Source organism: Arachis ipaensis, chromosome B5 (assembly GCF_059453495.1).
Source record: "Arachis ipaensis isolate K30076 ecotype BB chromosome B5, ASM5945349v1, whole genome shotgun sequence".
Lineage (NCBI taxonomy): Eukaryota > Viridiplantae > Streptophyta > Magnoliopsida > Fabales > Fabaceae > Arachis > Arachis ipaensis.
Genome location: NC_142440.1, coordinates 154,893,248 through 154,959,640, shown reverse-complemented (window position 1 = coordinate 154,959,640; position 66,393 = coordinate 154,893,248). Strand labels below are relative to the sequence as shown.

The 66,393-nt window shown below is 34.0% G+C and overlaps 3 protein-coding genes, 1 long non-coding RNA gene and 2 pseudogenes across 4 annotated transcripts in view; 3 read left to right on the top strand and 3 right to left on the bottom strand.

Moving 5' to 3' along the window:
- Positions 1-1,687, bottom strand: part of LOC107644657 (uncharacterized) — a 2,536-nt gene extending 849 nt beyond the window's left edge. Inside the window, exons 1-2 of the long non-coding RNA XR_001621368.3 lie at positions 1,287-1,687; positions 752-1,105 (exon numbers count right to left, since the gene is read on the bottom strand). This is a non-coding gene — a long non-coding RNA (uncharacterized LOC107644657). The remainder of the gene's footprint in view (positions 1-751; positions 1,106-1,286) is intronic.
- Positions 1,688-5,849: 4,162 nt separating this feature from the next.
- On the top strand, positions 5,850-8,662 carry LOC148566299 (uncharacterized). The gene is given in 3 exon segments (XM_088487499.1): positions 5,850-5,929; positions 7,427-8,119; positions 8,509-8,662. Coding segments are annotated over 3 exon segments (927 nt in total).
- A 6,301-nt stretch (positions 8,663-14,963) lies between these two features.
- Positions 14,964-17,306, top strand: LOC107641439 (uncharacterized). The gene is made up of 3 exons (XM_088486576.1): positions 14,964-15,075; positions 16,925-17,065; positions 17,155-17,306. The coding sequence occupies exons 1-3, from the start codon at positions 14,970-14,972 to the stop codon at positions 17,304-17,306; spliced, it is 399 nt and encodes a 132-aa protein (XP_088342702.1). The 5' UTR covers positions 14,964-14,969.
- Positions 15,080-16,315, top strand: LOC148566298 (uncharacterized; annotated as a pseudogene).
- A 13,673-nt stretch (positions 17,307-30,979) lies between the features above and the next one.
- Positions 30,980-32,128, bottom strand: LOC107641438 (F-box/kelch-repeat protein At3g06240-like). The gene has a single exon (XM_016344932.2). The coding sequence runs from the start codon at positions 32,126-32,128 to the stop codon at positions 30,980-30,982; it is 1,149 nt and encodes a 382-aa protein (XP_016200418.2).
- A 2,252-nt stretch (positions 32,129-34,380) lies between these two features.
- LOC110272161 (F-box protein CPR1-like) lies at positions 34,381-35,514 on the bottom strand (annotated as a pseudogene).
- Between the last annotated feature and the right edge of the window lie 30,879 nt (positions 35,515-66,393).

Here is a 66,393-nt window from a genome sequence, read left to right as displayed (position 1 = left end):
CCCTTTAGTATATTAACTATCATATACTATAATATATATTCAAAAGAATTATAAGATAACTTGCAAAACAGTATTGTAGTAGCATGATTTCTGTCAAGATTAAGGTAACTCTTCATCTCTCACATAGATGATAATGCATCGAACATAAACCTAAACCATCAAACTATTGGCCACTGATATTTCAAAAATACTCACAAGATCAGCCGATCAGGGATTCCATGAAGGCCTGAAGTTTAAGTTTCTTACTTTCTTTTTAAAATGATCAAGCAACTGGAGCAAAGCTATAGGAAGGTATATGAGGAAATTAAAGCTCAACATTATGGCATATGGAGCTATCAAATCAGTAATAGCAGGTGCAAGTATGCATTCTATTCATTTATGATACAATGAAGGACATTCTTTACATTTAAGAAGGGGGTAATTCCATCACAGATTGCTCTTCTCAATACAGATGTCAAAACAAATGTGAACTATGTACAAAAATTTAAAAACATCAAAACCTTTCTTTGATTAAAATTTAAAAACACATTATCAATATAATGATGGTGCATGGCATTTCCACGATGATGATATTCTTATGACAAATCGATGAAGGAACTCATTTACACATGTTTTAGTCAAAGATGAAAACTAGACAGTACAATAATGACAATCTTAGAGCTACACAAAGCAAACAAGAAGCAGTCTAAGAATATAAATTTTAGCTTCCAAATCATTGAACCACAATCCATTGGAAAAGAACAATACTTACAAGTAATTGATAGTACTCAGCCTCCTGCAATAGTTCATTATATTCAGAGTCCTCCAGAGTGGGCACCACACCATCTCTCAACCAATTAAGAATGTGATGGAAGTGTTTACCATCCCTGTCAACAAAGACATATCGCTGCAACCAGTCATTGCAATTTTCACCAAATCAATAAACAAAGCCAAACGTGCATAATTGAGGAAACCATATACAAGTATAAACAAAGAAAGACAGAATTTGACATTGACTTATCAGAATCTAGGAAGAGAGTATGGCGACCACTGAACATAGCAGCCAGCATTGAATCAGGCTCCCGCTGAGTCAACGTATCAGCAGTGGTGCAGAATTTCTTGCCCCCTGCGAAAAATTTTCACAAACAAGGACCAAAATACATAATTATGACAGATATTCATCTTTCCTCAACCAAGAATTGAATGTTCCAAACTCCAAAATAATAATTTGGCTATTAAATAAAATCCCTAATTCTAGAGAATTGGGGAAAAAAGATTGGAATGAATGAGAGAGATAAGAAACATACCGATTTGAGGCGAACGACAGAAGGCGAATGGGATTCGGAGTCCTTCATTATAGGCAGAGAAAGAAAGAGAAGGAAGAGTGTCGCAGTCGCAGGACTCACACCAAAACTACGAGCTCAAGCTTCCATGGCACAACACTGACACTATTTTTTTGTTTTCCGATTTGGAATAAAGGAATCAGGAATTTACAATGCAGATCTGAGGTGGAGGAATAGAGATGCGGTTTGAATGAGTGTAGGACGATGGACGGCGGCTGTCAACGGTGGCAAGGCCTATGGCGGTGATGGTCGATGATGGAGGGAAGTGAGTTCCATTAAGGTAGTGACGGAGGGAAGTGAGTCTTCTGAAGAACCAAATCCCAACACAATTTTTTTTTCTTTTTCGTTTTCAATCAATTTAGTTTAGGAGAATAGGAATACGTTTACTGGCAATGATAACAATTGCCCTTATTAATTTAAAAAAATAAATATAAAAGTAAAAGAAGTAATAATTTAGTGACAATAATAATAATTGCGAGTATAAAATATATTAATAATGACAAATGTGTAATGGCCACAAAAGTATAAGTTAAATAAAGGAAATAGTAGTCATTGTATTATTACCACTAAAAATTTGTCACTAAAAATGAATTTTGTTGTAGTGGTATAAATACATGTATGATTTAATTTATTTTTAATGCGTATTTATATTCTAATATATATTTTATACTAGTGACTAATTTTAGTGTACACATAGCATAATCCATTAATTAATTTTATTTTACTTATTTTAAAGTATATCAATCCTATTATACTACTATTATATAAATGCATAATTAATTATTTATTTTAATCATTACACAAAATTTATGTTAAGAAACATTAACACAAAAAAACTGTCATTTAAAAGAAAACTATATCCAGCTCGAAACGGAAGTCGAGCACTAGCGCGAAGCCGAAAGAAACCTCTGGAGAGAAACCAGGCGACGCCGAGAGTTAAAGGACAAGCTCCTAAAACTCGAAGCCGACCTTAAAATCAAAACCATTCAGTCTGGTCATGATGACAGCTCCCACAAGGATCAAGATCCCTTCACCAAAGAGATCATGAAAGCTAAAGTTCCAAAGGATTTTAAAGCTCCCGACATGACCCCCTACAACGGTATCTCCGACCCAAGCCATCATCTCAGCAATTTCAGAAGCAGAATGTATCTCACTGATGCCTCGGACGCCATTTGATGCAAAGCCTTCCCGACTACCTTAACAAAAACAGCAATAAAGTGGTTTGACAGCCTGTCCCCCAGATCCATCACAAATACAAGGGAGGGAAGCGTCATGATAGTATCTCTCAAGAGAGGAGAGTGAAATTTTCTCTATTAGAAACTATCTCTCTTACAAAAAGTAATAACAACTAGTTTAACATATTCGGTGTGCATGCTCATTTGCTAATTAAACAAAAATGCAATGTTCTGAAAATCAGACCGGATCGTCCGGTTCAACTGGGTTAACCGGAATCCGGTCACCTAGCCGGTCCGGTCCACCAACAGAACTGTCCTGCAAAAAACCGGTTGAAAAACTAGCTGAACTGGTGGTTAACCGGCAAACTGGACAAACCGAGCCGGTTTTTGCAGGTACTGGTTTTCTCTCCTGATAATGAAACGGCGCCGTTTTGCTTTTAAAAAAAAAAATAAGAACGCGTGATGAAGGAAACAAGCCAGCCACTTTAGCATACCCTAATCCAGTAATCCCTAATCTGCTAATCCAGGAAGCCTGCCCCCAAGCCTAGCCTCCACCACCGCCTTGTGCCTCTATTGCTGCCGCGCCGTCCGTCGCACCGACCCCTGTTCGCTCTCAGACTCACCAGTCGCAGGCACGCTGTTTCTTCCTCGAGCGTCCATCGTCTTCCTCTTCCCCTGGAGCTGCTGCATGCCTGCATACGAAGGAGGAAGGACAACCGACCTGAATCGAAACCGACGCCGGAGCTAGGGCCACTCACCGTCGCGGGTAAGTTCTGGGTTTCTAGCATTGTTTTCAACTTTTAATTTTTTTTCTGGCCTTCTGTTCTTCTGTTCAGTTCAGTTCAGTTCAACTTTTCATTTTTTTTCTTCAGTTCAGTTCTTCTGTTCTTCTTTTTTTTAATTTTGTTTTTTATATGATTAATCAAATGTTGATTTAATTTGTTGTATGTTGAATAAATTTTTTGTATGTTAAATTTGTTGTATGTTGAATTTGTATGTTCAATTATGCTATGTTCAATTTGTTGATTTTTTCAATTATGCTCTGTTGAATGCCTGAATGCCATATGAACTATGAAATATGAATTGATATTTGGTCTGGATTCTGGGTTGGTGGCATTCTGAATTTAGATTGAACAGTCACAAAATGATCAATCACAACAACATGATGCTGGACAAGAATCTCAGACAGCTTCCTCTCGAGGAAAATTTGACCCGGCTTGGGAATATTTCACTGTGAAATGTAAGACCCGGTTAATTAACGGCTAATTAACTCATAAATGAGAATTTATTCTAGAAAGCCAAAAAATGTGATTCTTATGGCTTAATATGATAGAGGAGATTGAGACAAGAATTTCAGTACCAATTTTATAGAAATCGGATCAAGATTAGATCGAACGGGCTAAACCGGGCCAACCGGACCCAAAGTGGGCCCTTGGCCCAACATAACTAAACCCTAAAAACACTCATTTCAGCACTCTCTCTCTCCTCACAACACTCTAATTCACGCTGAAATGGTGGAGAGGAAGGGAAGAACACTCTCTCAAGTTCTTTCTCTCATTTGATCTTCAAACCACCATAACTTTTGATCTAGAGCTCCGATTGTCGCACCGTTTACGGCCACGCGTTCACTGCGGAGAGCTCTACAAAACTCATACAATCAATCTTGAGGTAAGTCACGTTTTACTGTTCGAAATTCCAGCCCTTGTTTTTGAGTTTCATGGGTAAAATGTTGAGATTTTGGGTTCTTTGATGTTATAGGACCCAAATCTCTTGAAGGAGAAGGTTAATCTTGCCTCTTTGGACCTTGGGTGTGGTAAGATTCTCAACCCTAGTGTAATTTTGTTATTCTATGATGTTTGGATATTGAGATGTTGTGTATGGGTATGATGATTGTGGCTTAGGTTGTGTATATATGAATATTGGAGCTTGATTGGTGATTTTGGAAAGCTTGGAAGAGGGTTTTGTATGCAAAAAATCTGTTCTTGGAGGTGTTGAGACCTAGAGGGCTTGTGGACAAGTGGTTTGGAAGTGCTCCAGTTGAGCTTGAGAAATCGGCTAAGGTATGGTCTCGGTTTCCCGTATCTAATATGTAATGTGGTAGGAAATACTTAGGCTAGAGGCCCTAAGATAGGCATTGAATTGTTGATGTTGTTGAATGGTTGAGATATATGATGTGAACATATATGTGATTATAAATATTGATGCCTTGATTGTGCGATATATGAGAAATGCATGTTGTGATATATGCTTGATGGATGATTGAGGTTGAATTGATGGGTGGTACCATGTTGATGGTGAGTATGATGTTGATTAGGTATAATGATGGTTGATTGGAAATGGTATTATTGGAAATTGGGATGAGGAAGGATGTATGACATGATATTGTGTTTGTCCTTTAGCCATTTGATTGAGGAGTGTTAAAATGGTTAGATGGTGACTTTGGGAATTTTGGTAAAGTGTCAATGTGTGAGTTGAGGATGGCTTGATGTTGATTTTGGTACATTTTGATTGATTTCAAAAAGTGTTGAAATTGGCATGTTTTGGTTGATTTTGAAAAGAGTTGAAAATGGCTTGTTTTGAAAATGGCACCTTGTGGTTTTGTATGAAAACATGGTTTTTGGGCATAATTTGACGAGACATAACTTGGACTACGGATCCCCGTTTTGTACCAAACTTGTTTAGAAATGAAGTTGGATCCGGGATGTCCATGCCGTTGAAAGAAAGGGTGGAAAACGATTTAAAATGAGAAAGTTATGTCTGTCGGAAGATTGGGGGTTGAATCTGTGAATTTTGCAGCTTTTAACTTAGAAAATTTTTAACAGAATGACCCCCCGCGCGTAGGCGCACTTGGCGCGTACGCGCCGTTCTTCAAGAAAGCACCATCCATGCGTGCGCGTGGTGTGCGCGAGCGCGTCAATGCGCTGCACCAAATGCCCAGCTATTTTCCATAGAGTTGTGCCAGTTTTGTGCCTGGGGCGCAAGAGCACCCATGCGTACGCGTGGCTGATGCTTCCGCGTCGTTTGGCTATTTTTCAATCCGCACGTCCCCGCGTATGACGCTTGCGCGTCGATGAATTTTGTGGCCATCCACGCGTGCGCGTGGAGTGCGCGTACGCGTGGCCCTGTTTTCATCCCAAAGTTGATTTTTGAGTTTTAAAAGCCAAATTTCACACTTCTAAGCCTCCGATCTCACCACTTATATCTTAAATCATTATGTTATGCCTAGCAATGAGAAAAAGGAGCTAGTAAATATGGCAACTTGCGAGTGAAGCAAGGAAAAATGGATGATCATTGAGGATCAAAGATGATTATGTGAGATGTGGTGGATGGCAGTGGAAGTGCGGGTTATGCCATGGGCCAAAAGGCCGTGATTGTTAATGAATTGGCTGGTTATGGATTTAACCGTGAGCCAGATGGCTGGATTATTGCCATGTGATGGCGGGGCCATGATTATGGCTAAGTATAAATGCATATATGTTGTTGAATGAATTGTGAATGTTGCACTTCTACTATCGGAGATGAGAGTTTTCCTGGGAGAAAGCAGTGGCTAGCCACCACGTGCTCCAGGTTGAGACTCGAAGCTCTGTTAACCCTATGTCGTCAGGGTGGCCGGGCACTGTGAAAGCCCCGGATGAGCTCACCCCCATAAATATTCACCAGTGAGGGTGATGGATATGGATCATGTTTATGATCAAGTTTATATTGAGTATAACTCGAGTTGGGGAGAAACGATAGAGGGACAGTCCAACGGTTAGCTACCAGGACTTGTCGGGTTGGCTCTATAACCGACAGATGATATCATCAGCCATTAGGGACAGGCATTCATCATATGCATACTATGTGAATTGATTGAGATTGCCTATTTGACTGCATATTACTTGCTACCTGTCTAAATGCCTTATTTGTTCCTATTTGTATATCTCTTGTCTGTTATAACTGTGTTTGCTATTTTATACTCCTGCTGGTGGTTGGGAGGTCTGAAGGAATTGGAAAGGGAAATATTAGTTAGACTGAAGGATCTTTAGTCAGATGCCCTTTATGGTTTAGCTTGTTTATAAGCTTTGATTTTATCTTGAGGAAGTTCTAGGATTGCCTTCGGCTTTCCTCTTTTATTATGTATTATATATGTGGAGGCTGTTACCATGCTGGGAACCTCTGGTTCTCACCCATGCAGATTTTGTGGTTTTCATATGCAGGACGTGAGGTTTCTCGCTAAAGCGTACTGGAGACTTCTGGATTAGCGAAGATCCTTTGTTCTCGGGGCTCTGTTTTGGTCTATATGTTTTGCTTAGATACTTTTATCTCCATTGAATAATACAAACTGTGATGACTCCTCTTATAGGAGATTTTGGGGAATAGGTTTTCTGTATTGTGTCCCTTTGGGTTTCCTTGGGGTATCTTATTCTATTTATATGTGTATATTGCTATGCTCGGACCGGTTATCTTCGCAGCTGGATTTTGAGTTTTGATATTCCCGTTTTTGACACTCTTTTGTATATATAATCTCGCGTTGGTTTATCCTTGTTCATTGCGTTATCGATCGGAGTGTTGCGCTTTCGAGTTACGAATTTTGTTTTACCCTTTTTTTTTAAAAAAGGATCCTAGTTATAATCATTTTTCACAATACTATTCGTACTAAGTTTTATTTTAGAGGTCGTAATACCTTGCCATCTTTGAATTATGACTTAAGCATAAGACTCTGTATGGTAGGGTGTTACATTATGGTATCAGAGCAGTTCGTTTCTGTAGAGTCTGAGGGACGGACTGACTATGATTCTATGCATTCTCTGTATGTGTGTTATGTGCTATTAGTATATCTGTTTGATATAATTGGCATAAACGTTCATGAGCATGCATTTGGGACTTTGAAGCACTAGACTTCCGATATTGAGACTGATCAACTTAATATTGATTGTTTGGTGTGTATAGGGACCAGATGGCACCTCGTGGACGCGGTAGAGGCCGTGGGAGAGGTCGTACTAACCCTCCGGGACCGAGAGCCAACCCAAATGACCCGGTAAACCTTATAACGGCATTGGAGAACATGGCTGCGGCTATGCAGGCCACTGCAGAGGCTTTTGGACAACAGATGAACAACCATGGCAACGACAAAAATGGAGCTCAGAGACCAATGGAGATCAGAACTTTTGCTGTGTTGGTGAACAAGTGTGGGATTGCTGAAGAGTGTTTGAAGAAGGCAGCTGCTGAGAGAGGGAATCACAAGGGATCATTCCCACAGAACCGAGGGAAGAGCTTTGCACCTAGAGGTCCGCCTTTCAAGCGGGGAGGCTCTTTCAGGAGGCCCAACAACAACAACTCCCAAGGTAAAAGGTTTGGGAAGTAACCACAGAGTGCTTAAGCTTGTGCTAGGTGTGGAAGTCACCATCCGGGGGTCCCGTGCTTGGCCGGATGGGGTTTGTGCTATTTCTGTGGTAAGGCAGGACATAAGCTCCCAAGGTGTTCGGAGAAGCAGAAACAAGGTGCCGAGGAGGCGCAGCAGACTGGTCGGGTGTTCACCACCTCAGCTATAGGTGCCGAGGGATCCGAGACACTCATTCGAGGTAACCGTGAAATGGCTGGTCAAACTTTAAATGCTTTATTTGATTCGGGAGCATCGCATTCGTTTATTGCATTTGAGAAAACCCATGAGTTAGGATTGAAGATTGTAACCTTAGGTTATGACCAAAAAGTATATAATGCTACCCATAAGGCCATGGTAACTAGGCTAGTATGCCCGAAAGTTTCGTTTAGGTTCAAGCAGCGTGATTTGTCCATAATTTAATCTGTTTACTGATGATCGGTCTTAATCTTATCCTGGGATTGGACTGGTTATCTGAGAACCATGTCCTGCTCGATTGCTCTACAAGGTCGGTGTACTTTATGTCGGAAGATACAGAAGGGCCGGTCGTGGTGAATAATTATTACTTGAATTCGATGATGGTGAACTGTTCCAGAACCGAACGTCAGGGTATCCTGTTGTTAACCGCGGGTGTTTTGGGTGATGATTAAAGGTTGGAACAGATTCCGGTGGTGTGTGAGTTTTCGGAGGTGTTTGCCGATGACATTGATGAATTTCCACCTAACCGAGAGGTCGAGTTTGCTATCGAGTTGGTGCCTGGGGTTGGACCAATCTCGAGTGCTCCGTATAGGATGTCACCACTATAAATGGCTGAGTTAAAGTCTCAGCTAGAGGATCTGTTGGGTAAGAATTTTATCCGACCAAGTGTTTCACCGTGGGTTGCGCCAGTGTTACTGGTAAAGAAGAAAGATGGGAGTATGTGGCTCTGTGTGGACTACAGGCAGCTGAACAAGGTCACAATAAAGAATAAGTACCCATTGCCGAGAATTGATGATCTCATGAATCAGTTACAAGGAGTTGGGGGTTTCTCCAAGATCGATTTGCGATCCGGTTATCACCAGATAAGAGTGAGGGGTGAGGATATCCCTAAGACCGCTTTCAGGACTCGTTATGGTCATTACGAGTACACTGTGATGTCCTTTGGGTTGACAAACGCTCCTGCAGTATTCATGGATTATATGAACAGAGTGTTCCGACCATTTCTGGATAAATTCGTTGTTGTCTTCATTGACGACATACTGAATTACTCCAACACTGAAGAAGAGCATGCGGAACACTTGAGGACTGGGTTGCAAATTCTAAAGGAGAAGAAACTCTATGCGAAACCGTCTAAGTGTGAGTTTTGGAAGAGTGAGGTGAAGTTTTGGGGTCACGTGGTGAGTAAGAAGGGAATAGCCGTAGACCCAGCTAAGGTGGAGACTGTGAGGGATTGGAAGCAACCAACCACCGTAACGGAGATAAGGAGTTCTCTGGGCTTAGCCGGCTATTACCGAAGGTTCATCAAAGGCTTTTCGCAATTAGCTTTGCCGTTGACAAAGTTAACCCGCAAAGACACTCCGTTTGTTTGGACTCCCGAGTGCGAGGAGAGCTTTCAGGCATTGAAGGAAAAGTTGACCACTGCACCTGTGTTAGCGTACCTGAGCCGAACGAGCCTTTTGGGGTGTACTGTGGTGCATCATTAAAGGGTCTAGGGTGCGTGCTGATGCAGCATCATAATGTGGTGGCATGTGCCTCACGACAGTTGAGACCTCATAAAGTTAATTACCCTATGCACGATTCAGAACTCGCTGCAGTTGTGTTTGCCTTGAAGGTGTGGGGGCATTATCTCTATGGGGTTAAGTTCCAAGTCTTCTCCGATCACAAGAGCTTGAAATACCTCTTTGATCAGAAAGAGCTTAATATGAGGCAAAGGAGGTGGATGAAATTATTGAAGGACTACGACTTTGAGTTGAATTACCATCCGGGAAAGGCGAATATAGTGGCGGATGCGTTAAGTCGGAAGTCGTTGTATGCGGCTTGGATGATGCTTCAAGAAGAGAAATTGTTCAAGGGATTTGAGAGTCTAACAAAAAAAAATTGGTGCTCAAGAAGTAACTGGAACTCTGTGCTTGATCCGATTAGAAATCTCAAGTGATTTTAAGTCCGAACTCCTAAAGGCTCATGAAAATGATGAAGCGTTATGGAAGGTGTTACCGGCTATTGAGGAAGGGAAACAGTGGAGAGTGTCGGAAGAAAAAGATGGGTTATGGAGATTCAAGGGTAGGATCATTGTGCCGGAAGTTGGCACTTTGAGGCAAGATATCTTAAAGGAGGCACACAAAAGCGGATTCTCCATTCACCCGGGAAGTACTAAGATGTACCATGATCTAGAGGCGATGTTTTGGTGGCCGGGTATGAAGAATGATGTGGCGAAATATGTTTCAAAGTGCTTAACTTGTCAAAAGGTGAAGATTGAACATCAAAGACCTTCCGGGATGTTGCAACCTTTAGAGGTTCCGCAATGGAAGTGGGAAAGTATTGCAATAGACTTTGTGTCGGGATTGCCAAGGACTAGGACTGGTTTCGATGCTATCTGGGTGATTGTGGACCGACTGACGAAGTCAGCTCACTTTTTACCCATTCGGATGACTTACACCCTTGAGGAGCTAGCATGGTTATACATAAAGGAAATTGTGAGACTTCATGGTGTACCTGCTACTATAATCTCTGATAGAGATCCTCGTTTCACTTCGAGGTTCTGGAGTGCATTTTAGAAAGCTTTTGGAACCCGATTAAGCTTGAGTATAGCTTACCATCCTCAAACAAATGGTCAGTCCGAGAGGACAATCCAAACACTAGAGGATATGTTGAGAGCTTGTGTTTTGGACCAACCGGCAAGTTGGGATCGGTATATGCCGTTAGTGGAGTTTGCATACAATAATAGTTACCATGCGAGCATCGGAATGGCTTCGTATGAAGCAATGTATGGGAGGAAATGTCAATCTCTGCTATGCTGGTATGAAGCTGGAGAGAAAGGCTTGTTGGGGCCGGAGATGATAGCTGAGACTACTGAACAAGTCAAGAAAATCCGAGATAGGATACTTACGGCGCAGAGTCGCCAGGAGAGCTACGCCGATCAGAGGCGGAAGCCCTTGGAATTTGAGGAAGGAGATCATGTTTTCCTAAAGGTTACTTCGACCACAAGAGTAGGTAGGGCGATTAAAGCGAAGAATTTGAATCCTCGATACATTGGTCCATTTCAGATCCTGGAGAGGATTGGACCGGTGGCGTATCGGATGGCTCTACCACCTCATCTTTCAAACCTGTACGATGTGTTTCACGTGTCACAGCTTCGGAAGTACACTCCTGATGCTAGCCATGTGTTAGAACCTGAATCGGTTCAGTTAAGAGAAGATTTGACGCTTCCAGTGGCTTCAGTTAGAATTGATGATACTAGTATCAAACGGTTGCGTGAAAAGGAGGTTTCATTAGTCAAAGTGGCTTGGAGTCAAGGCGGTGTCGAGGAACACACTTGGGAACTTGAGTCGGAGATGCGAACGGATTATCCGCACTTATTCTCAGGTAATTGAATTTGAATTTTGTGGGCAAAATTCCCAATTAGGTGGGTAGAATGTAAGACTCGGTTAATTAACGGCAAATTAACCCATAAATGAGAATTTATTCTAGAAAGCCAAAAAATGTGATTCTTATGGCATAATATGATATAGGAGATTGAGACAAGAATTTCGGTACCAATTTTATAGAAATCGGATCAAGATTGGATCGAACGGGCTAAACCGGGCCAACCGGACCCAAAGTGGGCCCTTGGCCCAACATAACTAAACCCTAAAAACACTCATTTCAGCACTCTCTCTCTCCTCACAACACTCTAATTCACGCTGAAATGGTGGAGAGGAAGGGAAGAACACTCTCTCAAGTTGTTTCTCTCATTTGATCTTCAAACCACCATAACTTTTGATCTAGAGCTCCGATTGCCGCACCGTTTACGACCACGCATTCTCCGTGGAGAGCTCTACAAAACCCATACAATCAATCTTGAGGTAAGACACGTTTTTCTGTTCGAAATTTCAGCCCTTGTTTTCGAGTTTCATGGGTGAAATGTTGAGATTTTGGGTTCTTTGATGTTATAGAACCCAACTCTCTTGAAGGAGAAGGTTAATCTTGCCTCCTTGGACCTTGAGTGTGGTAAGATTCTCAACCCTAGTATAATTTTGTTGTTCTATGATGTTTGGGTATTGAGATGTTGTGTATGGGTATGATGATTGTGGCTTAGGTTGTGTATATGTGAATATTGGAGCTTGATTGGTGATTTTGGAAAGCTTGGAAGAGGGTTTTGTATGCAAAAAATTTGTTCTTAGAGGTGTTGAGACCTAGAGGGCTTGTGGACAAGTGGTTTGGAAGTGCTCCAGTTGAGCTTGAGAAATCAGCTAAGGTATGGTCTCGATTTCCCGTATCTAATATGTAATGTGGTAGGAAATACTTAGGCTAGAGGCCCTAAGATAGGCAATGAATTGTTGATGTTGTTGAATGGTTGAGATATATGATGTGAACATATATGTGATTATAAATATTGATGCCTTGATTGTCTGATATATGAGAAATACATGTTGTAATATATGCTTGATGGATGATTAAGGTTGAATTGATGGGTGGTACCATGTTGATGGTGAGTATGATGTTGATTAGGTATAATGATGGTTGATTGGAAATGGTATTATTGGAAATTGGGATGAGGAAGGATGTATGACATGATATTGTGTTTGTCCTTTAGCCATTTGATTGAGGAGTGTTAAAATGGTTAGATGGTGACTTTGGAAATTTTGGTAAAGTGTCAATGTGTGAGTTGAGGATGGCTTGATGTTGATTTTGGTACATTTTGATTGATTTCAAAAAGGGTTGAAATTGGCATGTTTTGGTTGATTTTGAAAAGAGTTGAAAATGGCTTGTTTTGAAAATGGCACCTTGTGGTTTTGTATGAAAACATGGTTTTTAGGCATAATTTGATGAGACATAACTTGGACTACGGATCCCCGTTTTGTACCAAACTTGTTTAGAAATAAAGTTGGATCCGGGATGTCCATGCCGTTGAAAGAACGGCCGGAAAACGATTTAAAATGAGAAAGTTATGTCCGTCGGAAGATTGGGGGTTGAATCTGTGAATTCTGCAGCTTTTAACTTAGAAAATTTTTAGCAGAATGACCCCCCGCGCGTAGGCGCACTTGGCGCGTACGCGCCGTTCTTCAAGAAAGCATCATCCATGCGTGCGCGTGGTGTGCGCGAGCGCGTCGATGCGCTGCACCAAATGCCCAGCTATTTTCCAAAGAGCTGTGCCAAAGTTGTGCCAGTTTTGTGCCTGGGGCACAAGAGCACCCATGCGTGCGCGTGGCTGATGCTTCCGCGTCGTTTGGCTATTTTTCAATCCGCGCGCGTATGACGCTTTCGCGTCGATGAATTTTGTGGCCATCCACGCGTGCACGTACGCGTGGTCCTGTTTTCATCCCAAAGTTGATTTCTGAGTTTTAAAAGCCAAATTTCACACTTCTAAGCCTCCGATCTCACCACTTATGTCTTAAATCATTATGTTATGCCTAGCAATGAGAAAAAGGAGCTAGTGAATGTGGCAACTTGCGAGTGAAGCAAGGGAAAATGGATGATCATTGAGGATCAAAGATGATTATGTGAGATGCGGTGGATGGCGGTAGAAGTGCGGGTTATGCCATGAGCCAAAAGGCCGTGATTGTTAATGAATTGGCTGGTTATGGATTTAACCGTGAGTCGGATGGCTGGATTATTGCCGTGTGACGGCGGGGCCATGATTATGGCTAAGTATAAATGCATATATGCTGTTGAATGAATTGTGAATGTTGCACTTCCACTATCGAAGATGAGAGTTTCCATGGAAGAAAGCAGTGGCTAGCCACCACGTGCTCCAGGTTGAGACTCGAAGCTCTGTTAACCCTATGTTGTCAGGGTGGCCGGGCACTATGAAAGCCTCGGATGAGCTCACCCCCATAAATATTCACCAGTGAGGGTGATGGATATGGATCATGTTTATGATCAAGTTTATATTGAGTATAACTCGAGTTGGAGAGACACGACAGAGGGACAGTCCAACGGTTAGCTACCAGGACTTGTCGGGTTGGCTCTATAACCGACAGATGATATCATCAACCATTAGGGACAGGCATTCATCATATGCATACTATGTGAATTGATTGAGATTGCCTATTTGACTGCATATTACTTGCTACCTGTCTAAATGCCTTATTTGTTCCTATTTGTATATCTCTTGTCTGTTATAACTGTGTTTGCTATTTTATACTCCTACTGGCAGTTGGGAGGTCTGAAGGAATTGGAAAGGGAAGTATTAGTTAGACTGAAGGATCTTTAGTCAGATGCCCTTTATGGTTTAACTTGTTTATAAGCTTTGATTTTATCTGGAGGAAGTTCTAGGATTGCCTTTGGCTTTCCTCTTTTATTATGTATTATATATGTGGAGGATATTACCATGCTGGGAACCTCTGGTTCTCACCCATGCGGATTTTGTGAAGTATTAGCGAAGATCCTTTGTTCTCGGGGCTCTGTTTTGGTCTATATATTTTGCTTAGATACTTTTATCTCCATTGAATAATACAAACTGTGATGACTCCTCTTATAAGAGATTTTGGAGAATAGATTTTCTGTATTGTGTCCCTTTGGGTTTTCTTGGGGTATCTTATTCTATTTATATGTGTATATTGCTATGCTCGGACCGGTTATCTTCGCAACCGGATTTTGAATTTTGATATTCCTGTTTTTGACACTCTCTTGTATATATAATCTCGCGTTGGTTATTCCTTGTTCATTGCGTTATCGATCGGAGTGTTGCGCTTTCGAGTTACGAATTTTGTTTTACCCTTTTTTTTAAAAAAGGATCTTAGTTATAATCATTTTCACAATACTATTCGTACTAAGTTTTATTTTAGAGGTTGTAATACCTTGCCATCTCTGAATTATGACTTAAGCATAAGACTCTATATGGTAGGGTGTTACATGAAATATGATAAAAATCATAAGGCACAATATACGTGTATCTTTTGTTTGAATACTTATAATGGAGGGGGGATATATAGGATGAAATATCATCTTGGGAAAATTCCTGGACAAATCAAAGTATGTAGCAAAGTAACTAAAGAAGTTGAACTTCAATTCAAAAGGATTCTGATGGAAAACAAAAAAATAAGACGGAGAAAAGAAAATTTGAGGAGGAGGCTTATGGTGGGGAAGCACCTGCACAAGAGGCTAAATCGCCTAACCCTATACAAGTTGTTGTTCCTACAACAACGGGAGACAAAGGAAAGAAAAGAGCTGTAGTAGCTACACAAATTGAAAGTTACTTTAAAGAAAGAACTACTCCAGGATCTCAACCGACTTTGAGAAGTGTTTTGGCTAGTAAAGAAATTGTGCACAAGGCTAAGTTGGGACTTGCCAAATAGATTGTTGATGCACGTATTCCTTTCAATGCAATTCAATCACCTTACTTTCAACCTGCATTGGATGGTGTTGCTGCAATTGGACTTGGTTTTAAGAGACCGTCATATGATGAAATGAGAGTTCATTTGCTGGCTTATCTTAAGAGAGAGTGTCAATTGCTGGTTGAAAAGTATAGGAGCTCATGGAAAAACACCGGTTGTACACTGATGGCAGATGAGTGGACTGATCAAAGGCAACGAACTTTAATTAACTTTCTAGTTTATTGTCCTGCTGGTATGTCATTTGTTAAGACTGTTGATGCTTCTGATGTGATAAAAACTGCCAATGCATTGTTTAATTTGTTTGCTGATGTTATTGAGTGGGTCGGGCCTAGTAACATTGTGCATGTGGTCACTGATAATGCTGCTAATTATGTATCTGCTGGAAAACTTATTCATGAAAAATACCCAAATATATTTTGGTCTCCTTGTGCTGCCCATTGTATCAATCTTACTTTGAAAGATATTGCAAGTATTCCTCATATATTTGACCTTGCTTCCCGTGCTTCAAAAATGACTGTGTTTGTCTACAATCATATGATCTTATTGTCTTGGCTTAGAAAAAGAAAAAGTTGGATAGAAATTGTTCGACCAGGAGTCACATGTTTTGCCACTGTTTTCATTACTTTGAAAAGTATATATGATCACAAGGAAGATTTGCAGACATTGATGGTAGACAAATATTTTACTTCTCATAAGTTATCCAAAAGTGCTAATGGAAAGATTGTTAGCTCAATTGTCTTGGACAGTAAGTTTTGGCAAGACTGTCTTACCACTGTGAAAATTGTTGGTCCTCTTATTAAGTTGTTGAGGCTTGTTGATGCTGATGAAAAACCCTCTTTGGGAATCGTGTATGAAGGCATGCAAAGAGCAAAAAATGCTATCAAGACCATGTTCAATTGTTCAGAAATCGGAAAGCTGCTTATACGCCATACACGAGTATCTTGAAAATGAGGTGGGATAAGCATTTGAAGCGTGATCTCCATGCGGTAGCGTACTTTTTAAATCTGGGCATTTTCTACAGTGAGGGTTTTGTTGAGAAGGCAAATGTTTTGAGATCTTTACTTGATTTGCTTGATGTTGAAACACTTTGTGATGACTCCGTTGCTGCAATGCAAGAGATACAGCTGGATTGAGATTGTAAAGAAAGTTTTGGGAGGGAAAGTGCTAAGAGAGTGGCATCAAGACTCGAACCTGGTAAGTTATTTGACTTATTTCATATCCAAGTTCAGTTTAGTTATTTGACTTATTTGACTTATTCAAAGTTTATTATGTTGGGTGATAATTGGTAAACATTAAAAAGTATTTGATTTTTATATCTACGTAGGTGAATGGTGGAGGCTACACGGTGGGAGTGCTCCGAATTTGCAAAAAATGGCAGTCCGTCTTCTTCATCAAACCTCTTCTTCATCTGGATGTGAGAGGAACTGGAGTCTTTTTGAACAAATCCATTCAAAGAGGAGGAACCGATTAGAGCATCAAAGGCTAAGTGACATTGTTTATGTCACCTATAACCTATGCCTTCAATTAGGTTGCATCGAAAGAAGAGGAATTATGACCCAATTGACATTCAAAGCATTGACACAGTAGATTTTTGGGTAATGGCAGATGAGGATGATCCTGAATTTACTAATGGAGATGTTGAAGGCATTGAAAGTTTAATATACACTGATAATGCTATGCCTTCGTATCCTAATGGTGAGTGACATAGAAAACTTTGTTTCCTTCCATAAAGATACATGTCATTAACATTGATTTCTTATTGAGTTTTCTTTCTATTTTATTAGATGGTGGAGACATGGAAGTTGAAGTGGATATGCTTGATGTTGTAATTGAATCCTCAAATACTTCTTTTGGTGGTATTTCTGAAGATGCTGGCTTTGGATTACCTGTTTATGATGGAGACATCGGAACACTTAATGATGATTATGACTTCTGATGAGTAGTGTCTTTGTTTAGTTGAAGTATTGTTTGTTGAATATTGTCTCTTTTGGTTGCAAAACATTGTGTTTGTCATTTGTCATTTATGTGCGTTTTGAATATTGTCATTTGAAGTTGTTTATGACCTTTTAATGATAAATTATGTATTGTTCATTTTGTGAAATTGTTAAATTTTGAATCTTATTAGTTTAAAAATTATTGAATTTAACTTTTTAAAATTATGTATTCAATTTTTTATAATTTCACTCTATATTTAATTAAACCGATTCAACTACGGTTGAACCATTGAACCATTGAACCAGTCATTTGACCGGTTCGACGACCAATTCGGTTCTCGCAACCTTGCTAAAATGTAAATAATATTGTATAACTTTGCCAATTTTAAATGTTAGAAAATATTAGCAAGCTTAACTCATCCAGCAAAATTAGCCACAAATTTAGTTACCAGTACAAAATACATACTGACATGCGCATGCAAATTTAAACCTTACGAAATCATGCGTGTATTTATATTCATGGCTAATGTTAGTACCTGGTTCGACTTTTCGGTTTTACAAAACAATCTATACATCTAAATTTTTACGGATTTAAATATTATTAGGAGAACTAGGAACAAAAATTAAAATTCTTAATCATTACTCTTTTTGTCAAAGGTTAAAAAAAATGAAAACATTTTTTATTGGTTTTGCGAATTAAACTAAATTTATACTTTCCTAGGAAAGTTTAAGTTGCATAAATAGATCTAGATCATTGTAACCATTAATGAAATTATGTTGTACTCTCTGTAGAATGGAAATTAATAAATTGCATTTCTCAAATTAAACGATACTTTAATATTCTTATAATAAAATTTACATTTTAGTTTTTTTGTACTCAGATTAAAGTTTAGGAAGCATTTCAAGTGCACCGGAGAGTACTGGTGCACCAGTTGTTTTAATCGTTGATCTCTATCAATATATATTATATATATTTTTTATAATTCAGATCAACAGTTAAAATAACTGGTGCATCGATACTCCCGGTGCACTTGAAATGTTTCCTAAAGTTTAACTCGATCTTTTACTTATTTGAAATGACGTCAATTGATACTTTACTATTTAGACAGAGAAATATTATTTTTAATGCCTAACACCATCAAGAACAATAGGAACTATTTATACGACTCTTTAGCTCTTCATCTTATTTTGCTTAAAGTTAATTTATAGATGTGATTATCTTGTTATAAAAAACAATTTTAGGGTATTAATATCTTTTTATAATATGATTTATTCATCGTATTAGATAGAATAGCGTAAAACTAAAAAAAGTTAAACCATAAATTATGACAACCGTGACAAAATTATATCGTACTAAAAGAGAGTACTAGTCGCGAGTTTCCTCTTTTTTTTTAACTACTAGGTTACGAATAGTTGTAGTACTAAGATTTCATTCAATTTTAAAAATCATCTAATAACTTAGTTAAAAACTATTTTAAATCTATCTTTAAACATGGTAAACTCTATTATCGTACATAAATACAAGATATATTCGCGGTAAATTTTACAACCTTTTTTAGTTTTGTCTAACTTGTTTTAAAATTCTGTAATAAAACATATAATCAAATTTTTAGTCATCCTCAACTCTAACACTCTTTATCTACACTACTTCTATTAAATTCAAATTATACAACTATTATTTTAACTTTTCTCTAATAACTTTGCAAAATTTTTCAAACAAATATTTAACTGTATTATTCTATCCTGTTACTCATAAAGTTACTCAATGTGCTAAATTCTATTATTATTTATCGGTACCACTTATAAAAAAAAAAGAATTTTTACAACTTGTTTTGTCTTATGTGCAACATGTATGAAAATTTTGTAATAACATAGTTATTCCTATCTCTGTTGCCATCGGCAAAAACAAGTCCAAGTCAATTGAAGTATTTGTTAAATTATTGGCCATTAGTTCCTAGATTATACTTTAACTATATTTTCGATTAAGCAGTGTTGTTAATTAATTAAAACTCAATTTATATCTGCTTGATGCTATGCGCTTAGACCTGGATTCATTACATTACATTTGTTTCTTAAATACTACAAATTTTTGCCAGACAATTACTTTAGTTCAAATCTTTAATAAAATTATTCTAAAAATTAAGCATTTTGTATTTTCACGTCTTTAGGTATTGAGTTTAACTATGTTTTTCGTTTACGTTGCGTGTAGTTCATACTTACTTTAAGCTTGAACCATATAGTCATTATTATTTTGCTTATTTACCAAATTATTAAATTTTATTTCTGTATATTGTTAACTTATAATATTAAATTATTTTTTAATTTATAAAACTTAATAACGTTATTATAACAAAAGTCATGTAATGACTCTTAATTTTATTCGTTCCAATTAATAAACGACTGGAGCAACTAAAGGCAACTCTCCACTGGCATTGCTCCAACACTCTCGCAGGTAACACTTTCATATACATTATCTTCTCCATAATCCGATATTCAAATCCACAAGTCAATTTCATAAGATTTTCTTTCACTATTTTCCTTCAAAATTATGAACGCCTGTTTTTTAATTTGTACCTGGCATCAATCCTTCTGCATAAGATATAGAAAAGTTAAGTAGTTTACTATGTTGTAATATCAGAGTTGTCATTCAATCATATCTCTTTGATTCTCTATCTGACCACATGCTTCCCATTTCTCGAGAATACCATTCCTTCACACAACACAAGACATGTGCATAAAGTGGGAATACCGCTTAGATTCCCGCTAATTTAATTTGAGCTTTCCTATTCGCAAATCACCTTGTGCTAAAGTTAATTTTAACCATTCAAATTCGGTGAAAACTAAATGCAACCTACCTTATTTTTGGTCGCTTACTACCAGGAAAGGAAAGCTGACGTTCACGCTTTTATATCCAATTAATTACTACAAAATATATCAGATCGCACCACCTCTCTCCTTAACGAATGTCTTTACAAAATCAATGTCACCATGTCAGTCGGATGCCGTAATACCATCATTAATTACTCCTCTGAGGAGACACGATCCTATGTCCTCTTTAATGAGCGAGCCGCAACAACCTTACTGCTGCCCCCATGATCTTAAAGCAATGCCATTTCATACTTCAACAACTCCCTCCTAATCCTTACTACGACATTCCATATTAATCATGCTGTAATTCAAAATCAGGCCATGTCATAAACAACTTAACCCTTCCTCGTTCATGTGCAAGGCCCTCCAACCAATACTTCCTAAATCTCAATGCCCTTTAGTCTAATCATTCAACCGTTCCAACATGGCCATAGGGGAATCGGATTCCCCTGCAAAGCTATAACTGCCAGACTCAATGTTGCACCCGTTTCAGCCCCCTGTCAACTTTGCCACTTTGACCAACTCATTCATCCACTCCAAACGCGTATATAAACCACATCGCATTTGCCACTCCACACCACCCAAACCACCACAAGCTACTCAAACATGCAGGATAGAATTTCACCATATTATTACTGTGTCTACCAGGGATGGGTGCCTGGGATCTACACATGCCGTGAGGACTTCCTTGAACAAACACATGAGCACCAGTACTGCAGCTGGTAGAGGCACGACACTCTAGAAGAGGCTTTGGACGCATGGCTGGTCTACTTCGGAGGAGGGAACAGGGATATGTTGGGAAAAAGCGCATTGCCGACGGCGAGGCGCCGAACCCCCGTACAGCCAGATGGTCGGCGTGGAAAAGAAAAGAACACCTTGAGAGCCCTGCAGGCTAGGTACCATGATGAAGAGGAGATGGTCAACCCACAACCTTCGGGACGTAAGTAGTGCATTGCTATTTTATCATTAACATACTCAAATCTAGGCACATGTTATTTCTCGTTTTTCTCGTTAACGTATAACCTAGCGCCTCCTTCTCTACACATGTCATGCAGTTGTTCCGGACAAGCCGCTTAAGGATCCTCTAATACACGCCGGGATGCTCGACAAAGCTTGCGACAAGCTTGACATACCGAACCCCATTTACAGGTGCCTAATGCAGACATACCATGATGGACGCGGATGCTACCGTCACATCGTCTCTATCGTTTCCCCACCATCTTATGAGCCGTTGGTCGCGATCCGGCTATAAGTTGGGAGGATGTTGCCCGGCTTTGCATCAGAAAACTCTGTTCTATGCTGGATATCTATGTTCACGATTATAACTATGACATTGTCCATGAATGGAGGGCCAAATACATAGACGTTGCAAGGTAAATTACCACTTTGGAAGCTAGGGTCAAGCATCTCACCGACTGCAATGACATTCTTGAAGAGAGGTTTTACTCGCAGGGACAGGGAAGCCGAGGTAGGGGTTCTGGTGCCGGATCGACTAGTCAACGTGGCCGCTAGCTGGTAACTTTGCATCCATCATCCATCACACACGTTCTACCTTTCTTCTTACTACCGTTTTAACCATACTCTCTCTTATTACTTATGCCTTCTTCATCAGTTTTTACTTTCATTTTTCACTAAACCATTGTACGAAAACATATGTGATTCTATAACCAAGTAAGCCCTAAAAGGCTGCAAACTATCCACTACTACCCATCTTCTTGCTTGCTCGTAGAATCCAAAAGAAGGGTCAACGATTCGCTTATTCGTAAACTAATAAACAAAAAATTATTAACATGGAGTCTAACTTATAAAATGAAACTAACCAAACCCGTATCGTATCAACATTACGTAAATTTTATCTTCCCTTTCTTAGCGAATAAAAGATCAAAACGAATTATAGTACATTATAGCCCAAAACCATTACACATTATATTTTTTCAGGTGAAAACTCTCTTTTCACTATAGTTTTTTCTTAAAAGAACTTAAACTTATGTCCTGAAATTTAATACTCTTAATCTTTTTTTTGTTCGGTACTCATTTTTTAGTACTTTACTTTTTATTTAATTTAGTCTTTTTAAAGGATTCAATAATTCATATCATAAAAATTTAAGAACGATAAACGAAGTACACTTTAATTCAAGAACTCAAAATAAAATTTATACAAAATCAAATAAAAAATTATACATAATCAAATAAAAAATAACAGAAAAAAGTTTTCATAAAAGAATTTGTATTAGTAAAAATTATTAAAAATTTAATATAATATACGACTACTAAAAAATCCCTAACAAAAAGACAATATTATACATCACATAAGGATGAAGGACAAAATTCGCAAAAATAAAATAGATTTTTTGTTTCACTTTTTCAACTATTACTATCAAACGCGCCACAATTTTTGGCTTCGATTAAGCGAGAGTATAACGCATCCAACCACGTTTGTGTTAACAAATAAAAAGATTAAGCGAGAGTATAACGCATCCAACCACGTTTGTGTTAACAAATAAAAAAATAAGGCAAACAATAAATTTAGATTTTCTACATAATTGAACGTGTAACTTTTAATTCAAACGCGCTAAATCAATTACATCCATAGTATTCAACTCCTTTTGTCAAAATACAGGAACAAAGACTTAGGCATTTCCATGAAATAGAGTTATTCTTTTCCGATTACATTACATTCTACACCATCGGATGGTTAATAATTAAAGGTTTACATAAAAATAACCATACAAAAAAATAGTACTGACCAACTTTTTAGCATACACATTCACAATCTAAGTCATAACTTAAATTATCAATGAAAATTAACATTTTACCATTCAGTTAACAACTCTATTTTTTTTTCTTTGGTTTGGCAAAGGCCCACGTTTTTCAGCTACAGACCCAAATCCATCTGCTTAAGAATTCACCTACACTGTCTATTCCACAACCGACTCTCCTTGCAGGGTCCATCCTCCACTGGCCCAATCAACCCAACGCCTATACCTAATTAAGGCCCCACAACAGCATTGGCTCGGCTGGCCTCGACCTCAACTGTGGCTAATCTTGCCTCTTGCCGCCTAACACTAATGGAGAAAGAAGACATTTTTTTTTTGTCAAGTGAATTGGACAACCCCCAATCCTAGATATCACAACACACACCCACACACCCACACTTTGAGGTTTTATCAAACCTCATCCCAGTCTCAGCTGGAGTTCGAACTTGGTGCAGCTTGTTTAAGTGGCAATATGATTGCCACTTGGAGAAAGAAGACATTTACACTCCTCCAGCAAAGCTCAATTGTTGGGCCTGTTGACTGCCTTCCATACTCTTTACTCCAATGTGCTGCACAATAACTACAACTCCTTACATCTTGGCCCTTCCAATAGTTTAAATTAAATCTCTACGATAGAAAAGCTTGATACACTGTAATTCCATAAAAGTACAATGGAACACCATATCCGCTTCCTAAAATCTATCATATATGATCAACGACTTTAAATAAGCAGGTCAGACTTACGGTACTTTTGATAGAGGTCTTCACTTGATAACTGTTGGAGGTGACAATTGGTCTTCGTCAATATATGTGGGCGATAATTCCGGACGAGTTCTTGACAAATGATTAACAATTTCCCATGCAAATTATGTCGTAGGTGAGCCAAAAAATACATATCGCCAGGGAAAGATCCACTCATGTAGGTGTGGGGGTAAGTACTCCTCACTACAATTTAAAATTTTATTGAGTAGTATATAATAATAATATTTATTTTTTGTACTAAATTATTAAATTTGACCCTACAATAATTTTTGGGAGTCACTCACGTAAAGATGCTTAAAATGTCATTTTTTTAAAGACGTGTTTTAATAATTAAAATTCAACTTATATAATCGATCAAATTATGTTATTTTTGTCAAAATTAGACCAAACAAACCGGTTTGACCGAAAAATCGGTAAATCAAATCTTGAACTGATCTAAACTAATAATTTTTTTTTATAGAAAATGACTATAATACTCTTATTATAAAAAATGACTAAAATCCTCTTATTATATATATTAATTTTTAAAATTCTAAATTCTAATCTTATGACTGCATAGAGAGAAGAGAAGAGTTAGGATTTAAAATTTAAAATATATATATTAAGTCATTATTTATAATAGGAGTATTGTAATCATCTTTATAAAAAATATTAATTTAGACGGTTTAAGATTTACTTTATCAATTCTTCGGTCAAACTAATTTATTTGGTCTAATTTTGACAAAAATAACACAGTTTAATCGATTATATAAGTTGAATTTTAATTATTAAAAAATCGTCTTTAAAAAAAGACGTCTTAAACGTCTTTATATGAGTGACTTCCATAATTTTTTATTCAACTTTCGACACTTGATAGCCAATTTGAGAACTTTATATTAGATGTCCATTATAATAATCAATTTTCAAATTTAAATAAGATTGGTGTTTTTTCTTAGAAATTGATTCGAAAGAATATTATCTATCCATTTGTGTTTCTTCTTTTAAAATTAGCTTTAGTTTTTTTCATAATAACTACACTAATTGAATGAACTTTTTTAACTATGAATATCATCAAGAGCTAATTGTATGAAAGTTGAGTTATAAATGATTGTTTAAAGACATATACAAAAAAAGATATTTTAATTATATTGTCAAGGTTTTAAAATATGAAATATAAAAATTAAATTTTAAATTATATATTATTATTTAAATTACTATTTAATATTTTAATTTGTAATTAGATATTTTAAAAACTAATTATATTTTATAATAATAAAATTTAATTATAATAACAGGCTACGTATACATAAAATAATTATTTATATGTACATAATAAATCTTAAAATATAAATTTATAAATACAAAATATATATTAAAAATAAGTTAAATGATATATATATTTATACACAAATTTATAATAGATTATTTGATAGCTAATTTTTTATGTAAACATAATATTTTTATTATAAAAATTATTATAATGTTATATATATTTTACCTCTACTATCAAAATTTTTTGGACCTGTCACTGCATATTGCGATATTAAATGCTTTTAAAAATTAAGAGCAGGTAAGAGATAAAGATTTTAATTTAGAATTATGAGAAAATCTCTAAAAATTATACGATTAATGTTGCGTATAAAGAAGTCTTTGATAAATTGCAATGATTAGGTACTATATAATCAATTAGTATTTTTTTTTATTGTGAATTGTATTATTTTATTTTTTTTGTAGTTTGATATAAATTATTAGATAAATAACATGAGTTTAATTTTAATGCACTAACAGTGTAAAACGTTTTACATAGCCGTGCAATTATATTCGTTCTTTTGGATGATCATACACGCGATCAATATGAAAAATAGTTATTTTTGCTAATAATGTGACGTTATGTAATTAAAATTACTTTACACTGACAGTGCATTAAAATTAAAATTTAAATAATATTTAAATTTTATTTGATACAAAACAAAAATACAATATATAGATGTGCAACGATCAATGTTGGAGATAAAAAAATGTGTATGCACATTTTCTCATAAAAATTAAGACATTATTAATTTATTGCATATTATAATTTTTTTCTTAATTAAACCAATTATTTTGTGATTTTTTGTTATGTACTATTGTTTATTATTCACACGAATAAAAAGATATAAATTGAGTTTGATTTAAAATTTAATATATTGAAGAATTTTTTTTGTTAAAAATACTTTAGATATAGATGAAATATTAAATATTTCTTATGCATCTTACAAATACATACACTAGATGAAATATTAAATATCTATTTTTTTGTATTTATGTCTGAAATATATTTTTAAAATAAATTATTTATGAATATATTTAACTTATATAAAACAAACCTCATATATTTTTTTTGTTATATATTAATATATACCAAATAATCTATAAAACAAAAAAAATTATATAAAACGAACCTCATATTTTTTGTTATATATTAATATATACCAAATAATCTATAAAATAAAATAAAAATTACAAAGTAGTTAGATTTAATAAAGAAAAGGTGTAGTACACAGTAAACAAATAATTCAATGTATATAAAAAAACATGAACTAGACTATTTTAAAATGGATTTTAAAAGGATTCAAATTTGGAATTTCAAGATATAATTTAAATTTGAATTGAGATTCAAATTTAAAATTAGAAACAAATCCCATACTATATATATGTATGCCAAGAGTCAAGGAAAACATGAGAAACAGACGAGAATAATAAGAGTTTTATTCCTTTATCTCTACACACATAAATGTATGTGAGCCTAATTCTTGGAGAAGAATTTTATGGTGTGCAAAGAGTTGCATGAGGTTTCTTAATTTTAGATCAGATGTCCATTGGTCAAGGAGTTGACAGCAAATGTTGGTCTCGGTGTGAATACGCATAGCGCCTTTGTACCATCGAAGGAGAAAAAGATTTTTACTAGCGTACCCAGGTATTTAGATCTGATCTATACATATATTACATTATTGGAATAAAATTTAAGTACAAAAATAGATCTTTAGGATTACTTTTTTTTCTTCCGCTGCGTGTTATGAACACATGGTAATCCTTCAGTGGTATCAGAGTTTTGGCTTTTTTTGTTTAAATTTTTATTCCTATTTTCTTAATGTTTGTGAATTAATAGGATTAATTTAAATTGTTTTTAAGCATGTAATATATTTATTTCTATTGAGATGGATTTTTAATAAATTAATAGTTAATTTATTTTAATTATTTAATTGTGATTAAATTATCATTCTTTTAATATAAAGTTATATTTATAATCAAATATTTTGTTTGATTTTATTTATATATTAAATTTTATTGTGATTTTGATCACAATAAAAGGAATAAAATGAAAAATATCTTTTGTTTGTTTCATATATATATATATATATATATATATATAAGTGTATATAAAGGTCAAATTTGATTTGATAATTTTTTAAGGCTAAACGTTAGTACATGAAAAATCAAATTTTGATTTGATTGATGTGTTTTGAACACTATAATTTTGAAAATTAGTTTTTCTAATGTTCTTGATTATAAAGAGCGGCCTGACAACCAGGAGTTTTATTTTCAAGATAATAATCAGTATATACATTTGATGTATTAAGGATTTAATTTTATATTTTGCCTAGACAACCTGGGAGTATAAAATTTTATCTATGAGTACTGATAAAAAAATTTTTCTAACAATTGAAATAAATCCTAAAAGTTAGAAGTTTTATCAAAAATAAATTTATCTCTTGTTTACAAGAAACAACCTAACAACCAGGAGACTTGTACTCAAAGATAGAATTTATTTATGCATATAATGATGTATAAGGAGAATTAATTTTATACTTGAACCTAGATAACCTAGGGGTATAAAATATAATTCAGTTAAATAATTGTCTGACAACCAGATAATTATTTAGGATTATAATTGTATGAGATACAATTTAATCATGTTTATTTGGAATAGGTATGAGTAACAACTTGACAACCAAGGTACTCATTCTTGATTCTAAATAATTTTAGCAGAAATATAGAATTACTTTCATATTTTAAATTTTTTAAATATGTCCATCTTTAGTATGGCATACTTGAAAGTAATAAATTGGCTATACATTGAGAATGGTTCTTATGTATGAAAAGGTTATCATGGACATGATAATCCTATTGAAATAATATTGTTCAATAAAATTGGTGATGAAATAGTTAGTACTTGTGAAGTATCTATAATATTATTTTACATGGGTTGTTTGGACAGCCATAAGTTCTAATTTCAAAGGCATCTCCCTACTATTTATTGTTGAATATTTTGAGAAGATGTGGTGCCCAAAGTAAGATAGTATGACTATCAAAGATTTTATTTAAACTAGTGAGAGTATTGGACAATATATTTTGAATTAAACAACTTTTGAAGTTGGAATGCCATTAAGCAAATGGCTTTAGCAAGAATTGTTCTTGCAAATATTTTTGGAGATTTATTTTGTTGCAAACAATTTATAATTGGCTTTAATATGATTAAGGTTGTGGCCTTTTTGGAAAAACTCAATATGAGTATTGAGGATGCGAATCAAAATTGCTCTTAAGAATTGGTTTGACCAATAATAAAAATATTGAGTATTTTTATTATAAGAGTTTAAAGTAAAATCTCTAATATCTAATTGATATTCTATTAAATAGAGAATGAGATTCTCTCCATGCATAAATACTAGTACTCTATGTACTCCATCATGTTTAAGAAACATGAAATTTGATTTAGTTGAATATCACTGTTTGTTAAATATTTAGACTACATTTTAGAAATGTGGCTAAATTAACAAATTTCTCACTAAATCAATTTTTTACCCATATGAGATATGGAAAAGGCATAAGCTGAAACTCAAGCATATTAGAGTTTGGAGATGTCTTATATGTGTTAAGAGATTGCACAACAATAGAATTGATATTAGGTCCGATAAATGAGATTTATTGGTTACCCTAAAGAAATAATGAGATTATTTTTATCACTCTTCTTATGACAAAATGTCTGTGATAAGAGGTTAAACTCCTTTTTAGAAAAGGGATTCTATCTTAAAGAAAGAGTGGGAGTACAATTACTTTTATTAGAATTTGTATACCACTCAATAGAGGATATACTTTTTCCTAAAAGTATAAAAGGTTTGATCGTCAAACTAACTTTTCAAAAAAGTAGCCTATTTGTATAATGATACAATTCTATAAAGATAGATCTAATGGTTACTTAGATTTTTTATAATCATGTTTAATAAGAATTGTTCTTAAAATAAAATTATGCACTATTGTAGTGGGAGATTTCATGTTTTGAGAAAATGTGATATTTAGTATGCACCAGGTGTATTTTACAAAAAGTCAAGCAAACATGCTCAAGAGCAAAGGTGTTTAAGGTCAAAAGAGTTTTGATAAACACAAATGTGCATTAAAAATTATACACATGATTGATTGGCTCTAGTGCAAGTGGGAGATTATTGAGATAATAGTATGCCCAAGATCCAATCTATCATGATTGGCTCTCGTGCAAGTGGGAGATTGTTGGGAATAAGAAGTATGACCACAACTCAATCAATCATGTATCAAATAATTTGTTATTGTTATTATATTAAAATGTTAATATAATAACGTCCTTGATTAAATTTAGAGATTTATTATTGTGATAGTGATCATAATATTGAGAGATAAATCTTTTATAATTTAATCTAAATTGTTCTTGGTCATAGGATTATTAAAAAGGATATTAATAATCCGAAAAGATCAATATATATATAATGGTCTTCATTGGATGAAGATTAATAGATCTCATTTATTAAATTATATATATAGATGGTGCATATAGAGATATGACCATTGAACTGAACTCACTCTGAGAATTCCTAATGGTTATAATTACCGCATATTTGTCAATAGGATATTCTCAAGATGAACATAGTAATAGAGTTTCCTTTGACCTGCGACTGTCATAGTAATTAACAATGTATTTATTATACTTTGATTCCGGACACCTAATACCCTAGGGTGCTAGTTGAATGGATATTGGGTATGATTTAAATACTTGTAGAATTAATGATTAGTCAATAAGGAATCCGTCAACTCTCGGTAAAGAGTTTGAGCTCTATGATTATAATGACTGAGATGAATAAAACCTTGGCCAAGGGAATTGAATGAATGAAGAAATGAGTTTTTAAGTCATTCACATTTCATTATAATAATGGTAACAAGTTAGAGTTTGACAAATAAACCATACTCTAAAGGTTAACCAAGAGCTGGAAAGATGGAAGGAATTATACTTTGTTCTTCTAAGGTTCTTAGTAAAAATATATTACTTCAAACTATCGGGTCGTTGAGGAGTGTTGCTAGACGCCAACCTTGATTAGTAAATTTAGTATGACTAATTTACTACCCGCTTAGTATTGAACCTATGGGGTCACACACTAACGAGTGTTTTAATCTTTGCTGTAGAATTATTTAATTATTAATTTGATTTGATCAAATAAATAATTATATTAATTCAAATGGAATATTATTATATTCTTTGCTAGCACCAAGAATATAATAATAGTATGATAATTGAGAATATTAAATGAGATTTGAGAATAATTAGTTATTCTATTTCTAAATTTGGACAAGATCCTAACTGATTCTGTTTTCAAATTGAGTTATGATATGATTCATAAATTTAAAGGATTCAAATTTGGAATTTCAAGATATGATTTAAATTTGAATTGAGATTCAAATTTAAAATCAGAAACAAATCCCATACTATATATATGTATGCCAAGAGTAGAGGAAAACATGAGAAACGGACGAGAATAATAAGAGTTTTATTCCTTTACCTCTACACACATAAATGTATGTGAGCCTAATTCTTGGAGAAGAATTTTATGGTGTGCAAAGAGTTGCATGAGGTTTCTTAATTTTAGATCAGATGTCCATTGGTCAAGGAGTTGACAGCAAATGTTGGTCTCGGTGTGAATACGTATAGCGCCTTTGTACCATCGAAGGAGAAAAAGATTTTTACTAGCGTACCCAGGTATTTAGATCTGATATATACATATATTACATTATTGGAATAAAATTTAAGTACAAAAATAGATCTTTAGGATTACTTCTTTTCTTCCGCTGCGTGTTATGAACACATGGTAATCCTTCACAAAATATTAGAATGTAATACAAATTGACTTATCAAATCAATTTCAACTATCAACATGAATATTAAAATTAACTTTCATCTTAAAAAGTTTACATACTCTTTCTATACCCCATTTAAATACATCTTACATTTAAATTTGTATATTTACTAATTAATTAATTTCTTTGATGAAAGAAAAGAGACTTTTTTTATAAATCCATGTACCAAACATGCTTGTTTTGATATTAATATTGTGAATTACTTTGCGCGTAATAACATCAAAGGAAGCCAATTCACTGTTGTGGTTTCCGATAAATATTAGATCACATTTGTGGCCCATTCTCATTGGACTAAATTCTGATGAAAAGGGTTCAAGTGTGAAAAGTTTCACCCAAGATTCTTTCACACCAATTTCACCCAAAATAGATATTTCAATGCAATTATTCTTAGCAAAAGAGGAAATCAGAGTAACAGATTTGTTGAGCACTACCAAACTTCTGATAGGGATATCATCATTTTTTTGCAGCCAAACAATTGATGTGGTTTGAAACGTTTCAGTGCTGAGATTAAATGACACAAGTACTTGTTCTTCTTCGAGTCCATTAGTGGCATACTCGCTACCCCACCAGTGGCATACTCCATTCAAGTACGCTACAGAAGCATTATATATATCTTCCTTCTTAGTCATTTCAAGATCAAGTTTCTTCCAACAATTACTTTTTAGACTATAAATTTGCCAAATTGTTAGAACAGGCTCTTCTACAAAAGTATGACCATGAATATAATATACACATTGAATCACTTTATAATCATCATTCACATTATCATAACCAAATCCATGAATACTTATTTGCCGATCAAAGCCGGGCTCATCATCAGTAATACCCGGAGGAATAATTTTACGCTGGTCGGTCTTGGGGTTCCAAAGTCCTATTTTTACATCAAGACCTTCTTCTTCATAGTGACATATGATACCATTAACACAGTCTAAAACTTTATAAAAACCATTGTCTTCAAACAAACTTGGCAAAACTAACGTAACTATGTTTTCGTACCTTTCTCCAGAAAGCAAATGCACATCATATTCATAGACGTCTCCATCGCTTCTTTCGTCATGAAAATATCTCCATAGAAGGAGAGACGATGAGTGAGTAGTTTTAGATTTTAAATTCTCATAGTACATGCTCTTAAAATTAGAATTCTCAAGTAAATTTAGCCAAGACTTATGTACGCAACTAAATCGCTTCAAAGACTTGACAGGTAATTTTGCTAGAATTTCCAATACAAGATCTTTAGGAATATGATCGCTATGAGTTGCCATTTGCGCTAAAGATGAAGATAGAACAATAGAGGATAGAGTTTTGCATTTGTGGTGTGCCTCGTAAAATGTAATGAAAAATAAATTAGATTCCAACATATAAGTTTAGAAAAATTTTAATGGTATTACATTTTTGTCGCTCTATTTGTTTTTTTCTTAATCAAGATCTCCCATATATAGGACTAAATATCAAACCAATCAAATTGATTGATTGGGAATATATATCACAAACTTAAATAGAATAAAAGGAAAGCCGATCTAAATTGTGAGCACTTGATTTGCAATTAAAGACATAAATGTATAATTATTACTCATTAAGCTTAGTTTATTGTTAAATAATACTAGATTCTACTAGTTCTAAAAAATAAACAACCTAAGTTAAAAATAATTACTTATCATTAATATTTTGTCTGTACAAAATAGGAAAGTAAATGAATCTTAAAATAGATCTAAAGTTATTGCTATTTGTGCTATATTGTTGGGCAAATAAAATAAAAAATTTTGGAGATTAAATCAAAATTATGTGATTCGAAAAAATAGTAATATTAGGAAAATAATAAAAAATTAGAGCTGAAAATAATTTTATGTCATTAATATTTTGCCTGTACAAAATAGTAAAATAAATGAATCTTAAAAGAGATCTATTTATCATTATTTGTGCTACGTTATTTGGCAACTAAATAAAAAAGAATTTTGGAGGTTAACTCAAAATGATATGATCTGAAAAAATAGTAATGTTAGCAAGATCATAAAAAATCAGTTCAAACTTGTTTTATTTATCATTCATTAATAATTTTACCATTTTGAATAATAAAGAAATATAAAAGTAAATTTTTATCATTTTGCGCTACTACCAGAAGATTTTAGAGAGGAATCAAAATGAGAGAATACAAGATGAGAAAATGTTATATTCAACTCAAAACTTTAAACGTCAAGTTAATACGTCTCTTATCTTATATACTCTTCACTTATTCATATTTTTTCAAGACTAATTCTTTATACTCCTCACACTTGCAACCCTAACAATAATTTAATGATAGAATAATTAAAAAAATTAGATGTAGAAAGATATATGATTATCCAATTTTTAAAGATGTAGAGAAGCATTGAATCAAACATGTAGAAAGTGGACGGACAAGGAAGGCAAAGAAGAGAAAAGACTATACCATTTGAACTATAATTTTAATGGCATAGTCTTTCCTCCTCACTTAGAAATTTCGGGTTATTTGAATCTCATTCCTAACTTAAAAAAAAAAAAGTAAAAAAAAAATTTTAAAAAATAAACTTAATTATACAATAAGGACATACATTTAAAGAATAACTTAATTATAAAGTATTCCTAAATATCAACGAACTTTGGTTAAATTTAAAAATCGAAATTAATAGTGTAGTTAATTAGTGACTAAATAAAAAAATTGAGAGAATAAATTATGTGTTAATTGGTTAAAAATTATTTTTTTTAAATATAATGTATAGATCTGTGTTTTATACGAGCATGAAAAGAAATTCATAATAAACAAATATATTGCATAGTATAACTTTTTGTCATATATAACTGATTAAATTGATGATATATGAATAAAATTAAATAGTTAACTACCATAATATAATTTATGAGCATGCATTACCCAAATTTTTTTACTATTCAATATTTAGAATGGTATTTGTCAAGTAATTTAAAATAATATTTAATTATTTTATATTTAATATATTGTAATTAAAAATAACATTTTAATATGAATTTTTACTATAATAAAATTTACAACATAATAATTAGTCTTAATGAATAGAAAAGATTTATATTTTTATGTATTTATATGTTTTATATTTATTTTAAAAAAATAAAATGTTGCATTTTTTATTTTAAAGTGTTCTATATTAAAAAATATTTATTTATATTCTAATATTTTCTATATTTATTAAAATTTCTCAACACTCGTCTTTTATAGCTTTTTTTATTTTCATTTATACTATGAAATCCAATGAATCATAAGAGTAGCATATTTATAGCTTCTTTTATAGCATATTTTCAGATATCCAAAATTTATTATTTTCTAACACCAAGAGTCATATTTTTTAAAATATAAAACATAATTGACTATTTCAGAATATTAAAATGTAATACAAGTTGACTTATCAAATCAATTTTAACTACTAACATGAATATTAAAATTAGTTTTCATCTTAAAAAGTTTACATATTTTTTTTATACCCGATTTAAGTACATCTTACATTTAAATTTGTATATTTACTAATCAATTAATTTCTTTGATGAAAGAGAGGAGGCTTTCCTTATAAATTCATGTACTAAACATACTTGTTTTGATATTAATATTGTGAATTACTTTGCCCGTGATGACATCAAAGAAAACCAATTCACTGTTGTAGTTTCTGATAAAAAATATTAGATCACATTTGTTGCCCATTCTCATTGGATGACAAAGTTGTAATGAAAAGAGTTCAAATGTGAAAAGCTTCACCCAAGATTTCTTCACATCAACTTCACCCAAAATGGATATTTCAATGCGATTATTCTTAGCAAAAGAGGAAATCAGAGTAACAGACTCATTGAGCACCGCCAAAGTTCTGATAGGGCTATCATCATTTTCTTGCAGCCAAACAATTGATGTGGTTCGAAATAATGTTTCGGTGCTGAGGTTAAATGACACAAGTACTTGTTCTTCTTCAAGTCCATTAGTGGCATACTGGTTACCATACTCCATTCAAGTATGCTACAGAAGCATCATGTATATATTCCTTCTTAGTCAGTTCAAGATCAAGTTTCTTCCAACAATTATTTTTTAGACTATAAATTTTTCAAATTATTAGAACAGGCTCTTGTAAAAAAGTTTGACCATAAATATAATATACACATTGAATAACTTTATAATCATCATTCACATTATCATAACCAAATCCATGAACACTTACACGCCGATCAAAGCCGGGCTCATCATCAGTAATACCCGGCGGAATAATTTTATACTCGTCAGTTTTGGATTCTAAAGTCCTATTTTTACATTAAGACCATCTTCTTTATAGTGACATATGATACCATTAACACAGTCTATAACTCTATAAAAGCCAATTTCTTCAAACAGACTTGGCAAAACTAACGTAACCATGTTTTCATACTTTTCTCCAGAAAGTAAATGCACATCATTTTCATAGACGTTTCCATCACGAAAATATCTCCATAGAAGGAGAAACGATGAATAAGTAGTTTTAGATTTTAAATTCTCGTAGTATATGTTCTTGAAATCAGAATTCTCAAGTAAATTTAGCTAAAATTTATGTACGCAACTAAATCGCTTCAAAAACTTAACAGGTAATTTTGTTAGAATTTCCAATACAAGATCCTTAAGAATCTGATTGCTATAGGTTGCCATTTGCACTAAAGATGAAGATGGAACAATAGAGGATAGGGTTTTGCGCTTGTGATGTGCCTCGTAAAATATAATGAAAAATAAATTAAATTCCTACATACAAATTTAGAAAAATTTCAATGGTATTATATTTTTGTCGTTCTATTTGTTTCTCTCCTAATCAAGATTTCCAATATATAGGACTAAATATCAAACCAATCAAATTGATTGATTGAGAATATATATCACAAACCTAAATAGAATAAAAGGAAAGCCATCTAAATTGTGAGCACTTAAATTGTATTTGCAATTACAAACATAAATGTATAATTATTACTCATTAAACAATACTAGATTCTACTAATTTAAAAAAAAATAAACAATCTAAGTTAAAAATAATTACTTATCATTACTATTTTGCCTGTACAAAATAGTAAAGTAAATGAATATTAAAATAGATCTCAAGTTATTATTGTTTGTGCTATGTTGTTGGGCAAATAAAATAAAAAAGAATTTTGGAAGTTAAATCAAAATGATATAATTGAAAAAACAGTAATATAAGGAAGATAATAAAAAATTAGAGTTGAAAATAATTCCATGTCATTAATATTTTGTCTGTGCAAAATAGTAAAGTAAATGAATTTTAAAAGAGATCTCAATTTATCATTATTTGTGCTACGTTGTTTAGCAAACAAATAAAAAAGAATTTTGGAGGTTAAATCAAAATGATATGATTCGAAAAAATAATAATATTAGAAAGATAATAAAAAAAATTAGCTCAAACTTGTTGTATTTAGCATTCATTAATAATTTCATCATTTTGAATAATAAATAAATATAAAAGTAAATTTTTATCATTTTGCGCTGAGTGTTGCGTTTTCAGAGAGGAATCAAAATGAGAGAATACAAGATGAGAAAATGTCACATCCAACTTAAATCTTTAAGCATCAAGTTAATAGGTTTCTCATCTTATATACTCTTCACTTATTTATATTTTTTTCGACGTATGACTAATTCCTTATACTCCTCACACTTGCAACCTTAACAATAATTTAATGATAAAATAATTAAGAAAAAATAGATGTAGAAAGATATATCATTATCCAATTTTTAAATATGCAGAGAAGCATTGAATCAAAGATGCAGAAAGTGGACGGATAAGGGAGGCGAAGAAGAGAGAAGACTATATCATTTGAACTATAGTCTAATGGCATAATCTCCCCTCCTCACCTAGAGTTCTCGAATTATTCGAGTCTCACTTCTAACATTGACAAAAAAAGGAGGCGAACAAAAAATTTTAAAGAATAAACTTAATTATACAATAAGGGTATACGTTTAAAGAATAACTTAATTATAAAGTGATCCTAAATATTAACTTTGGTTAAATTTGAAAAATCCAAATTAATAATGTAGTTAGTGACTAAATAAAAAAATTAACATGTCATAGAGGATAAATTACGTATTAATTGATTAGAAATTATCTTTTTTTTTTAAATACTAGTGTATGGATCTCTGTTTTTTTTAACCAAAGATAGGAGACTCGAATCTGCGATCTCTTAATTGAGTATGAGGAGACTATGTCATTTGAGCTATAACTCATTGACATCTCTGTTTTTTACGAGCATGAAAAGAAATTCATAATAAATAAATATATTGCATGGTATAACTTTTTGTCATGTATAACTGATTAAATTGATGATATATGAATAAAATTAAATAATTAACTACCATAATATAATTTATGAGCATGCACTACCCAAATTTTCTTACTATTCAATATTTAAAATTGTATTTGTCAAGTAATGTAAAATAAAATGGAATTATTTTATATTTAATATATTATAATTAAAAATAACATTTTAATATGAATTTTTATTATTATAAAATTTACAACATAATAATTAGTCTTAATGAATAAAAAAAATATATTTTTATGTATTTATATGTTTTATATTTATTTTAAAAAAATAAAATATTGCATTTTTTATTTTAGAGTGCTCTATATTAAAAAATTATTTATATTCTAATATCTTCTATATTTATTAAAATTTTTCAACACTCTTATTTTATAACTTTTTTTTATTTTCATTTATATTATGAAATCCAATGAATCAAAAGAGTAGCATATCTAATGCATATAGAGTTAGTTGAGCTTATTTTAGAAATATCTTTTATTTAAAATTGTATGTTCAAATTAAAATCTAAAATAAAGGAAATTAGCATTAAAGTCCTTGTTGAACATGTAATAGCAACCTAAGCACTCATCTAGAATTTTCACTGGAAGATAAGGGAAACCCTTATTATACTTTTATTATTTCTAGAAATAGTTCATGCAAAGGAAAGAAGAAAGCTGAAAATAATGTAAAGAATTAAGTTACAAATACAACAAACAAATTAAATTAAAGCAGGTGCTATCTAGTTGCTCAATAACTAAATTTCTTTGAAGTTTGATAATTGAATTTGTGAACCACATTTATTTGCTTTTTGGAAGTATAGGACACTAAATGAGATTTAAACCAGAAGTATTGATGCACATGTAAACTTGGTAGAGCCAGCTATTATGTTCAGAATCCATGTTGCACTTAATCCCTGGAGTAAAACCTATTTCATTTTTTATGGCATCTGTAATGCTCTCTATGCTATAAAATCGATCACCTGGTTCAATCTCTGGAATACATTTTCATCCAATCATTACAATATGTTTTCCCTAATTTAATTAAGGTAAAATGGTAAATTATGTTTAGTAATTATTAACTTAGACAGTATTATACATTACGTACACACTTAAAAAAACAAAAGAAAGTATTCGACTAAAGTATTAAATCTGACCACAAAAAATTGAGTCATTGATAAAACTGACCATAAAAGATTTAAAAGTAATTTGTGTTCACAAAAGATAACTTCCGTTAGTCGAATCTAACCAAATGTCCATGGTTGAATAACGGCGTTAGTGATCCATCCTAGTTGTCTCGTTAGTGTTCAAGATGACACTCTGACATGACAATTCTATTAAATAAATAGATTAAACAATTTTAAAAAATTAAAAATAAAATAAATCCTAAATCCCAAATCCCAAATGTGTTGCTGTTATATCATCTTGTTTAGCAAGCAGATTGAAAAACCCTATTTAACAAATGGTAAATTTTATGATGCTTTTATTATAGTACCTAAATTGTCTAACTTTTTTTTTAAAGTAAAAAATAAAATATTTAAAATAAAAAATAAATTATATAAAATTTATTAAATATTATTTATTTATTTTTTTAGTAATTTAAGTACAAAGTGATACTCTAGCATTCACCCTAACAAATTAGACACCTAACCTGGAGTAGAAAAGAGAATACAAGGTATGGCAAGGCAACGATTGAACCATGTTACTTCGATGGGGAGTAGTAGTGATTCTGGAGCTTCCAATTTCAGAAGGAAAGATGTGATGAAAGTTGATGGCAAATGTGATGTTGTTGGAATCTGACACTATGAACAATCTTGGGAGATGGTTCATCTGTTGTCCTCTATGAGCGGTATGCATTTTTTTAATGGGTTTTGAGTTTCTGTGAGTTACATTGAAGAAATTTATGTATTTGCACACAAAGGACTGTCAATATTTTGTCTGGGTTGATGATATTGAAGGTGGTTGGTGGGTTTGGCCAGAACACTAATGGGGCAAAAAAAAGATGACGTTGAAACTACAACTCAACTGAGAGAATTCAGAGGAAGCGATAATAATGAGGCAAAGAAGAAGATTGTGACGAAGATGGGGAAGCTTAAAGCGGAAATTCAATATATGAAAGTGTGGCTTGTTATGCTTTCTCTGGGTTTGTTAGTGTGTTTCATCATGAACATTTTGTTAGTGCTTAGGGTGAAGTAAGGGCTCTGTTAGAAGATGATAATGATTTAGGGTTGAATCTGTCTTCTCTTTGAGTCATGTAGTTGTTGATATTTGTATGAAATGAGAATGAAAACTTTGACAATTATAGTCACGTTTGTTTTAAAATTTGACATATGTGACCATTTTTTATTTAAAATATGATACATGTAACCATTTTTAATTAAAAAAATGACATATTTAAACAGAAAGGATGAATCAGTCAATCAGATATCAAAAGTAGCACTTGCAATAACATGTAGCTAACATTTAAGAAGACTATTTTAACAATACTAAATCCATTATTCACATTACCTAGTAACACAACTATGCTGTGTCATAATCCAAGAAAATTACATAATCGAAACCAACACTAAAATTAAAAGTAACAAGCATCAAAAGTCTTTTTCAAAGTCTAATGACCATTGTTTAAGTCAGATGCGGAGTTAGATAAAATATTAGAGAAACTAAAAATATTTACGAAATAAAATAAAACTAAAATAAAATTTTAAGGAGAGCTAAACTAAAATTAACGTATAGTTTACATGTAAACATTTAAAATTAGGGAGGACCATTGTCCCCCTTTGTTCCAATGTGGCTCCGCCACTGGTTTAAGTAGCAAAAAAGATAGGAGTGTTCAGTTACATATATAAATCACCCAAAAAAACACATAGAAGCAAAGTACAATACTAGAAATCACAAGCATCATCAAGTTAGGGTAGAATTGCTACTGCCACCGGAGAATACGTTGATTGAGTTAGGTGTTGGGGCTTTAAAACCAGGAACTGGCCCTCTTACTCCAGTTGATGTTCCTCCCATGCTCGGATTAGGCATGAACTGCATGAATTTTCTTGTTGTGCCAACACTAGTACCTTGCATTGTCTCTGGGGCCACAGTAGGGAGAGATGAGTTTGTAGACGATGGTGGAGGCCTTAACTGGATATTAGTGAATATAGAAATAGACCAGAAAATAGCAATGACTACAAACAAAATAGCAATGACGAGCAACAAATTAAGGTAGTTGAAAGGGAAGGGCCAAGTGTTACTATATAGAAATTATCCTAAAGGGTGATGATAGGAAAAAAATATTATTCGCAAAGGACAAAATTTTTAGATTCTATTTTTAAATTTATGAATCTCAAGGGAGTACAAAAGACACTAGTATGCAAACATTTCTTTACCAATTTTGTGCTTATTGCATCTATCCCAAAGCAGCAAAGCAATCTAGAAAACTTTCCATTACCAAAAAGAAACTGAAGCAAACTATCGTCTTTTCACAAATTTTAGTACAACTTGGCTATTTGCTCCCATATTTTCTATGATGATATACTAACATTTTCAAGTTTAAGTACATATTTAAACTTGGAAAACATAGAATGGAAAAAGGGCTAAACATTCACAACTAGTAATGTGTTTTGGAAAATTGTTTATAAGGATCAAGATTGGTGATTCACTACACAAGTTATAAAACAGTTCCAAAGAGGTTGTAATCGTATAACTATAAAACTGATAGAGATGTTGCCACAAATTTTAACTGAAAAGTGCTAGATATGCATTTTAATGGCATATATATTGGTTTGTAGTGACCTATTCCTAAAAAGCAAAAATATTTAACAAAATTAGATACCTCTTGTCTAGTATATCCAATCAGTTTAAAGGATTTTAAATCCCAAAATTTCACTATTTTGTTTGTGGACCCTACAATATCATTTGTGATAGTAAAATGCATAAGAATAAATGTGTAGATTGATAGAGAATTCTCATCTTTTAGGTATCATGTCATAATTAAATGAACCAAGATTGGAGAAAATAAATATATGTATAAATGCCAAGATACATCCCATAATTTTCATTTTAATCCATTTTCACATTGGTTCTAAAACTACCAAATTCATTGTTTCTTTTTTAATTCCCCCTCCCCCTTTTTTGGAGGAAAAAAGAAGATACTTCTGAAATCTTTGACACCAGAAACAAAAATATATCTTGACGAAAGTAAGTTGATGACATCTCATGTATTTGGAGCAACACCTCTTTTACTCTCTTAGAAAGAAGGTGTAATGATGATGATTGGATCTGATATCATCTTCTCCATTGGATTCAATTTCATGGAATCAAGATGTATCAAAATCCATGAGCAAGGATGGCTTAATTAGTTGCTGGTCTAATGTGTGCCACGGTTGAACAATGTTCTCCTCATTTCCCATGTCTAGATACTCAAGAACATGTTTCACATATTTGAAATTGAAATCAATGTCTTCATCGTCTGATTCAATGATCATGTGCCTTTTGTTGTTGCATTTGTGTTATTTAGTAATTCAATCTCCAATTCATCCATGCTAGAGTCCCTTGTATTTAGTTTTCTACCTGCTAACATTTGGAAAAAGCAAAATTGGATTATATTAAAAGAGAGAAATGAATATTAGCTACAATGTTGTTGTATTTGAGTATTTGACAAAGAAAAAATAGGATAATTTACTGAATAAAAAAAATCACTTTTGAAATGTATCTATATCTTATTTTTTCTTGACAACATGCAATTCAAAGAGTACTACACTAATCTAATTATCTAATGCATATAAACATAAAGAGTAAATAATCCTTTCTAACCATAAAAGATTGAAGCGCTGACAATACTGACCATGACTAATTTAAATATACTTTGTAACCATGAAAAATTTATTCCGTTTGACATTTCTAACCAAACATTAACTTGTAAGATGCGCCGTTAGTTTGGCTTCCCATGTGGCATTTACTAATCCATTGTGTAAATATACTATTTTAATTTGAAAATAAAATAATAATTCACTTTTGTTGTCCTCAACGATACTCTTGGGTTCCAAAGCTAAAACACAAAAGGGGTTCGTGAGCAGAGAAGAAACATCTGAAGGATTACCATGTGTTCATAACACGCGTAGCGAAAGAAAAGAAGGTAATCTTAAAGATCTATTTTGTACTTAAATTTTATTCAAATAAACAATATATAGATCATATCAAAATACTTGTGTACGCTAGTAAAAATCACTTTCTCCTTTGATGGTACAAAGGTGCTATGCGTATCCACACCGAGACCAACCTTTGCTGTCAAATCTTTGACCAATAGACGTTTGATCTAAATTGAGAAACCTCTTGCAACTCTTTGCACACCATAAAATTCTTCTCCAAGAATCAGGCTCACATACGTTTATGTGTGTAGAGGTAAAGGAATAAAACCCTTGTGTTTTATTCTCCTCTGTATCTCCTCTACTCTTGGCATTCACACACACACACACACACACATATATATATATATATAGTATGAGATTTGTTAATGATTTTAAATTTGAATCTCAATTCAAATTTGAATCGTATCTTACTATTTTAAACTTGAATCTTTCAAATTTATGAATCATATCATAACTCAATTTGAAACAGAATTAGTTAGGATCTCATCCTAATTTAGAATTCAAATTTAGAAATAGAATAACTAATTATTCTCTCATTTAATATTCTCAATTATCATGTTATTATTATATTCTAGGTGCTAGCAAAAAATATAATAATATTCCATTTTGAATTAATATAATTATTTATTTGATCAAATCAAAATAATAATTAAATAATTCTATAGCAAAGATTAGAACACTCGTTAGCAAGTATGTAAAATTCAGATGGGATCAGTTGATGAACTTCTACTTCTTTTCCCAGCATAATGCAATGGATCATCACTGCTCTTTTAACGGTGACTTCAGAACGGTTGCTTGTGGGCAATATAGAACGCCCAATGATGTCCAGCCATCCTCTGGCGACTGGTTTAAGATCTTCTCTCTTGAGTTGATTTGGGACACCCTTGCTGCTGGTGGTCCACCTGGCTCCAGGGATGCATATATCCTCTAGAATCTTATCCAGACCCTTGTTTGTTCTCATCATTCTCCTATTGAAAGAGTCTGAGTCATCTTTCAGCTGAGGTAGCTTAAAGATCTCCCTGATTTTGTCAGGGTGGATGTGAACAATCTTTCCTTTGACCAAAGTCCAATAGTCATAGAGGGCAGTTCCAGATATTCTCTGCCTGTCTGTTTGCCACAGATTAGCGTAGAATTCCTGAACCATATTCCTTCCCACTTTTGATTCAGGATTAGCTAGGACTTCCCAGTTCCTGTTTCGAATCTGCTCTTGGATCTCCGGATATTCATCTTCTTTCAGATCGAACTTGACTTCCGGGATCACTGATCTTAGACCCATTATTTTGTAGTAATGGTCTGAATGTTCTTTGGTTAAGAACCTCCTTTGATTCCAAAGTGGTTTTGGAATACTCTCTTTCTTGCCTCTTGGAGTGGGTTATTTTCCTTTAGGAGCCATGATCTTAGTGGGTATGGTTTAGTGATCACGGATAAACACACCAAACTTAGAGGTTTGCTTGTCCTCAAGCAAAAGAAAAGAAAGGATATGGGTAGAAGGAGAGCTTGTGTCGAATGGTGGATGAGAGGAGGGAGGCCGAATGTGGTTTTAAAAGGGAGGGGGTGGGATTTTCGAAAATATTAAAAAGATAGGATAAAAGATATGATTTAAAAAAGTATGAAAAGATGTGAATTAAGATTGAAAAGATAAGAAAGATATTTGAAAAAGATAAATTTGGATTTTGAAAAAGATAATGTGGAGATTTGAAAAAGATTTTAGAAGGAAAAGAGATAGATTTGTTTTGGAAAATTTGAAAAAGAGTTGGATTGGATTGAAAAAAAGAATTTGTGTTTATGGATTAAGATACATTTGATATTTTTAAAGTAGGGTTTTTAGAAATTAGGGATTTTAGAAATCAGGGTTTGTAACATGTTTATGCAAGAAATCATGAATTGAAACATGAAAATTAAAATTAAAATGAAAAATATAAAGTAAAAATGAATTTACCTCCTCCCCACCATCCTGGCGTTAAACGCCCAAATGCTGCATGTTTTGGGAGTTTAACGCCCAAATGCTGCTTCTCCTGGGCGTTCAACGCCCAGCTGTTGCTTCTTTCTGGCGTTGAACACCAGGAACTCCTTTGTCAGTGGGCGTTTTTCTGAACGCCCAGGACGCTGTAAATCTGGCATTAAACGCGCAGAAGGAGCTTCTTTCTGGCGTTCAACACCCAGAAGATGCTTATTTCTGGCGTTTAACACTCATATGGCTATTCTTACTGGCGTTCAACGCCCAGTGGATGCTTCTTTTGGGCGTTGAACGCCCAAAACAGCCTTTTACTGGCGTTTTCTTGCCAGTGAGCTCCTTCTCTTTGTTTTGTGTGTTGAATCCTTCTGTAACCCTGTGAACTTATGCAATTGACTCTTTACCTTAGTAGCAATGAACTTTATATAAACAAATAAATTCAAGAATAGGGCAGAAAAAGTTTTCCCCATGGCTGGGTTGCCTCCCAGCAAGTGCTTCTTTATTGTCTTTAGCTGGACCTTGCTGAGCTTTTAATCTAGCCTCAGCCTTGAGCATTCTTGCTCAACATTGCCTTCAAGATAGTGCTTGATTCTCTGTCCATTAACAATGAACTTCTTATCAGAATCAATATCTTGAAGCTCCACATAACCATATGGTGATACACTTGTAATCACATATGGTCCCTTCCACCGGGACTTCAGTTTCCCGGGGAATAGCCTGAGCCTAGAGTTAAACAGCAGAACCTTCTGTCCTGGTTCAAAGATTCTAGATGACTGCTTTCTGTCATGCCACCTTTTTTATTTCTCTTTATAAAGCTTGGCATTTTCGAAAGCAGTGAATCTGAATTCCTCTAGCTCATTCAGCTGGAGCAATCTTTTTTCTCCAGCTAATTTGGCATCAAAGTTTAAGAATCTGGTTGCCCAGTAGGCCTTATGTTCAAGCTCCACGGGTAGGTGACAAGCCTTACCATACACAAGTTGGTATGGAGAGGTCCCTATAGGAGTCTTGAATGCTGTTCTGTAAGCCCACAGAGCATCATCCAAACTTCGTGCCCAATCCTTTCTACGGGTACTTACTGTCCGTTCAAGGATTCTTTTTAGTTCTCTGTTAGAGACTTCAGCTTGCCCATTTGTCTGTGGATGATATGGGGTCACCACCTTGTGGCGAATCCCATATCGGACCATGGCAGAGTAAAGCTGTTTGTTGCAGAAGTGAGTGCCCCCATCACTGATGAGTACTCTAAGGACACCAAACCTGCAGAAGATATGTTTTTTGGAGGAACTTCAACACTGTTTTAGTATCATTGGTGGGCGTAGCAATGACCTCTACCCATTTTGATACATAATCAACTGCCACCAGAATATAAGTGTTTGAGTATGATGGTGGGAAAGGTCCCATGAAGTCAATTCCCCATACGTCAAACAACTCAATCTCCAAGATTCCTTGCTGAGGCATGGCGTAACCATGAGGCAGATTACCAGCTCTTTGGCAACTGTCACAGTTACGTACAAACTCTCAGGAATCTCTATAGAGTGTAGGCCAGTAGAAGCCACATTGGAGGACCTTGGTGGCTGTTCGCTCACCTCCGAAATGGCCTCCATATTGTGATCCATGGCAATGCCATAAGATTCTCTGTGCTTCTTCTCTAGGCACACACCTACGGATTATTCCATCTGCACATCTCTTAAAGAGATAGGGTTCGTCCCACAAGTAATACTTTGCATCATTAATTAATTTTTTCTTTTATTGCCTGCTGTACTCCTTGGGTATGAACCTTGTAGCTTTATAGTTTGAAATGTATGCCAACCATGGTGTTTCCTGAATGGCAAACAAATGCTCATCCGAAAAGGTCTCAGAGATTTCAAGAGAGGGGAAGGACGTCCCTTCTACTGGCTCTATCCGGGACAGATGATCAGCTACTTGGTTCTCTGTTCTTTTTCTGTCTCTTATTTCTATATCAAACTCTTGCAGAAGCAACACTCATCTTATGAGCCTGGGTTTTGAATCCTGCTTTGTGAGTAGATATTTAAGAGCAGCATGGTTAGTGTACACAATCACTTTTGATCCTACTAAGTATGATCTAAATTTGTCAATGGCATAGACCACTGCAAGTAATTCCTTTTCTGTGGTTGTGTAATTTTTCTAGGCATCATTTAAAATACGGCTAGCATAATAAATGACATGCAGAAGCTTGTCATGCCTCTGTCCCAGTACTGCACCAATGGCGTGGTCACTGGCATCACACATTAGCTCAAATGGTAATGTCCAGTCTGGTGCAGAAATAACTGGTGCTGTGACCAGCTTAGCTTTCAGAGTTTCAAACGCCTGCAGACACTCTGTGTCAAACACAAATGGCATGTCAGCAGCTAGCAGATTGCTCAGAGGTTTTGTGATTTTTGAAAAATCCTTTATAAACCTCCTGTAGATTCTTGCATGCCCCATAAAGCTTCTGATTGCCTTGACATTAGCAGGTGGTGATAATTTTTCAATTACTTTCACTTTAGCTTGATCCACCTCTATTCCCTTGTTCGAAATTTTATGCCCAAGGACAATTCCTTCAGTCACCATAAAGTGACATTTTTCCCAGTTTAAAACCAGGTTGGTCTCTTGGCATCTTTTCAGAACCAGTGTCATGTGATCAAGACAGGAGCTGAATGAGTCTCCATATACTGAGAAGTCATCCATGAAGACTTCTAGAAATTTTTCCACCATATCAGAGAAAATAGAGAGCATGCATCTCTGAAAGGTTGCCGGCGCATTACACAGCCCAAATGGCATCCTTCTGTAAGCAAACACTCCAGATGGACATGTGAATGCTGTTTTCTCTTGATCCTGGGGATCTACTGCAATTTGGTTGTAGCCTGAATAGCCATCCAAAAAGCAGTAATAATCATGACCTGCTAGTCTTTCTAGCATCTAATCTATGAATGGTAAAGGAAAATAATCCTTTCTGGTGGCTGTATTGAGCCTTCTGTTGTCAATACACATGCGCCACCCTGTAACTGTTCTTGTAGGAACCAGTTCATTTTTTTCATTATGAACCACTGTCATGCCTCCTTTTTTGGGGACAACTTGGACAGGGCTCACCCAGGGGCTATCAGAAATAGGATAAATAATCCCAGCCTCCAGTAATTTGGTGACCTCTTTCTGCACCACTTCCTTCATGGCTGGATTTAGCCGCCTCTGTGGTTGAACCACTGGCTTAGCATTATCCTCCAATAAGATCTTGTGCATGCATCTAGCTGGGCTTATGCCCTTAAGGTCACCTATGGACCACCCAAGAGCTATCTTGTGTGTCCTTAGCACTTGAATTAGTGCTTCCTCTTCCTGTGGGTTTAAAGCAGAGCTTATGATCACTGGAAAAGTGTCACCTTCTCCCAAAAATGCATATTTCAGGGATGGTGGTAATGGTTTGAACTCGGGTTTAGGAGGTTTTTCCTCTTCCTGAGGAAATTTCAGAGGCTCTTTCAATTCCTCTGAATCTTCTAGATCAGGCGAAACATCTTTAAAGATGTCTTCCAGCTCTGATTCGAGACTCTCAGCCATGTTGATCTCCTCCACCAAAGAGTCAATAAGATTAACTTTCATGTAGTCTTTTGGTGTGTCTGGATGCTGCATGGCCTTGACAGCATTCAACTTAAACTCATCCTCATTGACTCTCAGGGTTATTTCCCCCTGTTGGACATCAATGAGAGTTCGTCCAGTTGCTAGGAAGGGTCTTCCTAGAATGAGAGTAGCACTCTTGTGCTCCTCCATTTCCAGCACTACAAAGTCAGTGGAAAAGGCGAATGGCCCAACCCTAACAATCATGTCCTCAATCACGCCTCATGGGTATTTAATGGAGCCATCAGCAAGTTGGAGACATATCCAGGTAGGTTTAACTTCTTCAGTTAAACTAAGCTTTCTGATGGTGGATGCAGGTATTAGGTTGATGCTTGCCCCAAGATCACATAAGGCTGTCTTGGTGCAATTACCTTCTAATATGCATGGTATCAGAAAGCTTCCGGGGTCTTTAAGCTTTTCTGGAAAGCTTTTCAAAATGACTGCACTGCATTCTTTAGTGAGGAGAACTCTTTCAGTTTCTCTCCAATCCTTCTTATGACTCAAGATCTCTTTCATGAACTTGGCATAAGAAGGTATTTGCTCAAGTGCCTCTGCAAACGGAATCTTTATTTCAAGAGTCCTGAGATAATCTGCAAAGCGAGCAAATTACTTATCCTGCTCCTCTTGGCGGAGTTTTTGAGGATAAGGTATCTTAGCTTTATATTCCTCAACCTTGGTTGCTGCAGGTTTATTTCCTACAGAAGTGGTTGAAGAAGCCTTTTTAGAGGGGTTGTCATCAGCACTTGTGTGTGTCTGATCTCTTTCTGGCATTTGAGTGCCAGGGTTGGAAGCTGGAGTGACGTTAGACGCCAACTCCTCATCTGCTCCTGGCGTCTGAACGCCAGAACTGTGCTTCCTTTGGGCGTTCAACGCCAGTTCCTTGCTTGTTTCTGGCGTTGAACGCCAGTCCTGAGCATGGTTTGGGCGTTCAGCGCCAGTCTTCCACCTAATTTCTGGCGTTTTAGCGCCAGAATTATTTCTCTCCGGGCTCTTACTGTCCTCAGATGGATTTTGGGTAGTTTGCTCATTTCTTGGCTTCCTGCTACCTTGAGGTGGGGTATCTAATGTTTTTCCACTTCTTAATTGAACTGCTTGGCACTCTTCTGTTATTTGTTTTGACAGTTGCTGCTTTGTTTGCTTTAATTGTACGTCCATATTTATATTAGCCATTCTTGTCTCTTGTAGTCTTTCCTTGAATTCGGCTAACTGTTTTGTTAGAAAATCCAATTGCTGATTGAATTCAGCAGCTTGTTCTGCAGGACTAAGTTCAGCCGTCACTGTTTTAGCCTCTTCTTTCATGGAAAGTTCATTGCTTAGGTACAGATGCTGATTTCTGGCAACTGTATCAATAAGCTCTTGAGCTTCTTCAATTATCTTTCTCATGTAGATAGATCCACCAGCTGAATAATCTAGAGAAATCTGAGCTCTTTCTGTAAGTCCATAATAGAAGATGTCTAATTGAACCCACTCTGAAAACATTTCAGAGGGGCATTTTCTTAGAATCTCTCTGTATCTCTCCCAGGTATCATAAAGAGATTCATTATCTCCTTGTTTAAAGCCTTGGATGTCCAGCCTTAGCTGTGTCATCCTTTTTGGAGGGAAATATTGATTCAGGAATTTTTCTGTCAGCTGTTTCCATGTCCTTATGCTAGCCTTAGGTTGGTTATTTAACCACCTCTTAGCTTAGTCTTTTACAGTGAATGGAAACAGTAATAATCTGTAGACATCCTGATCTACTTCCTTATCATGTACTGTGTCAGCAATCTGTAAAAACTGTGCCAGAAACTCTGTAGGTTCTTCTTGTGAAAGACCTGAATACTGGCAACTTTGCTGCACCATGATAATGAGCTGAGGATTCAACTCAAAGCTACTGACTCCAATGGAAGGTATGCAGATACTACTCCCATATGAAGCAGTAGAGGGGTTAGCATATGACCCCAGAGTCCTTCTGGACTGTTCATTTCTACTTAGATCCATGATGGAGAAAGGGAGATGATGTAAAATAGAGAAAAAATATTTTTATTTATTTATTTATTTATTGATTTCAAAAATAACATAAATTAAAATAAAATAAATAAAAATGGGTGAAGATTTTCGAAAAATGAAGAGAAAGAATAAAAAAATGGTTAGGAAGTTTTGAAAAAGATATGATTGAAAGGATTTGATTGGAAAAGATATGATTTGAAAAAGATTTTAAATTTTGAAATAAAAATCTGAATTTTAAAAGTAAATTTCAAATAAATTTGCTTTAAAATAGAGAGAAAAGATATTTTTGAATTTAAAGAGGAAAGAGAAAAACAATAAGATAGCACAAGATTTAAAATTTTTAGATCTAATGCTCCTAGTTTTCGAAAATTTTGGAGGAAAAACACCAAGGAACACCAAACTTAAAAATTTTAAGATCAAGACACAAGGAAAACTCAAGAACACTTTGAAGACTCACAAGAACATGAAGAAAGAACACCAAACTTAAAATTTTTAGAAAACCAAACTAAAATTTTCGAAAATTATAAAAAGATTAACAAGAAAACACCAAACTTAAAGTTTGACACAAGATTTAATCAAGGAAAAATTATTTTTGAAAAAGATTTTTAAAAAGAAGATACCCAATTACCAAGAACATAGACTAACGCTCTAGCCAATTGGGCAATAAATGTAACACTTGTTTTGAAGAAGCACAAGAAAAATAAGAAAAGAATTAGAACAAGAAAAACTAAAGATCAAACAAGAAAAATAAATAAGAACAACTTGAAGATGAAGAAAGAACAAAGAACACCAATTTCGAAAATTTTAAAAGAAAATAAAAACATGCTATTGACACCAAACTTAAAATATGAAACTAGACTCAAACAGAGAAACTCAATAATAAAAAATAAAATTTCAAAATATTTTTTTTTAAAAGAGAAAATAAGGATTCTAAAATTTTAACAAGAACAACAATAGAAAACTCTAAACTAAAAAAAGAAAAATTTTCCTAATCTAAGCAACAAAATAGACCGTCAGTTGTCCAAACTCGAACAATCCCCGGCAACGGCGCCAAAAACTTGGTGCACGAAAATTACTTCACGCTATGTAATTCCGCACAACTAACCAGCAAGTGCACTGGGTCGTCCAAGTAATACCTTACATGAGTAAGGGTCGAATCCCACGGAGATTGTTGGCTTGAAGCAATCTATGGTTATCTTGTAACTCTTAGTCAGGAAAACAATTCACTTATCAAATTGGATTGCGAAGAATAAAAAAAGTACGAATTAGATACTTGTTATGCAGTAATGGAGAATGTGTTGGAGTTTTGGAGATGCTTTGTCTTCTGAATCTCTGCTTTCCTCTGTCTTCTTGTTCACGCACCCACGTTCCTCCTATGGAAAGCTGTGTGTTGGTGGATCACCGTCGTCAATGGCTACCATCCGTCCTCTCAGTGAAAATAATCCAGGTGCGCTGTCACTGCACGGCTAATCATCTGTCGGTTCTCAATCTTACCGGAATAGGAATTGCTATCCTTTTGCGTCTGTCACTACGCCCAGCACTCGCGAGTTTGAAGCTCGTCACAGTCATCCAATCCTGGAATCCTACTCGGAATACCACAGACAAGGTTTAGACTTTCCGGATTCTCAAGGATGCTGCCAATGGATTCTAGCTTATACCACGAAGATTCTGATTAAGGAATCTAAGAGATCCTCATTCAATCTAATGTAGAATGGAGGTGGTTGTCAGGCACACGTTTGTGGGTTGAGAATGGTGATGAGTGTCACGGATCATCACCTTCGTCATAATGAAGCGCGAATGAACATCTTAGATAGGAACAAGCGTGTTTGAATAGAAAACAGAAATACTTGCATTAATTCATCGAAACACAGCAGAGCTCCTCACCCCCCAACAATGGAGTTTAGAGACTCATGCCATCAAAGAGTACAAAGTTCAGATCTAAAAATGTCATGAGATGCAAAATAAATCTCTAAAAGTTGTTTAAATACTAAACTAGTAACCTAGGTTTACAAAAAATGAGTAAACTATGATAGATAGTGCAAAAATCCACTTCTGGAGCCCACTTGGTGTGTGCTGGGGCTGAGACTTAAGCTTCTCACGTGCCTGAGCTGTTTTGGGCATTCAACGCCAGGTTGTAACCTGTTTCTGGCGTTGAACTCCAACTTGTAACCTGTTTCTGGCGCTGGACACCAGACTGCAACATGGAACTGGCGTTGAATGCCAGTTTACATCATCTATCCTTGAGCAAAGTATGAACTATTTCATATTGATGGAAAGCCCTGGATGTCTACTTTCTAACGCAATTAGAAGCGCGCCAATTGAACTTCTGTAGCTCCAGAAAATCCATTCCGAGTACAGAGAGGTCAGAATCCAACAGCATCAGCAGTCCTTTTTCAGCCTGAATCAGATTTTTGCTCAGCTCCCTCAATTTCAGCCAGAAAATACCTGAAATTACAGAAAAACACACAAACTCATAGTAAAGTCCAGAAATATGAATTTTGCCTAAAAACTAATGAAAATATACTAAAAACTAACTAAAACATACTAAAAACTATATGAAATTAACCCCAAAAAGCGTATAAAATATCCGCTCATCAAGGAGCTGGAGCAAAAGTCTGATTCAGAGACAGAGAAAGTGCTGCAGATGTGTCCGGATATGACCCCCTTGCATTCGAAAGAACTTTTCTAGAAGTACGGAAGTCCAAATGGAGAGTTCTCAACGGCTATAGAAATCTAACATTCAGGGCTTTCCATCAATATATAATAGTCCATAATTTGCTTCGGAATTAAAGGCCCAAAACTAGCGTTGAATGCTAGTCTCCTGCCCTATTCTGGCGTTCAGCACTCAAAGGAGAAGAGACCAGCATCCAACGCCCATAAAGGACCCCCTAGCCAGCATTTAACGCTTTAGATGCCCCTTAGCACGTGGATCTCAATCAAGCTCAGCCCAAACACTCACCAAGTGGACTCCAGAAGTGGATTTTCTCACTAAAAGACTGTTTTACCCTTCTTATGTAATCCTTAGTCATTAGTTTAGTATTTAAAGGACCTTTTACCAAGGTTGCGAGAACCGGATCGGTCAATAAACCAGTGAGGTCACTGGTTCAATGGTTCACTGGTTCGACCGGGGTTCAATCCGGGTTTAACCGGTTTAATTAAGTATTAAATAAAATTATTAAAAAATCTAAAAATAATTTTAAATATATAAATTCAATAATTTCTAACTTAATAAAATTTAAAATTTCACATAATAAATTATCCATAACTTGATATTAGAGGTTCACAAACAACTTCAAACATCAAAGTTTATGATTAAACAACTTCATAGATCATTAAGGAAGAGAAATATAGTGATACTAAGAATTTGAAAAGTGCCACGTTCAACTCTTATGTAGCAAGTTTAAAAACAGAGCAATTTCTAAAAATTTGGACAGCAAGTAGCAGCAAAATATAAGCACATGAATCCAAAAATTGCAATTAACATGAGAAAAGCATGGATTGCATGTACAGAGGCAGAATCAAACTTAATTTCACAAGTACAGTTTAGCAGGGCAGCAGGTAGAATCAGGTCACATGAAATAGAAATAGCACAGCAATGATCACACCAACATCATTCAGCAAACAAGCAGTATTAAGCCATGTTGGATAATCAAGAACGGAGCAATTATCAGGCCTAGAATCCTCTAACCACAACTTAGCTACCTAACAGCATATATATCTATCTATCCTAACAAACAGAATTAATCAGCAATCTAACTAAAATTAACAACAAAATTAATAAAAGAAAGTAAAGAAATAGAGCAGGAAGCAGGGATGAGGTAGGGGACCTGGAATGTAGCAGAGACAGACTAGGAAATGGAAAGGGGAAGAAGAGCAGAAGTAGTGCCGCCCAGAGTTGGTGGTGGCCGGCTGAGCTCGCGGCAGCGCAGAGAGCGGCGCAAGCGGTGGAACGATGCAAGGCAGAGAGATTCAGCTTCTCTCTGTGGCAGTGACGAGAGCTGGGGGCAGAAAATCATGAACAAATAACCTCAGAAAATCAAAAACCAAAATCAATTCATCATGAACAAATAACCTCAGAAAATCAAAAACCAAAATCATGAAGCAGCAAACAAATTCATCATGAACAAATAACCTCAGAAAATAAAAAATCAAAATCATGAAGCCAGCAAACAAACAAATCATGAACAGATAAAAAATAAATCAAAATCGCAAACAAATAAATCATAAAATCAAGCACAAAAAATTAGAAGGCAGCGAGGAGGAATAACCGAACAAGAACAGAGTATTACTGACGGCGAGTAACAGCGACGAAAGAGGAGGCGAGCTCGATGGCGACGAAGGAAGAGGCGAGCTCGGCGACGACCAACGAGGAGGCGAGCTCGGCGACAAAACAGGACGCAGTGGTGGTTGCGGTGGTCAACGCCGTCGCTGCTGTGGCAATGGCGGTGGTGGCTATGCGACTGCGAGGAGGGGAGAGCTAGTTGCTATGGGTGGCCGGGTGCTGAACTGCTGATCCCTCTTCTGCCTTGTGGGTGATTTCTGATTACTGTGATTAGGGCTTCGTTTAGGTGTTTAGCCTTTCTTTCTTTCTTTTTTTTCAAAGAGACAAAACGACGCCGTTTAGCACTTTTACTTTCAAACCAAAAACTGCTAAAAAATCGAATGGTTCTTTCGGTTCACCGATTAACTGCCGGTTTGACCGGTTTTTTTACCGGTTTTTTGCCAGACGATTTCTAACCTTACCTGGACCGGCTAGCTGACCGGTTCCTGGTTATTCCGGTTGAACTGGCCGGCCCGATTCGATTTTTAGAACCATGCCTTTTACACTTAATCTGAAGCCTCATATAGGGGACACACACCATATTCATGTTTTACGTTGTATTTTCTATCCGTATGAGTTTCTAAACCTCCTAGGTTTAGGGGAGGAGCTCTGCTGAGTTTTATGGACTAATAAAAGTACTACTGTTCTAATTCAATTCGTGTCTGATTCTCTATTCTAAGATGTATCTTCGTTCTTCATCATCATGAATGCGTTGAACCGGCACAAGGTTATCTCATTCTACATGGGTTCAGAGTGAGTCTTTCATCGGACAATGATGAACCACTAGCTTGATTATACATCTCTTGGACGGCTAATCCACAACTTTGTTGGGGGCTTCTCGAGACACCAGTTCAGCCGAGGTATGGGAAGATTAGAGTCTTTGTGGTAAAGGCTAGAACCAAGGGCGCAGCATTCTCTAATCCGAAAGATTCGACCTTGGCTGTGGCATTTTGAGTAGGATCACAAAGGAGAATGGACTACAGGAGCTTCACCCTCAATCAGACTGGATCCGCACTAACCCTCAGGTTCAGATCTGGAAGAGCATTGGCGACCTCTCAACCGGAATTAATCACATACAGCCTGCCATAGAAGAAATCATTCACAGTTGAAGAAGACAGTAAGACCGGAATTAATCCACAAGAACAAAGCATCTCCAAGCCTTAACCATCTTCATATCATTGCATTCACATAAGACTAGTAACGTTTTCTTTATTTTTTGTTTATGCGCTTAAACAAATCCAACTACTTTTCTATCCGCCTGACTATGATCTACAAGATAACCATATCTTGATTCAAATCACAATCCTCGTGGGATCGACCCTGACTCACTCTGGTATTACTTGGATGACCCAGTGCACTTGCTGGTTCAGTTGTGCGAAGTGTAATTCTGCGCACCAGCTCTATAACCAACAGATGAGACTCATCAGCCATAGGGTAGGCATACATCATATGCATATGTGTGTTGTGTTTGATTGTGCATTAATTGGGCTTGCCTATGTCATTACTATGCTTACCTGCTATATATGCTACTTGTTGTATTTGTATCCTACTTGTGTTTGCTTTGTCTGTATTGCTTGTCTGTGCACCATAGTTTTGGAGGATTAGAGGAAGGCGGAAGTTAGGGCTTAAGTTAGAAATGAATAAGAAATAAGAACCTTAGATAACCTACCCTGTTTATGATTTTCCATTCATAAACGTTAAGATTTAAATCTGAGTGTCGAAGTTCTAAAATTGCCTCTGACTTTTCCGGGACCTTATATATTATGTATGTGGGCACCATTACCATGCTGAGAACCTCCGATTCTCATTCCATATCTATGTTGTTGTTTTCAGATGCAGGTCGAGATGTGTCTCGGTGAACATCTAGAGGCTTCTCTGGCAAGCAAAGTTGGGAAGTTATATTTTGGAATTATATGTTATGCATTTTCTGTTCATAGATTCTCCTATGTTTATATATAGATAAATGATGTTTAAACCTCTTAGATGCTTTTTGGAGAACTAGGTGTTTTCTTTATGCATGTTGGGTTATCTTGGGATATATACTTATGCTTATATATGTATTTATACTCCGGCCAGCCTTAGCTTCGCAGGTTGCATCCGGAGTTTGATATTCTGTATTTTGGTACTCAACTCTTTGCATATACTCACATCTTACCCTTATCTTTTCTCTGGTTTTAGGTTTACGAGTGTAATGCGCTTTTCTTTTCGCGGTTTTTGCTTAAACCTTTTTTCAAGGCCCCTAATTATAAATTTCTTCAACTATATCTCTCTATATATATTTTATTCTTAGAGGTCGTAATACCTCACCACCTCTATTTTACGAACTTAAGCGTATGGCTCTGTGTGGTGAATAATATATGGAAAAAACAGTTAAGACTTCAGAGTTATCTATTTTCCGAATTGACTTTTCTTACTAACTATTTTAATCATGTAAGATTCAATTCATGGCAAACTATATGTGACTAAACTCTAATTTCTTAGACCTTTTTAGTCTCCTCTAACTCTCATCAACCGCCAATTTCTTGGTCACTTAATTTCAATTAGAGGGTGAAGCTTAGTTCTAGTTTATATGCCACAAAAACTCTAATTACCCAAATATAAAAGGATTATATGTCATGTATCCCGTTAAGTCTAGATAATTAGAAATTTAGGAGAAATTGTTTTCAAGCTGTTGTTCAAGTAAAGAGCTTTTCCAAGTTATACAAGAACTCAATTAGAACAAGGGTCATACTTCTGTTCCACCCAAATTCATAAAATAAAGAATGAAAACAATTCTTGAATTATAAATCAGTACATGAATTAAAATAGAAAAATAACAGTATCAATCTATACAATAGATAGAGCTCCTAACCTTAATAGTGGATGTTTAGTTGCTCATGGTTCAGAGAGAAAACTAGGATTAAGAAAAACTGTAAATTTCCTGAATGAGGTAGAAGAGAAGATTCTTTTCCCTTTTATATTTAATCCTAATTAATGTAAAATATATTTCCTAAACTAAATAATATCTTTTCCTAATTATAAATAGAATAAAAGTTTAACCAAAATAAATTAAATCCTGCGTGCATCCTTGTTTGAGTGAATGGGGACCACTTTTGTTAGAAGAGTTGACGCCGAACTTGGAAGAGCGTGAAGGTTGTGCGTGCAGCTTTCCTTGGAGCTTTTGTGTTGGCACCGAACTTGAAGAACTTCAAGTTCGGCGTGGAGGAGGCAGTGAGCCTTTCTTTGGAGTCCTTGTGTTGGCGCCGAACTATGGAGAAGGCAGCAAGCATTCTCTTGGCTCTCTTGTTGTGGCGCCAAACTTGGGGAATCCAAGTTTGGCGTGGATGAAGCAGCCTTTTAATTCTAATCTCTCCTTGCTCCATCCTTGGCTCCAACACTGCTAAATTCGTCCAAAACGCTACTTGAAATAAACAGAATTACACACAACTCAAAGTAGCATTTATAGAGGCTAAAATATATTAAATCTTGATTAAACTTAACAATTCAAGTATAAATTCACTAAAAAAAGACAGAGAAGATACTCACGTATCATGTTACAAGTTCAATATGGGAATTTGGCTCTTTGGTTAGGATTTTATATGTTCTGTTAAAGGGGTTAAATTGAGTTCGTAATAAATTTATCATGTCAAATAATAGTATGTCACTTAATATTCTAACTAAGTAACCTGTTAATTGAAATAGATGAAAGGACTAATGTGACGTAGCTTTTAAAATTTAAAGGTTTAATTTGAATCAATTAAAATTTAAAAGATTAATTTAAAGTTAAGTTATTTGAATATTAACTCTAAAATTATTATTTAAAACTGAGGTAATAATAATAGTGAAAATAAATAAACAAATAAATAAACCAAATTGTAACCAAACTCCATGATGTTTGATGAACAATTGAACATGTCATATGACAACTTCTATATATAGATAAATACAGTCACTCTATTTAATGGTATATGTGGGGGCAAATGTCCCCATTAAATTTTATAAAATCTTTAAATAATATATAATATTAAATTTTAGTTGACCCTACTATATAAATAATTTTGATTCCACTTTTCACTATTATAATATTATTAAAAGATATTTAATAAAATTTGATTTTAATTATTTAATAAAAAAATTAAATAAATAATAATACAAGAATGAGAAGTCAAAATAAGCAACCTTGATCCTAATTATTCCCAAAACTAACTTTTTTGCCATTCTCTTTCTTCACTTTTTTCCAGTTTTCCTTTTTTTTTTTTTTCTCGTCTATTTTTTAATTTCTTTTGATTTAATTAAAAATTTATTTTTAATTTTTTTGTAATTTTTATTTTATAAATTATACTACAATTGTTTTGTAATTAGACTATTATGTAATATTTTTATTTTTTAGTTAATGGTTATTGTACAATAAAATTTTATTAGTATTTTTTTCTATGATTGATTTGCTGAGTATTTTATATTCATATTATACATTTAAATTTTTTTTAAATTATAAATTGTATTTCTATAATATTTATATTTATTAATAAATTAATTTAAGCTTAAAATTTATTCACAAAGAAATATTTCAAAAAAATATATATTACCATTAGAGTTCGGATCTCAAAATAATTTATCAATCTCTTCTAGCTAGTAAAAAGACATTTTTAAAATTCAAAGTAAAAAGTCTTGTAGCAGATCTTGGACAATGATCAAATATTTCAAATTATGTTTTCCAATAATAAAATATAATTATAAAAATTAGGGTAAAGTATATTTTTTATCTTAATGTTTGCGTATTTTTTTTAAATATTTCGAACATTTAATTTTATTCAATTTTCTCTCTAACATTTTTTATTTATTCATTTTTGTCTTTAACGTTTTCGATTTATATCAAAACTATTCTAAGAATTTTCAATTTATTCCTAACATTTTATATAAGTTGAAGTTTAGGAATAATTTTAACACAAATAAAAAACATTAAGAATAAAATTAAATACAACTAAATGATAAGTATATTTTTAAAAAATATAAATATTAAAAACAAAAAATAATTTGACATGTGCGTTGCATATTAGAAATAATTTGTCTCAACCATCTTAAATTTGGGGATCCATTTAAGGTAACAATGCTAAATCCAATATTCTCACTTATTAATATCGGCGAAGTTTAGATTTTTCTTTTACAGTTGATAAAAAAAATTAATAAAAACATAATTTTTTTAGATTTATTTGGGAGAATTTTTAAGAAAATATCTGTTTTTTTAGTTATTTTTTTTAAAAAATTTTTTAGAAAATAAAAATAATTTTATGTTTGGATATCTTATGTGAAAAGATCTTTTTATTCATCAATTATGTTTAGATACAATAAGATAAAAGTAAATTTTGTTTATTTATTATGTAAAAAATCTTTGTTTTAAGAAAAAAAGATCTTTTTTAAAAAGATATAAATTGTAACTTTTCAAAAAATATAATTTTTTATTTTTTTAATATTTTTATTTTTATTATTAGAAATTTGACAAGCATACTTAAAAATAAAAAAAAAAATTATTAATTTAATGTTGCTCAAACAAGCACTAAAACCAAACAAATAACCACGTTTGAAGGACAAAAGTACATTAGAGCTTCTTGAAAGCTTCACTTTTTTTTTTGGCTAATTTTCTTCTCTACAAACACAGAAGTAATTTTGTTCATAAAACCACGTTTACAAGAAGCAATAATTTCTAGCTTCTTCGTTGCACTAACGTGCTTTTAGTCAATACCTCCAATATTTATTTTTCTTTTACCAACTTGATCTTTTATACATGTTATTGCATTATTTATAGAATTCTTATTATTCCTCTCTATATGAACTCTTTTTTTATTATTTATTATTTATATTTTTATTAATTTTTTTATTTGACATTATATATTTTTATAGTTATATTTTTTGTGTATTATATTTATTATTATTTTTTTTATAATAGAATTTATTGATTCCATTAGGTAAAATAAATTAAATAAAAAAATTAATCATAAATAATAATAATAGTTAAAAATTATAATGTACTAAAAAAGAGTACTAAGAGTATTAAAAATATACTATATAAAAAACATATAAAAAAATATAAAAAATTAAATATGTATAAAAAAATAATATTATAATTTAATGTCATGTTCTTTTAAGTAATTATCTATCTAAAAGTGATTTTAACTAATATTATCCAAATAATATTTATTTTATCAAAATCAATTTTGGTAAAGAGTTGCCAAACATAAATTATGTTGACACAAACTTACTTCTATCCAAAATCAATTCTATAAAATCACTTTTATTCAAACTCCAGTTTGACCAACCACAATCCAAACACACACATACTATAATTAATTTTGATACAAAAATTACCAAACATAAATCACTTTAACACAAACTTACTTTTTATCAAAATCAAGTTTGCAAAATCAATTTTATGCAAACTCCCGTTTACAAACTGTAATCCAAACACACACATAGTAGTTAGCTTTCTTTCCAACAATGCAACATTTTTAGACTGAGGCAACATTTTTTAAATGTTGCCTAAAGGTTGATAAAGGGTTGCTTTTGATCTATAGCAACACTTTTAGACCTAAAACATCGTTTTAAGACCCCTTGCAGATACAATCGTTGCCTTAGGTCAAAGTAATGCTTTTTTACTTCAAAAGCAACACTTTTGTAAGCAACTCTTCAAAAGCGTTGCCTATTCTAAAATAAAAACAACGCTTTTAGTCAGACTCTAATGCAACACTTATTAAGCGTTGTCTTTTTTAATAATTTTACAACTAGTAAAAAACGATGCCTATTCTATTAGTATAGCAACTCTAGGTAACATTGCATATTGCACTGAACTATGACATCACTTTGGAAGCATTGCCACTTCTTTTATTACTAAGGCATCAATTTTGAGGTGTTGGCTCTTCTTTAAAACCATTGTTTTTTCTTGTGATAGTACCAGGTACATTTTGCACTATTTATTAGCTATGGTACAATAATTTAAGCATTTCATTAAAATTTTGATACAATAAAATTAAAAATATGATAAAAGAAACAAAACCTTAACATATTCTATTTGAATATATATTATCAAGTTAAAATATACTATTATATAACTCTTTAATTCACATAACAAAATATGGCAAATTAATTAAATAAAAGATCCTTAAAAAAATACATGTACTTAAAAGAAAAAAAAAAGCCAAATACGATGAGTATCTTTGGAACCATTCTCATCCCAATTAGTGCCTGCATAATCTGCTGTCACTGATGTCTCTGATTGAACCTTCCACTACCTTGATTTTCTAGCCCAAGAAATTGCTTGTTAAACACTCTAAAATTGAAGGAGGTGTCACTGACCCTCCATAGCTGCAAAAAAGCACAGGACAGTTTTGGTTTACGCGACTGAAATTCCAAAATCATAAAAAAATGGATCTAATTGGAATTCTTTTAGATATAGCAACGTACCTTGAATGTTTCCCAAGCTGAAGCTGAAGCATAGTTGGCAACAAGATCAGCTCCTCCTCCATTTTCTGTGGCGAGATATTTCTGGAACTTAGTGGGCATTAGCTGTACTTGAGTTCCATCCTGAAATCATAAGCAGTTCTATTAAATTTGCAAATGAAGTGGACCCTAATAAAGAAAGAATCATAACAAGATATCTTTGTTGGCAATTCCATCAAAGAGAGAAGGTTTCATCCATCCCTCAGCAAGCAACCAGTTTCCTAGATTCACAGCTTTGTATGGCAAATTCTGTGCAACAAGAACAGAATGAGGGTGTGAGAGGCATAAAGCCAACAAGAAGGCAAACAAGTATCTAAATGCCATTCTAAATTATTTTGTGGATAAGATTGTAAAGAATCACAGAATTTATAGCCATGGTTTGTAAATCAATATCATACAATAAAGCACATTATTTTAGTATTAAAAGAGAAAAGACAAATTGTAATGACTTGATCCAAGTGATAACCAAATTCAGATATTCATATTACTAATTACTAATTAGGTACCGGTATCATAGGCACTAATAGAGCCACTGGCCATAGTCAAATGTGGATATAATCACATCTAAATGCATAATGAGTGAGAGAGAATATCAGAAAGAATCAACCCATAGAAATATCTTACGAGGTCATGACGCAACAATTTGCTATATACGCACAATTTGCACTTAGTGTTCGCCAAAGATCCACAAATATTTTTTTTATCAATCTCCTTCAAGAGAAAAATAAAAACCAAACACCAAGCATAGGGGCTGGCGACAAACTCAGGACATAAATTAACAAATTGAGGAATGATAGCCTCCCTGGAGGACTACGGCAACAAGCACAGGGCAACGATGGCGACGAACATGGAGCAGCAGTTAAGAGGCAAAGTGGCAACAACAACGGTAGAGAAATAAACATTTATGAGACTTGTAATCCAATTTGTGTTTGTTATATGGTCTTAGAACATGAAGTATTTATCAGCAAACCTAGCTAGCTAAACCAAAATTACTTTAATTTCAAAATGATAATCATAAATAAATATAGAATTAGGCTATAAACTATGCAATTATACCATTATGATCCAATAAACAAGTTTATATAATAGAACTCATACAATAATTGCTAAGGGAACATTGCAAGTCAACCAAGAGTAGAAGTTCAATTTACCAAATAAGAAAGAATACTAAAATGTTGAAGTTAAAGTTCACAACTCCACATTTCAAAATCACAAAATCTGACCAAAACCATAAATTTACACAATAATGTTCAATATTAAATTCTACAGAGAGATTTCAATCCAAATAAACAGTGAGAGTAGAACCAATTATTTTTAATTTGTAGCTACACATCGTGAGAGTAGCTACCTCAAAACTAACGTGCACAAGTTTCATATAACCAAAAATTAGGATTCAAAACCAAAAAAGTGCTAAAATAGAAAAGAAAAACAGAGGCAGAATCATCAATACCTGTAGAACAGTGAATGGCAATGATGAATACTAGCAGAAGAACACCGGCAAATTGGAAGAAATCAGAGATGAAGGGCGAGCAGTGATGATCGAACACGAGAATCTCAAAATTAGAGAAGCTCAAAGCGCGAGCAGAAACGCGAGCACTGATAATCGAGCATGGCGATGGTGATGAAATATCACCAAAAAGCTATAATAGCAACAGCAACATTATTAAAATTAGGATTTAAAGCGCGAAAAAGAAAAAGAAAGAGGCAGAATCATAGGTACCTGCGGAACAGTGACCAGCGGTGATGAACAAACACCAGTAAACTCGAAGAGTTTAGAGATGAAGACAACGAACAGTGATGATCGAAGCTCAAAACTAAAGAGGAACACGAGCAAAACGATGAACACAAGCAGATTAGGGAAAATCGCAAACAATGATGAACGAGCAGAGAGGAACGCGCGTCAATGACTCCATTGCCATAATCGAATTCAAAATCGTGTTTAGGGATTGTGTGTTAGGGTTAGGGATTTTGTGTTTGTGTTTCGAGAAAGAGAGGAACACGAGGTAAACTGTGTTGAAAACAGAAATGAATGAAAAAATAGCTTAGCAGAAAAAGAAAAAACTCAACTAAAAAATATACTACTTGAATTGATGCAAGCTAACAAGGTGAGAGCAGAACGCGAGCAAAACAAGGCGAAGAGAAGAACCTGACTAGCACGACGAACCGCGAGTAAAGAGGAACACGAAGAGAGCACAACAAGGCGAGTAGGGACAAACACGACAAACTGCGACTAGGGAGGAACAGAGAGAGGGAATGCATCTCCGTGAATAGAGAAGGAACCAAGAATTGCATCGATTTAGGGGTTAGGGTTCAGATTAGGGTTACCAGTAGCATTTTGTTACTTTTAACACTTTGTTAGGAATGTGAAGATGATGAGTGAATGAAAGTTTCTGTTTTTGAATCATTTGGTTTTCTATTAATATATTTAGCGGGAAAGTTGAAATTTTAACCCAAAAGAAATACATTTATATATTTTAGACAACCGTTCTTATTAAAAATTTTAAAGCAATTCTAAAAAGTGTAATTTATATACATGGTAACCGTTGCATGTGTATTTTGCTGAAGTAACGCCTTTCACATGTTTTCTATCTAATCAGAGGAAACACTTATGTAGTGTTAGTTAAAAAAAGTGTTGCGATAGCAATATTTCATTGCAACAAATATTAAGCATTGTTTTTTTATCATTTTAAACAATACTTTTTAAGTGTTGCTTACATTACATGTTACAATAGATAAAAAATGTTGTAGTGTTTCTAGTAAAAAATTATCAAAACTTGATTGAAAAAATAACTAAATCATATAAAGACATAAGTAAATATTTGGTTAATATTTAATTTTAAAAGATAGTTTCCTATCATATTAATATTTGTTAACATTAACTTTATGTAATTGATTAAAAAAATTATGATCCATTCAATAGTATTATAATAGGATTTATCTATTTTATAATAGAAAACAAAATTTTTAATTAATGATATATTAATTTGATTATCTATTTTAAGAGCAAATAATTATAATTATGCATGATTAGTGTATAATATTAATAATATACGATATAGTTTCCTTTTAAACGATAATTTTTTTATATTAATAATTCTTAACATAAGTTTTACATAATTAATTAAAATAATTATACATTTATATAATAGTAGTATAATAGGATTGATATATTTTAAAAGAAGTAAAGAAAATTTTAATTAATGTTATATTAATTTTATTACCTATTTTAAGACAACTATTCTAAAGTTTTTTCGATCGTTTGTGTTACTAGCTCGACCCAAAAAGGGAAAAGAGTTCATGAGGTGGAGTATATTCAGCTAATTGATCTCCTTTGACATTGTCATCAAAGACAATTAGCCACTTATATGCCAACCTCTTCCATAAATACCTGTACTACAACAATATATCATCGTACATATCTAAAACACAAAAAAGATCATCTAATATAATTCAAGTCAAGTAATGCATCAATGTTGGACATCACTCCATGTTTCCCACACTTCTGATGTTGTCTGTCACCATTTGTTCCCACTTGCTTCTTCCTTAAAGCACCCCTCCACCTTTTATTCAAGATGAATAATATGAAACAAATGTTCCATGCACTTTGTTTTATTTCTCAAGAACCTTAGTTCCAGTTTGTTTCTTCTTTTCCTTTAATCCAGTCAACAATAGCTTTATAATCAATGATCATTTTCAACTCTTCTTCTCCCGCGCCAAACTCCTCAAGTAAGAATTGTGTTGCTCCTTGCATACGTTTAAGTACCGTCGCACCTCTTGAATATTCAGATACAAGATTTTTCATATAACATTCCACTTGACTTGCATACTTTGTTACATATCCTCCAATTGCATACATGTTAGTATTGGACATATATTTTACACATTGCCACCATATCCATTTTCTCTCCACTTCTTTCTCAAATCTCATCAAGCTATCAATCTTAATCTTGTTTTCCTTCTTTTCCCATTGCACCACCATTTCCTGAACATGTTCCCATGCACTATTCCAAGATATTATTTTTTTTTTCAAATATCACTTCTACACCTTCATACAATCCATATAATACTAAAAAACTAAATTATCCATTCTTTTTTTTCTGTCTATCTACATTATGACACATCTAACATTCAAACTAAGTTTTTACCTCCCTACTACCTACCCAACCTATATTTCCCAACACAACGTTTGCCACCATATATTTAGAGTATACTTACAGTTCAAGAACAAATGGTTCACCGTCTCTAGTTTATCACTGCACATCACACACATTTCATCACTTTGATTTATGATACATCTCCTTAAGAGGACATCCTTTGTATTTAAGGCTCCTAAAATCACGAACCACAACAATATTTCTACTCTTGGTGGCACCACTTCTTGCCAAATATTGTCAAACACATGCTTCATTGTTAAACTCCTAAAAATTGCAGTCAATTTGAAGTGGTTGAGTGATAATCTTCTCATTCGGTGGGGTTTGATGGAAAACTATACTCCTAAAAGTAGCTTCTATATTCTCCTTTTTGCAGGTTACAATTAAGCCCTTTCTTATTTCTTATATATGATTGATATATGAATAAAAAATAGTGTTTGCATATTCAATTCTTTAGATAAATTACCTTGGTCTGGTGGGTTAATGCTAACGCTTTATATAGGGGATAGAACCATCAATCTTTATCTCCAACCCTCTAGATTTTCATAACGAAGTAGTTAGTCTTCATTATTTTTCATATTATAGTATTTGCTTCTTCATCTCATCCTACT

Coding starts and splice junctions, on each gene's coding strand:
- LOC107641439 (XM_088486576.1), top strand. CDS start 14,970: ATGAAATATCATCTTGGGAAAATTCCTGGACAAATCAAAGTATGTAGC. Junction 15,076..16,924: donor TCTGATGGAAAACAAAAAAA/TAAGACGGAGAA, acceptor AGAGGAATTATG/ACCCAATTGACATTCAAAGC. Junction 17,066..17,154: donor TATGCCTTCGTATCCTAATG/GTGAGTGACATA, acceptor CTATTTTATTAG/ATGGTGGAGACATGGAAGTT.
- LOC107641438 (XM_016344932.2), bottom strand. CDS start 32,128: ATGGCAACTCATAGCGATCATATTCCTAAAGATCTTGTATTGGAAATT.